Source organism: Schistocerca gregaria, chromosome 5, assembly GCF_023897955.1.
Source record: "Schistocerca gregaria isolate iqSchGreg1 chromosome 5, iqSchGreg1.2, whole genome shotgun sequence".
Taxonomy (NCBI): Eukaryota; Metazoa; Arthropoda; class Insecta; order Orthoptera; family Acrididae; genus Schistocerca; species Schistocerca gregaria.
Window position 1 is genome coordinate 65,703,396 of NC_064924.1, and position 72,089 is coordinate 65,775,484.

A 72,089-nucleotide genomic window follows, 5' to 3' on the forward strand; every position below is an offset into this window, starting at 1 on the left:
TTCAGTTTGTATATGTTTTTCATTGGGGACAGTAGGGGCCTGGCTTGCTTCTTCATCTTTTTACCATCCACCCCTGGTAGCTGAGTGTCAGCATGACAGTGTGTCAATCCTAAGGGCCTGGGTTCAATTCGGGGGGGGGGGGGGGGGGGGGGGGGGGAGGCGCTCAGAGATTTTCTCCTCTCAGGGACTGGATGATGTGTTGTTCTAATACTCATCATTTCATCCCCATCAACGTGAAAGTCGTCAAAGTGGGGTCAAATCGAAAGACTTGCACCCGGTGAATGGTCTGCCCAAGAGGAGGCCCTAGTCACACAACATTTACATTTTTACCATCTTTTTACCCAAAATTTTATGAATGATGTTGGGGTTAAATTCATTATTTGTAGTTATTGTTCTTCCTGTGTTAAGTTCCTGGTCAAAGTCTTCTTGGGACATACGGATCGAAAGGAAACAATCGATCAAATGGTGCAATGCTGCATGTCTACAGGTTGTAGGATGTCGGGAGGAAGCTGGGATGAATGGAGTCTTTTGCAAAAATTTTAAATTTATGGTTACGTGGAGTTGTCTATTGTAACCTTTCCACATACAAAGAATATCATCTACATATCTGTACCAATACATAACATGTTTTGCCAGTGGTTCCCCCTTAAAAAAACCAGTCTCCCACTTACATTTCTGTGAAATCTGTGAGAAATGGGACATTGATGTAAAAATGAAACTGCATGTGGCTTTGTATATGTTTTTCTCCTCATTCATGAATAAAAATTTAGAAAGGAGCACCTTTTTAGAGTAAAATTTTGTAGGAAGAAAAAAATTGGTCAAATTAACCCCACCACCTTTACCATATTGAAGTAACCACACACGACTACTGATGTCTACTGGTTTCACGTTTATTGAGCTGGATGTCACAATTGAATTTGCAACACTGACATCCATGATTGTTGGCTTAATATCTTTTTCTGCACTAATGTGCTGAAATTTATTAATATTTTTTATATTCCAACCTGCAGTACATTCGTTTTTGTTACTGCTTTTACGCAAATAATTTGCTGATACGGAATGGAATAAGATGGTATATCTTAACGACTGAGAGGCCCACAGAACAAATTTAGTACTTCTTTCAGTGTCTGAAATTTTGTTGTTTGTGACTCACTGAAAATTTTAAAGGCATATGGCAAATTTTTGTTCATATAACACTGGGAAAGACACCGGCCCAGATGACATTCCAGCAGAGTTATGGTGTTCCCATCACTGGACGGCAGCCGAATGGTTAATGGAACTCTTCAACAAGATCACAGACGAGGGACAAACAACAACTGATTGTCAGCAGAGCGTCACCATGCCTATCTTTAAGAAGAAGGGAAATCCCGCCTGGTGCGCCAACTACTGTCCAATTCGACTTCTCTGCCATGCCATGAAAATCTTTGAGCGTGTTCTGGACCAAAAGATCCGTGAGATCACACAGAACTGTGGAACAACTGATGCGATTCATGCTGCATCTTAGTCAACAAACATCATGAGAAAGCCAAGCCGCTGCATCTTGAAAAGGTCTTTGATTGGGTGCCACACAGTCTCATCTAGCACTTTGACAGCATGATGTGTTGGAGAAGCTTATCAACTGGGTGCAGTTAATTTATGCACAGCAGGAAAGTTATGTGCGTACAACCTCAGGACTATCCGAGGACTTCCCCATCACAGTCGGCATCCATCAAGGTTCTGCGTTATCACCACTTCTGTTCATTCTCATATTGGACACCGTGACATCTGATCTGCACCAGCCATTACGATGGAGCCTACTTTATGCTGATGACATGATGATAGCAGCAGAAAACAAGCTTGATCTGCAGAGCCTAACTCAAGAAAGGAGTGACCGATCGGTGCAACACAGCTTGCACCTTAATTTGAAGAAAACCAAGTACATGACATCAGACAGACATGAAATGGGAACCATAATGATTAATGGTGAAGTCTGACTCGTGTGAGTAAGTTTAAGCACCTTAGTTCCACGATTACTGTTGACGGCCGACTCACTGAAGTGGTCAACACCAGAACTCAGACAGCTTGGATGAAGTGGCGAACAACAACTGGAGTCACTTGCGACCGCAGGATGAAAAATAATGTAAAATCAAAAATCTATCACACTGTATCTGACCAGTCACCTTCTATGGTTGTGAGTGCTGGCCGACTACATTTGAGGTAGAACGCCACCTGTGTGTAATGGAAACGAAGATGCGAAGATGAACAGCGGCCTCATTAAGTTAGATCACGTTTCTAATGACAACAATGACAACATTAGCAAACAGTTTGGTGTGGCGTTGCACTGATCCAAGACAAGATGCGTGAGAGTCGTCTTCAATGGTTTGGGCATGTTTTACAGCCTGGTGATGACTCTATTGCCAAGACGGGTTACAAATGGTTCAAATGGCTCTGAGCACTATAGGACTCAACTGCTGTGGTCATCAGTCCCCTAGAACTTAGAACTACTTAAACCTAACTAACCTAAGGACATCACACACATCCATGCCCAAGGCAGGATTCGAACCTGCGACCGTAGCAGTCGCACGGTTCCAGACTGCGTGCCTAGAACCGCGAGACCACCGCGGCCGGCGGCGGGTTACATACTTGAGAAGTCGTCAGCAGTAGACCCAAAGGACGATCTAAGCAATGTTGGGTCGATACAATTCATAAAGACCTTAAATGCGTGGGACCTTAAATGAGTGAACATCCACCCAGATGCAGCCTGTGATAGAGCAAAATGAAGACAATGGGCCCATGTAGTGGGTCCCGCAGGCACACAGGACAAATGCTGAAGGAAAAGAAGAATAATTTATTTAAGGGAGGAAGGAACGAACATTTAAGTTTAGTGTCCTGTTGATGATGTCATGGGAGATGTAACACAAGTTTGGACTGGATAATGATGGGGAGGAAATTGGTTGTGTTCTTGTGAAAGGAACCATCCTACCATGATTTGAGGAAACCACAAAAAACTTAAATTATACGGCTGAACTGTGATTGGAACTTCTCACCTGCATAATTTATTTGTCTACTGGACTTCACATTAGCATTTCACATCATTCACTTCATCCTAATTCAATAAGGGCATGTCCATTAAAAAGGCGCTCACTTGGGGTGCTTTAACTTGTTTGCAATTGAGTGTATTTGGCTGGATTCCTGCAAAATCAAATGTAGATGTACTTTGGTGAGAGTCGTCTATGTACTTTTTCGCAAGGTGGTCCTGGTTCATTTACCTGAAGAACCTTTGCATACATTCTCGTTGGTATGAACATAAGCCAGCCTTGGCTTGAGGGAGTTGCTCGTATGTAAGATAGGTAATGTATAATGTGTCAAATTGATTTGGTCAGTTGCCTTTAAAGAACTAAAGATGCTGCACAATGCAATTTCATACATTTGAAATCATACAATGCCTTTCTCGGCGCCGGATAACAAGATCAGTTTCTTAAATGACAAAGTAAATATAATACACCAACAACTTAACTGCTTCCCATAGTATTTTATTACTGTACATAAGTTCATGAGATCTGACTGACCGGAATACCCTGTACCACATTTCAATCTCCCGCGCAAATTCACAAAGGTTATATATACATAGTTCGATCAGCGGCTAAATATATATTAGTGAGTAAATAGTATTTTTATAGCTCGATCGTGGTCACATCGGTACTGGAAGTTACTCCAGCGAAACCACACCTGTTTACGTAACTGCAGGATTAAGCCTACCTGTTAATGCCCATGACACAACAAGGCTTGACAGGTTATAGAGGAGTGGTAGTGGATTCGTCGCATGACTCTTAGCAGTTTGTCACTTGTCAGTACTTGAAGATGGCGGGGATTAAAGGTGAGTACCAATAATAATAGAAATTATAAATGAAAATGAATCTTAATTTGTTGTTGCTAGCAATAAGAAGAGTTGAATTTAAGCGAACGAGCGGAAAATCCGTGATCTGGTTACTTGCTTATTACGTAAAGTGTAAGTCAGACATAACATACCTGTGATCCTTCCGTACGTGCTGGTGAAATTGAAGATAAGTATCAGAATGAGCTGATCATTACGTGACAATAATTTAAGTTTGATGCTAGTCGAGTCTACAGAACTATTAAATTTTCAAATCTTCGTGAAAAGTGTGTTCATCATGTGGGTTAGTGTTTAATTCATTTGTTGTTGTTTATCTCCATTTGTAATGACGTTTTACCTAATACAGTGCTTTTATGTTTTCTTTTTCACTGCTTAGTTTAAGTGTGACAGTAACTAATTCGTTTTACTGTTTCATTGTTTCGTGACGCTGCCATGGATACACAGCGTAAGTACTGCCAATTTTACTATTGACATTTTATATGCTTGTACTAGTTTTGTTTTGTGTACAAATTCTTGCCGTTAGTATTTTGCTGGAAGCAGATGGTTAATGTTGCATTCAGGTTAGCTTGATAATAACTTAGAGAACGTGCTTATAATGGCAGTAAATAGTCTATTTAATTTCAATATACGACTAAAGTCAAATAATCATTGTTTAAGGTATCTAGTGAATTACCATGAATTGCTTTAATTAGAGACAGTTATGTGGTTAACAGGGTACCTTTCCCCATTTGTCTCGTACTCTAGTGAAGCTCGAAGTCTAAATCGATTTTCTATGAATGTAAACCAGTCTGTTCTTTTTAGTAAAGTGGATACCTGGAACTAAGCTTGCATAGACACACACGACACATAATTGTAAAATAGATGTAGGTGTTGGCAAAAAAGTAAATCTGAATTCATTCAGAAGATTTTGTTTGCACACGAAGAATATTGCTCAAATCATTTAAATACCTTCACAGGTTATATTGGTGTGTTCACCGAATGTGTTGTATTCAAATCAGATTGAAATGGGGGGGGGGGGGGAGGGTTCAAAGTGTGACATAGTGTAAGGTCACCTGTGTTTGATCTCAGAGACTGCTGGAATAAAAGAACTGGCTCTCACTCAGAGTAAGAGGACTAAGTAATCCATGAAAACCTACTGAAAAAGTTTGGTTAGCCAGTATTCATTGGAGAGAAGCGATGGACTTTCTTTGATTGGGTGTATTGCTCCTCTAGTTAAAAGTTACTCTTAACAAAGAGTAACGATTCCTTCTGCAGAATCGTCCAAGAAAAATCTTTCCATATTAGTTGCAAATGGAATGAATTTCAATAGGCCTATGTAGTTTATATTGAAAACCATAACTTTGGGGTCTTACTGTAATTTTTAAATTTGTCAACTACTATTCTGAGCAGATTGTTAATTCTTATAGTTTATCATTTTGTTGGTTATACATTATGCTTTTTTCAGTTGTGTTATAGTTACTTTACATGCCTGGTATCAGAATTGCTTTTTTAAGTTCTTCAATTTAATATTTACCAATAGCAAAAGAAGGTGTTACGAATGTGTTCCATTAACCCATTTTCTGGTAAGAGTGTAGAGTGAGAGCTGTGTCATTATGTAATGTGTTTTGTGTAGGAATGCTGACAGGAATGTGTGTGTTAAATAACTTGCAATTACACAATGAGGGACTAACAAATGTGTTTAAGGGGGGCTAGGATGTCAAACAGGTTGACTTGGAGCAGGAGAGGCACCACAGGACATTTAAATTTCCACTGACTATAATTTTACAAATAAATCCATAAAACTTCGATTTAGGAACCAGGTTATAAATTGTAACACATTTCCAGGGGCAGATGTGGACTCTGACCACTATCTATTGGTTATGACCTGTAGATTAAAACTGAAGAAACTGCAAAAAGGTGGGAATTTAAGGAGATGGGACATGGATCAACTAAAAGAACCAGAGGTTGTACAGAGTTTCAGGGAGGGCATAAGGGAGCAATTGACAGGAATGGGGGAAAGAAATACAGTAGAAGAAGAATGGGTAGCTTTGAGGGATGAAGTAGTGAACCAAGAGGATCAAGTAGGTAAAAAGACGAGGGCTAGTAGAAATCCTTGGGTAACAGAAGAAATATTGAATTTAATTGATGAAAGGAGAAAATATAAAAATGTAGTAAATGAAGCAGGCAAAAATGAATACAAATGTCTCAAAAATGAGATAGACAGGAAGTGCAAAATGGCTAAGCAGAGATGGCTAGAGGACAAATATAAGGATGTAGAGGCTTTTCTCACTAGGGGTAAGATAGATACTGCCTACAGCAAAATTAAAGAGACCTTTGGAGATAAGAGAACCACTTGTATGAACATCAAGAGCTCAGATGGAAACCCAGTTCTAAGCAAAGAAGGGAAAGCAGAAAGGTGGAAGGAGTATATCGAGGGTCTATACAAGGGCGATGTACTTGAGGACAATTTATGGAAATGGATGAGGGTGTAGATGAAGATGAAATGGGAGATACGATACTGCGTGTAGAGTTTGACAGAGTACTGAAAGACCTGAGTCAAAACAAGGCCCCCGGAGTAGATAACATTCCATTGGAACTACTGACGGCCTTGGGAGAGCCAGTCCTGACAAAACTCTACCATCTGGTGAGCAAGATGTATGAAACAGGCGAAATACCCTCAGACTTCAAGAAGAATATAATAATTCCAATCCCAAAGAAAGCAGATGTCGACAGATGTGAAAATTACCGAACTATCAGTTTAATAAGTCACAGCTGCAAAATACTAACGCGAATTCTTTACAGACGAATGGATAAACTGATAGAAGCCGACCTCGGGGAAGACCAGTTTGGATTCCGTAGAAATGTTGGAACAAGTGAGGCAATACTGACCCTACGACTTATCTTAGACGATAGATTAAGGAAAGACAAACCTACGATTCTAGCATTTGTAGACTTAGAGAAAGCTTTTGACAATGTTGACTGGAATACTCTCTTTCAAATTCTGAAGGTGGCAGGGGTAAAATATAGGGAGCGAAAGGCTATGTACAATTTGTACAGAAACCAGATGGCAGTTATTAGAGTCGAGGGACATGAAAGGGAAGCAGTGGTTGGGAAGGGAATGAGACAGGGTTGTAGTCTATCCCCGGTGTTATTCAATCTGTATATTGAGCAAGCAGTAAAGGAAACAAAAGTTTGGAGTAGGAATTGAAATCCATGGAGAAGAAATAAAAACTTTGAGGTTCACTGATGACATCGTAATTCTGCCAGAGACAGCAACGCACTTGGAAGAGCAGTTGAACGGAATGGATATTGTCTTGAAAGGAGGATATAAGATGAACATCAACAAAAGCAAAACGAGAATAATGGAATGCATTCGAATTAAATCGGATGATGCTGAGGGAATTAGATTAGGAAGTGAGACACTTAAAGTAGTATAGGAGTTTTGCTATTTGGGGAGCAAAATAACTGATGATGGTCGAAGTAGAGAGGATATAAAATGTAGACTGGCAATGGCAAGGAAAGCGTTTCTGAAAAAGAGAAATTTGTTAACTTCGAGTATAGATTTAAGTGTCAAGAAGTCATTTCTGAAAGTGTTTGTATGGAGTGTAGCTATGTATGGAAGTGAAACATGGTCGATAAATAGTTTGGACAAGAAGAGAATAGAAGTTTTCGAAATGTGGTGCTACAGAAGAATGCTGAAGATTAGATGGGTAGATCACATAACTAATGAGGAAGTATTGAATAGGATTGGGGAGAAGAGAATTTTGTGGCACAACTTGACCAGAAGAAGAGATCGGTTGGTAGGACATGTTCTGAGGCATCAAGGGATCACCAATTTAGTATTGGAGGGCAGCGTAGTGGGTAAAAATCACAGAGGGAGACCAAGAGATGACTACACTAAGCAGACGCAGAAGGATGTGGGTTGCAGTGGGTTCTGGGAGATGAAGAAGCTTGCACAGGATAGAGTAGCACGGAGAGCTGCATCAAACCAGTCTCAGGACTGAAGACCACAACAACAGCAGTCAGAATGACCGGGAAGGGTTCAGGATACACACTCATAGCAGAGGAAGTTCTAAAACATAACAAAATAATTTTTTTGTATGTGAAATTTCATCATTTTTTCACTTACTATTGTCTGCATTTGTTGCTTTCTTCAAAAGTAAGAGAGATTCTTTGGTGAATTTTGTACAGCATACAAACCATACTTACATATTAAAAATAAAGATTCCAAGACTTACCAAGCGGGAAAGCGCCGGCAGACAGGCACAATGAACAAAACACACACCATTGGTTGCGAAAGCTAGTAATTCTGTGTGTGTGTTTTGTTCATTGTGCCTGTCTGCCGGCGCTTTCCCGCTTGGTAAGTCTTGGAATCTTTATTTTTGATATATTTTTCCCATGTGGAAGTTTCTTTCTATTTTATTTAAACCATACTTACAGATGTATGAAACTCTAGAATTTAATTCATGAAAAATTGAATTAACTGTTACATTTTAAACTTTGTTTAAAAAACCTCAAATTTTATAGGTAATTATCTCAATTTTTACCACACTTTTTAATAGATTTGGAAAATTATTGAGTTTTCATACACCTGTAAGTATGGTTTATATGCTGTGCAAAATTCATCGAAGAATCTCTCTCACTTATGAAGGAAAGTGAACCTTAGCAACAAAAGCAGCCAATAGTAAGTGAAAAAAATGATGAAATTATTTTGTTATGTTTTTGAACTTACACTGCTATGAGTGTGAATCCTGAATCCTTCCTGGTCATGCTGACTAAGTTTTATGAATTTATTTGTGAAAGTATAGACAGTGGAAATTTAAATGTCCTGTGATGCCTCTCCTGCTCAAAGTTGGCCTGCTGGCCATCCTACCCACAAGTACTCAAGAATGGAGGCAATTGTACCAAATTCAGAATTGAACAAAAGCATACACACTGTATTTGGTGAAACGACAACTATAATCATATTGCTCCTGCTCTACACTCGGTCTGGTGTTCTTTCTTCAGTATTTTTTTTTAATCCTATTTAAAGATCTGAAAACTTCCTATGTGTTGCTGATAATAGCTCATGTGGTGTGAAATTTCTTTGCCTGATTCTTACTGTGTAACTTCTGAGCTATCCTGATAAATCCAGTGACAGCTGTAACACTGATACATTCCTGCATCAGGGGGTTGCCCAGTATTGAACTACTCCACACAGTCTGTCTCTTCCTCCTCCTCCTCCTCCTCCTCCTCCTCCTCCTCCTCCTCTTCCTCCTACACCATATGGGAAACAGAGGTCTGTGTCCTCTGTTAGCAACACTGCACTTGTTCTATGCCATACAAGCAACCTATCAGCAGTTCAACAGGCTTGTCTTTCTTTGCCCCTTGAATGACTTGGATCGCATACAAAAATTTTGCACCTAGTGTGACATGGATTTCATAACCAAAATTTCTCACCTTGAATTACTTGGATTGCACAACAAAAGTTGTATATTTGGGCTTACACACCTCATGCTATACTTTGATTAAAGTAACTTCTGGATTGACCGATGTTTTTGGTGGGAACAGAGTTGTCGGTAAATGGCACATGCTGATACATGCACGTGCCAGTGTGATTTCCGTTATGATTGTTATTGGATCTCTGTTCCACTGACCATTGTCTGGGCCTGACATACTGTTGCTTTATTGTGTGAATCTATCTCTGTAGCATATTCAGTATAAATTCTCACAGGAAAGTTGCTTTACTTTTGAACAGTTATTTAGTGGCATCTGATTATGAAACTGTGTGATGAAAAGTGTAAATAAAAATTGCAAGTGCAGATGTACCAGTGTGCTTCTGTACTTAATCAGCTGATTAATCCATATTATAAATACTACAGATCACCTTACTGTGACATCTTGTGAATGTGATCTATTTATTTAGAAGAAGAGAGGTGTGTTACACCACAACAGTACCTGTAGTGTAACACCCCTCTCTTCTTCGAAAGATACTGGTCTCTTTCAGAGGATGTCACACCAAGATGACTCGTAGTACTTATCATTTGGATTCTGAGGGTTTGTCAGTTTAGATTAGAAGCATTCTGATATAACTAGACTTGAAATTATTATTAACACTTTTCGTCTCACATTTTCATATTCATGTGCTACTAAAAAACTGTTTAAAAGCAGAGTGACTTTTCTATGTGATTTATAAATGATTCAATACAGAGGTAAATTCAACATTAAACAGACAATGTACAGGCCAAGACAACATTCAGCAGAAATCAGCTAAAGTAGCAGTCAGAACAGAACTTATGGTGGTGCGCAGCGGCTGTTGCCACATGTGTATTCCTGCATTGTTAACATAGCCAGTTGCGGCATACATTGTTGATATACATAAGTATGCCCTCCTGTGCTATGTTATGATTAGGGAGATTACACTACATGTCTTACAGCCTGCATAACAATAAGCAAAATAGTGAGCACATGGAGCCAGACATAAAGCTGTGATTGACAGATGCCTGGCTCCTACAACTCGACTCACTTAAACATCAGCCACAAAGTTATTTTTGATGAAAGTATAATCTGCCCCTCTACTGCTACTATCCCCTCGTCTATGCCTCTCGTAGTCCCTACCTTCATTCTCTGCTTTTCAATAGTTTTGATCTCACTTTCTATAAAATTATCACTGTGCCGCCATACTTACTCTCGTTCTTTGAGTGTTTAGCAAGTAGCTGTGAGAAGAAAACCCTCCAGTAACTGTCAAGCAAACTGTGTTTATGTTTTGGAGTTCTGGGAACTTGTCAGGTTCAGTTTGCTGGTTACTCTTTGTTTAGGCCTACTGAAGTACAGATATGAAGTTCACTCACACATTTACATTGAAGTTGTTCCAGTTGATTTTCAGGTATTAATCACCCTTCATAACAGAATCTCAACTCTGAATGATTGTACCTAACTCTTAACAAATATGCATTTCAATCTAACCCAATACATTCAGCATATCTAGGCTAGATGTACTGCTGCTGCTGCTCAGATACTGCTAGTAGGTGTAAACTGTGAAATCACCCCTATTGTATGTGCCTTTTAATAGTTCTGCTGTGATATGCAATTAAAACACTGATTAAATATAACTTAAATTGTTCTCAACACAGAGAAAGAAAAAAAATGCATCAAAACTCAAATTGTCCTCAAATATAGAACACAGACTAGAAAATAAACAAAAACACACATGACATTGGAGAAGAAAGCTACAGATAAATCAATGTCAGTAGAAGACTTAACAGTTTAACCATATTATGAACGTAATAGTAATGAGGTGCTTGCAGCATAGCACAACTGCTTTCATATTTTCCAGCTACCTTACTTTTCCATAAGAGCAAATATCAGCAACTTAGATTCATACAACGTTGAGGGATGTTCAAGATGTGGTTGACAATCTACTTAATGAATCCTACACTGTTCCATAATGAAGGTGATCCTTAAATTGTGTTGGCGTAATTTGCTTTTACTTAAGTTAGAACTGGGTCATCAAAACAACATACTGCCAACATTGATTAACCAGGGAGGCTAGGTACTATGACAACATGAATTTATACTTGTCAATTTTCCTGAATAAATAATTTGACAACAATGATGCTGTATGGGATTTCGATATATGCCCTAATCTGGAATATCCCTGGGAATTGTCAGTTCCTCATTGCAAGTTTACCCATTTTGAAGGCATGGAACTCGAAACTCCGCAAGAGGGGGCACTGCATGCCCCCCCCCCCCGCCCCCTCCAAACCCCCCTTGGAATCTATAGTATGCAGTTTTTATTCATTACAGATTTCTCATAGGCCTCTAGAAGTGATTTCTCATGGTGCTGCAAAACCTCTCATTCATTCAGTTGTAACATTGCATGGCTCATTACGGTGGGACAGTAATATTGCAATTACTATCATCTTTTTAGAAAAGTGCAACACCAGTCACTTGATTATGGAGCACAGGCTTCATTCATTTGTTAACCGTTCTCTCTTGTGTGATAATTAGCATACGGCTATACGGTGGATCAAATGAAGACAGACAGAAAGCTGCGCTTGTGAGATGTACAGACTTCCTTACTGGCTTCTTCGAAGTATTGTTGTCAAGTTGGCTATCAGGCGTATTCCAACTGTAGTGAGGTGTATAACAACTGTAGCAGAATCAAATTCCCCGTTGCAGCCTTCTGAACGCAGTCAACATTAGCTACACACAGTGCTTTCTGGAGCATTGTTTGGTTTCGCTGAATGCCGCATGTACTGTGTGCACAGCGCTAAGCCTTAATGATTGATTTCACAGCAGCTTTGTATTCTTCATCACTAGAAGACATCCAAGAGTATGTTACACTATTTCATATTATTGGAGGGAAGTGTAGTCTGTGTGAGGAAGCTTGGTGAGTTAGTTTAGTGTATTATGTTTATTTAACGGCAAAGGGGAATGTTTTTGCCAGGTGCAGACCTTGAGTTAAAATGAGGCTAATCCAGTTAACATCAGTAGCTTGCAAGCCCTCGCAGAATTCTCTGGCTGATGTTTTGAAGAGTAAACACATCACAAGCCATTAGCTGACTCTGTAAGTAATTCAGACATTGGGGAAAAGGATATAGGGCTATACCTCTAGCATGGGAAGAGAGCAGACCAGTCACCTTTACACTCTCTGGAGAGTTCTCCTATAGTCCTTTCTCTTTTGTAAAAACATCCACTTCCAACACACATCTACTGATGTTCCGTGTGATGTAGGCTGTGTAGGTGACTACCAGTATTGTAAGTTGCGCTTTACAGGTTTTGTCAAATCACAATACTAATCATGTTCACACCACAATTTTCTAAACATATCTGACGTCACGATGTTCACTGAATTGCTGCCAGTATTTCTCTTATAAAAACTACTCTCTACACTTTTATTAAGCAGTGATATATGTACTTCATAATTTACATCTAAGTGAAACTAAGTTGTTAATGAGCCAGTGTGTGTCAAAAATGTTATAATATAGACAACTTCTTATCTCGAGCAATAATGGGGTGTGATTTTTGCTCAATGAGAACACAAATACTTATAAATCTATTAGTCTTTGATATTATTGATAAATGTACAGTTTTCCTACTATCGAAAAGACTCTATTAATTGCCCTTGATTTGCATGCAACTAAACGCTTGATTGAACAATCCTTCACTACTCCACAAAAAGTAAAACACATTATATGAGTTGTACATGCTAAGTGTTCTGAAAAGAAAGGTGATTGATAATCTGACAGTCTTGGTTGTCACAAATATTTGGCTGTTTTTTCCAAATACGCAGTGATTTCAGTGTTTGGTGTGTAGGTGGGGCCCTAAGGCACGACTTTAATTGCTGCAAGTGAAATGAGCAGAAATTAAATTTCTAATCTTGACTGGCACAAATAGTTGGCAGCTTCTTCAGAATACATCACAATTTCTGGTGCAGTGGCTAGGTTTGGGATCTAATAGCTGAGTTTAAATTGCTGAGAGTAAACCAATACCAGCTAACTTCTTTTACAAAGTATAACAAATTACAAATGATCATTGTGAATGGCTACCATATCCAACTCAAAATTCGTTGTCTTTACTTTGTATCATTCATCATGCAAACCATTACCAACAGCAGCACGTAACATAGAAGCTGCAGACACTTTAAATGTGTGTTTACCTTACAGTGCAGTAAAGCTTACTCCACTGTGTACACACACACACACACACACACACACACTCACACACACACACACACACACACATTTGTATCAATTTTAACTGAACTTTCTATCTGACAATATTATGGTCACTTAAGCACATCCTCAGAGAGAGAGAGAGAGAGAGAGAGAGAGAGAGAGAGAGAGAGAGAGAGAGAGAGAGAGAGGGGGGGGGGGGGGGGGATAGTTTTGTACCACCACCCTCATGATTTCCATAGTTCCCACCCTGAATATGTCCTGTGTACACTGTCAGTTTTTCAACATGCCTTGAGCCATGCAATTTAATACAACCATTCAACTGTTGTTGTGGATTCATAACAAAAGTAACCTGTGTAGTTGTTGTAGTTGTGTGTGCGTGGAATGAATACCACTAGGTGACCATAACTACCTACAAATTGTGGATCAGCTAATCCAATGAGAATGCAAAAGAGCTTGTGCTATCAAGCCTGTAGATGTTCATTATTAGGTGTGGAAGGGTCAGTGGCATCACATTCTCTTCACTGGTTATGGGAGGTTTTATCTGCTACCTGATAGTCATAGAAAAGTGAGGTGGTTGCTACACATTGTAGGCGTACAGTCCCATGGGTTCAGTTGGGAGGTGTTTATCATCATTGAAACCTCATAACTCAGTAATTGTCAGTTTTGACTTAAATTTTTCTACACACTAAGAAATGTGTCGTGCACAAGACAAAATTCCTGTGGCCGAGTGCAGGTATGCGTAACTAGTCTCTAGCAAAGTATCAAGACCTCGTATCCTTTAAGATTCAAATCTGAAGGTGTGAAAACTTGTACCTCAGAAGAATGTTTTTGCTTGGAAATTTATGGGGCTTCTTTCATTATCATGGCAATGTAATAATTTTTTGTTCCCCAGCTGATTACACTGTCTGACAAAAAAGTGAAACATCTGCAAGGGGAGGAGGAGATGAAATAAAAGTTCACAGGTTGAAAGGGTACATGTTGTTATTTCAGTGATTACAAAACAGATTCAAATTTACAAACAACTTGCAATACAAACCAACTTGCCAGAGTGATGCGCACAATATTGGTGCACAATACGGCTATCCTTTTTTTGTGGTGGTCAAGTGTGGTTGACTGGAGCCTTGTCGATGAGTATTTTTGCCTTCGTGTTCACATACAATCCAACGTCAGGCCACTGTCACATTCAAATGCCCACAGATCTGGATATTGCGTGATTTGATAAGCCGACCACATGGAGACCCAAAACAACGCCCGTTTCAAACTCTGCCAGATGTAGATAACATTTTCTCTCACTAGTATGTCGCATCTCCCTACCAAGCCTGCTCACAACACTAAACACGAACAACACAAATGGCCCTCCAGTGGCCTTTCTACTGGTCACAAGGAATTGCAATTCTAATCATTTACTTGCCTGATGCTGTGTACATGTGGGAAGTTACATTGACATCTGACCATGTCTTCTTGGCATTTTACTATTTTTGTCAGGCAGTATGTATTGATGTGATAAAGGAACCAAGATGTGGCAAACAGTGTCCAGTGTAAAATGAATTGCGTATGACATGACTTTTTCAAAGACATCTCTGTGTAACGGTGCCAAATGCTCAAACATGACTTTCATCTGCCCAGAGGTGTCTGAGGTGGTATTGCATGGCACTTGAAGTTTTGTACTATAAATAAGTTTGTCTGAGGAATAAAGTAGCAGATTCATGCATTACAGACATATCAGCTCAGATATAATCCATTCTGTGGCTATTAAATATAAATTGGGTTCTGAAGAGGATTGGAAATTACTTTCATGATGCCTCAGTATATCACCGTGTATCTAGAAAATCCGTACACAGTACCAGTTGGAATTTCTGCACAGATCTCTATAAAACCAGTTATTGCAAGAGACTATCATCCTTTTTAAGAAGGTATTCTTTAGAAATAATATCAAACAAATTACGAGAAAAAGATAAATAACTTCTCTATAACTTTTATTTTTGTGTGAAAAGGCTTTAAATTCAAATTAAATTCGTTTCATGCTCAGTTAAAATATATTTGAGTGCCAAAACTTGTGTTTTGTGTACCGAAAACTTTCAAAATACCATAAAATTGCCGAATAATATGAGCAGCAGATATTGTTACTTTAGTTTATGACTCAACATCTCACAGAGCTGTCAATGTATCTTGTATAATGATAAGAGGCACTTAACATTCATACATAATACTGACCCAAATACAACATATTGTTAATAGCAAAACTTTGTATCTCAAAAATACAGATTTTACAGGAAGCTAAAATAACTCCCTAATACATACAGTTTTTAATTGATACTAGCCATACTATAAAGTAGTATGGCTAGTATCAATTAAAAACTGCATGTATTAGAAAGTTTTTTTAGTTTCCTGTAAAATCTGTATTTTCGAGATACAAGGTTTTGCTATATTAACAATGTGTTGTATTTGGGCCAGTATTATGTATGGATGTTAAGCGCCTTTTATCACTATACAAGGTACTTTGACAACTGTGTAGTGTTAGGTGAGGATACTCCACCGTGTTGTCCAACTCTATAGGGTCAGTGGCATCGCGTTCTATTCGCCAATGAAGGCAGACTTTATCTGACACCTGATGACCATCGTAGGTATGGAGGTGACCAGGTACTAATACAAATCTTAGGCACACAATCCCGTGGGTTCACATGGGAGGTGCATATTTCATATTTGGTCCAGTATCATAATCAGATGTTGGACACCTCTCATCATTGTACAGTGTAATTTGACTGTTATGTAGTATTGGGATAGTATCCCCCATCCCATTACCCTGCTCTACTGGCAATGTTTCATTGGTGCATTCATTCTTCAAGATGATAATGCAAGAGGACAGCATGCCTACCTTATGAAACTTTTTCTTCCAAGAGGTGGCAATCAGCCAAATGGAACGGCTTGCTTTATGTGATGCCCTGAACCCAATCTGGCATGCTTAGCATCTATTGAAACTTGCAATGTCTCATCGCAGGAACAACCCTCACTTGCTGGACAACCTCAGGAGGGCTACTGTGGATCAGTGGTCCTGTCTTGTAGATAATAACGAGATGTTGTTAATTAGCAGCAAATTTTGATTTCATAGAAATGCAAAGATATGCATTTTTGAACAGACTGCCTTCATTTTGGTTACCTTTTTGTTTTATTTCACAGCACTCCTACCTCCTCCACACCCGCCTTTACAGTAAAACTAATCAGATACCCTTCCTCTGTGGAGGCTGATAGTTACTTTCTAGGATTTGGGTTAACAAAATGATAGCTTTCACAATGTACTGTCGTGCTGCATTTCATCACGCTAATGTTGAGGTACCTCTAGAGTTTAAGCAGAAATGTCTGAGAATGACACTGAAGAAATGTTTGTCAGTTCAAATAATCATATTGAGAGCTTTCGCCATGTGGTCACATAAGAGCAATAAGAGGCTAGGTGTTATATAATACGAGGCCCTGCCATTAAGTTAGCTAATGGCAAGACTGAATCCTCTGGGTTTGTCAGACTGGCTTGCTAATTCCTTCTTTGTGTAATGATTCAATATCCACTAGGTAGGATGCACATTTTTTAACTATTTTTATAGGCCAAAGGATGTGCACTGCTATTTTTTTGGAACCTTAAGTATTTTTTGTTTCTTTCTCAATTAAGCCTGCTTTCAGTGTGTTTTCTTGTGCTATTGGTCACATAGCAGCGTTGAAGTGGTTTTGTGTGTGTGTGTGTGTGTGTGTGTAAGGGGTGGGGGGTGGGGTAGTGAAAATGAGATATTAAGTGGGGAGATCGGGGATTGGATTTTGCTCTTAACATGGTGGTTTACTGTGTCCATTAATGAATGATATTAAGTTCATTTAAATTTACATAACTGTTAGAAAACTTCTGCTGAGAGGACACAAAAGGATAAGGATATAACATCTCTCTGGTGGCAAAATAATTACAATCAGGGACATGTGTAATTAAGATTACTTCATATTTTGAACATTTGTGGATCTTTTTATGTTTTTAGGCTTCATCTAACTTTTCAGTGAGGTCCTGAAATTCCAGTTACTGGGTGGCAAATGATTTTGAAAGATCTGGGAAATTGGAGGGGCTGCTGTCAGGTGTAAGGTTTCAGGTAGGCTGTGAGGTGTGTTTAGATAGCACGGTCAGTATGATTATTCACTGTAAAATACAATGCTCTAGATTCAGCTTCGGAACCAATGCACTATTTTCATGTGTTGACAGTTTATTTTCAAGAGATTTGAAATCATGTCACTGAAAATGAAGTGAAAAGGGAACTTTGTTCCAGATTTGTTGTAACACCTGTAACTTGAGTTAATGAGAATTCATATTTAGTTTGTAATGTGCAGTGAGCAATTTTCTACTAAATACGCTTTTCTCACAGAAGTAGTGTGTATTACATGTGACCCCTTTCTCTACATTTTTGAAATAATTCTGAAAGAAGTAAATGTGAGTTAGTAAAATTTAAGCTCTCTGAGGAGGAGATATCGTGTAAGAAAATAAGGTTCCTCCTCTAATATTCTGTGATATACGAATATTTGAATAGACAATTGCCACCTTGTAGATAAAGCAGCAGATTTTTAGCCTTTTGCATAGGAAGGAAAAAAAGTTTTTTGTGTTTGAAAGTTGGAGTTGTATATTATATTAATATTCATTGTATATGTTTTATATTGTCCTTGTCTTTTCTAGGTTGGTTTCATTGGCCTTCGCAGGGTCAATTGGTATGACCTTGGTTATTCTAGGATGCGCTCTGCCGTCCTACAAGTAAGTATGCTGATTCATTATTTTTCTTTTTTTGTCTCAGTAGAGCATGTGCTAATTTTTACGGCATCTAATGTTGTTATATCCTATCCTAAGCCTATCCCTTACCCCTATTCATTCTTAACATCCTACAGCATAGGGCAGGGAGGCGTGGTTAAGCCAGTCTCCCTAAGGGAGTAAACTCTATACAAATCACCAGCTGCCTTGCAGTTAGTAGAGGGATCTACATAGGCTAGGGATGCTCCCCTGAACATGGAGCCAGCTGTCCTGTGAGCTGTAAGGGCCAACCCCCCAAATGGTTGGGTAGAAGATTAACAATCTTACCCTGTAAAACATCAATTATTGCGAATGCTAGCAAAGGAATAAGCCGAACAGATATTTCGATGACCACCCCAGCAAAAAAAAAAAAAAAAAGTGAGATATGTACATACGATCATGGAATGTGCGGAGCCTTTACCAAGCTGGAGCCCTACGTTGGCTGCTAACACAAGTAAATAACTACAGTATAAAAATATTGGCTCTCCAGGAAATTAGGTAGAAGGGGAGTGACATAATGGACGCAGGAAACTTAACTATCTTCTATAGTGGCGGAAGGATGAATACCTTTGGAACAGGTTTTGTGGTCGCCAAAGAACTGAAACGTGGTGATGTGCTTCAAACCAATCATTGAACGGATGTTCATATTAAGATTAAGGGGAAAATTTTTTAACATTACAATGATGACTGTACATGCAGCCACAGAGTAGGCAGAGTAGGCATGATAAAGCTCCCAAACATAATGTCAAGATATTAATAGGACACCTGAATGCAAAAATAGGAAAAGAGGCCTTTCAGCCAACTATAGGAAGACATAGCCTCCATGAAATATCAAACTACAATGGACTTAGGGCTGTAGATTTTGCTATAAGCAAAAACATGACTGTCGGCAGTACATGTTTCCCCCACACACAAAAAAAAATTTACACAAAAAACATGGGTTTCACCTGACAAGTGAACCAGAAATCAGATAGACCATATACTGATTGATCGGAGACACGGATCGGACATAATGGATGTTAGGAACCAACGTGGAGCTGACTGCAATTCAGATCACTATCTGGTGATTATTAAATGCAGACAAAGGATCTCACTATTGAGTAAACAAAAAGGCAAAAAAAAGAGGTTTGACATTAAGAAACTGAAGTTAGAAGAAATGCGGAGAGCATATCAGACGAAAATAGAAGAGGGGATTAAGAATGAGACACACATCAGATGAACATACAGAAGTAATGTGGAAGTGATGTAAGACTGCAATCCTTGAGGCAGCTGGAGAGTCTTTAGGACATGAACAGGCTCAAAGAAAGGAAGATTGGTTTGATGAAGAATGCATGAGAAGAATTGAGGAACATAATATAGCACAAATTAAATTATTGCAGAAAAGGACTCGAGTAAATCTGAATGAATATAATTAAAAGCGCCGTGGCAGGGGTAAAATACAGGGAGCGAAAGGCTATTTACAATTTGTACAGAAACCAGACGGCAGTTATGCGAGTCGAGGTACATGAAAGGGAAGCAGTGGTTGGGAAGGGAGTAAAACAGGGTTGTAGCCTCTCCCTGATGTTATTCAATCTGTATATTGAGCAAGCAGTAAAGGAAACAAAAGAAAAATTCGGAGTAGGAATTGAAATCCATGGAGAAGAAATAAAAACTTTGAGGTTCGCCGATGACATAGTAATTCTGTCAGAGACAGCAAAGGACTTGGAAGAGCAGTTGAATGGAATGGACAGTGTCTTGAAAGGGGGATATAAGATGAACATCAACAAAAGCAAAACGAAGATAATGGAATGTAGTCGAATTAAATCGGGTGATGCTGAGGAATTAGATTAGCAAATGACACTTAAAGTAGTAAAGGAGTTTTGCTATTTGGGGAGCAAAATAACTGATGATGGTCGAAGTAGAGAGGATATAAAATGTAGACTAGCAATGGCAAGGAAAGCGTTTCTGAAGAAGAGAAATTTGTTAACATCGAGTATAGATTTAAGTGTCAGGAAGCCATTTCTGAAAGTATTTGTATGGTGTGTAGCCTTGTATGGAAGTGAAATGTGGACGATAAATAGTTTAGACAAGAAGAGAATAGAAGCTTTCGAAATGTGGTGCTACAGAAGAATGCTGAAGATTAGATGGGTAGATCACATAACTAATGAGGAAGTATTGAATAGGATTGGGGAGAAGAGAAGTTTGTGGCACAACTTGACCAGAAGAAGGGATCGGTTCATAGGACATGTTCTGAGGCATCAAGGGATCACCAATTTAGTGTTGGAGGGCAGCGAGGAGGGTAAAAATCATAGAGGGAGACCAAGAGGTGAATACACTAAGCAGATTCAGAAGGATGTAGGTTGCAGTAGGCACTGGGAGGTGAAGAAGCTTGTGCAGGATAGAGTAGCACGGAGAGCTGCATCAAACCAGTCCCAGGACTGAATACCACAACAACAACAACAACAACAACAAGTCAGATAGAGTTAAATAAAGGAGGAACCTTCTTAAATTGTTCACTGCAGTACCTAGCCTATGCAGACGATGTGGCATTACTCGCACAAAACTCTGCTGTGCTAGGCGAAGCCTGTCAACTGGAGAAAGATGCAAGGGAACTTGGCCTGACAGTCAATGTCAAAAAGACCAAGTATATGGCAGTGACCAACCAACAAAACCTACCAAATCTCAGGATAGCCGACAGAGTTTGAAAGGGTGAGAAACTTCAAGTCCCTTGGGTCATCTATCACGGAGACAAATGGCATTGGCAGTGAGGTGAAAGCCAGAATAGCAGCAGGTAACAGGTGCTACTTTGCTGCAGTACCCGTGCTTGGGAGTTCACTTCTATCACAAAAATTCAAAATCCTCATTTACAAAAGAATTATAAGACCAGTTTGTATGTATGGTGCCGAAACGTGACCATGACTGTAAATGAGGAAAGAAAGGTGCGAAGTAAAATAAATGGCCCAATTTATGATAAAGAAGGTTGGCACATTTGTACGAATGCAGAAGTAAAACACCTTTTTGAAGAACCTGACATGTCACTACCACTAAAATAAGAAGACTGCGGTGGGCAGGGCACATAGTCAGAATGGAAGAAGACAGAGCATGTAAGAGGATTTTTGATGGCAAAGCTGGAGGCAGGTGGCAGAGGGGACGCCCCAGAAAGAGATGGGTGGAAGGAGTTGGAGAAGCCATAAAAAAGCTAGGTGTCAAAGGATAGATATGGAAAGCCATGGAGCAGATAGAATGGCAGGATATTGTGTTGCAGGCCAAGGTGGCAGATAGTATCTTGTACCATTACTAGTCATTTCTTGTCTTTTTCCAGTTGCAAGTAGAGTGAGGGAAAAGGGCTGTCCATATGCCTCCATACAGGCCCTAATTTCTCGTCTTCATGCTCATACATTAGCGCCAGCAGGAGGGTTCTGCAGTCAGTTTCAATTGCTGGTTCAGTAAATTTCTCAGTAGTGTTCGTTAAAAAGAATGTTGCCTGCCCTGTAGGGATTCCCATTTGAGTTCTCAAAGAAACTCCATAATTCTTGTGTGTTTATTGAATCTACAAATAACAAACCTAGCAGCCCACCTCTGAATTGCTTTACTTGTCCCATACACTCAAGTAGTGCTCAAGAATGGGTCACCCTAGTGTTCTATGTGCGGTCTCATTTACTAATGAACCACACTTTCCTAAACTTCTCCCAATAAACTGAGATCAGCCATCTGCCTTCCGTACTACAATCGTTACATGCTCATCCCATTTCATATCCTCCCAGGGGGCCCACAGTCCTTTTGTGGGTACGTGTGTGGTGCACACAGGGCCCCAAACTATTGCAGTCTCCTTCCTTTTTCCAGGCTGCATTACTGTCCCTGTTCCTCTTTTTCCCTGTCCTCGTTCCTTTCTCCGTACCCCCTCCTTTCCCTCATGGTGGACTTCTTTATATCGACCTGACTATCCTCCTGGCTTTGTTTTGGTATGTGCTATTGTTTACCTTGCTGTTTCCATCCCCTTTTCGGCTTTTTTGGTCCCCTTGGGGTTTTACCTTCATTTGCAACGTTTCCTGTTCAGTGTGAGCCATTTGAGGATGAACTCCCTACCTAGTTTCCATGGTGCAGGCTCCTCTCCCCCTCCTCTCTTTTTTCCCCTTTGCACCCTATCCCCCTTCCTGCTAGGTCACCACCACAGTAGCCAGTCTGTGTGGCAGGGCTGTTAAGTACCCACTCGGCTGAGCCCTCTGACAACACAGGCATCACAATGCTAGTACCTGAGCTGTTAACGCCTTGTGTGTGCCAAGGAGTCTATGCTCATCACTTTACAGTATCAGAACTCCAGGCAATGGCACCATGCCAGATGGCCCTTTCTGTGGCTGGGTGGCGCCCACGCGGTGAGCCCCTGGTTGAAGTGGGTGGTACTAGGGTGGGGTCGTACTAGGGTGGATGCCGTGCACATGAAGTGACAAAGGCTTCAACATCCTGGCCATTCTGTGGCTGTCTCTAAGAGTGATAGTAGACATGACACTTGATCTTTGAGCCTTCCTCTCCCAGGCCACCCCCTGGGAAGAGGGTGAAGCTCACCACCTTGGGTTGAAATCTTTCCCTCGGTACCTGGTTTGTACCAGGACAGATGGTGAGAGTTTTGCCACGACCAAGCCTTTGTTTTTTGTGAAGACAATTGAAGATAAGTATGGCGAAGTGGAATCCGTGAGTAAAATGCGGTCCGGTTCTTTGCTCATAAAGACATCTTCTGCTGCCCAATCTGCAGCCCTGCGTGCTTATGATCATCTCGGTGACATCCCAGTCTCAGTCACACCCCACCAATCTTTGAACTCGGTACAGGGTATAATTTTCCACCAGGATTTTCTTCTCCAAACTGACGAGGAGCTCCGTGCAAACCTTGAGCAGCGAGGAGTCTGATTCATCCGCTGTGTACAACAAGGCCCTAAAAACAATCACACTGATACAGGTTCCTTTATCCTGGTCTTAGAGTGGATACCCTCCCAGAGAAGGTAAAGGTCATGGTGCATCGGTGTGATGTAAAACCTTACATTCCACCACCAATCAGGTGCTTTAAATGCTTACGGTTTGGGCACGTTTTCCCGTTGCACCAATGATCCACTCTGTGGTGCCTCTGCACGCTCACTCCATGAGGGGAGTGCCTGCACTCCCCCACCAGTGTGCATCAATTGTAATGCGCAGCATCCTCCACGCTCACCAGCATACCGGTTGTATGTGAAAGAACAGTGGATTCAAGAGTACAAGACTTTAGATCGAAACCTACACCAAGGCTTGTCGAAAATTTGACCGGTTCCATCCCATGCGTCTAACTTCTACTTATGCTTCAGTTACGTCCATTCCCTACCCCCTCCTCTTCCAAGCCCTGCCCAATTTGCCCCGCACTTTCCTTCTCACCCTCACTCTCCCACTCCCCCTCCCCATCAGTACCCATACCCACCCCTTCGGGTGCTGCTTCCCCTCCCCCACTGGAGAAGCACTCCCATTCTTCGGCAGCTGCTGGTGCTGGATCTCCATCCTGGGACTCCTCTTCCCAGCACTCCCCTGAAAGGAGATCTACAGCTCCACATCAGCTGCTTGATCCATGGCTGGTGGGCGCCAAGATTGCCAGGTGTAATTCTGTGCCTCACTTCGCTGCAGTTTGCCCTTCTCTTCCTTCACAAGAGAAGAAGCAGAAACATATGAACAATGGAATGGCCCCTTCAGTACCCTTTGCGGTGCCGCCTTCCCCTCCTCCAGCCAATGAATCAACAGAGTTTGACCCCGCCTATATGGACATTACCCCATCCTTGTTGGTGACGGATGGTGACTTGGCAGCATGACTGGCTCCAGTCCGTTCACTTCCCAATTGGAAGAGACTCCTCCAGTGGAGTTGTAATGGCTATTCGTGTCACCTCCCGGAGTTGCTGCCCCTTCTTTCCTCCTGCTCTGCTGTTTGTATTGCTCTCTAGGAGACCCATTTTGTCAATTCTTACTCACCCACGCTTTGTGGGTTCCACACTTTCTTTCGAAACCGATTGGCCCCTTGTGGGCTTCTGGTGGTGTTTGCAGGTTGGTTCACAAGGTCATTGTTAGTAAATGGGTTCTTCCTCCATAGCACACTGGAAGCAGTTGCTGTCAGGGTCCATCTGGCCAATCCAGTCACAATCTGTAATCTCTACCTTCGACCTGACAAGTTGCCCACATCCCTTGCCCTAACCACCATTTTTCAACAACTCCCTTCTCCCTTCCTTCTTCCAGGGGACTTTAATGCCCACAATTTTCTTTGGGGTAGTCACACGACTACTGCCCGGGACAGGACAGTTCAAGCTGTTCTGGCAGCGCTTGACCTCTGTCTCCTAAACACAGGTGCTCCCACGCACTTTAGTATGGCACACAGCACTCTCTCTACCATTGACCTCTCTGTCTGCAGTCCTGGCCTTCTTCCCTCCATTCAGTGGGGTGTCCACGATGACTTATGTGACAGCGATCATTACCTGATGGTTTTGACCTTCCTTCATTGTATCTCGCTCCATCACCCTCCCAGGTGGGCCTTCTGTAAAGCTGACTGAGGTGCCTTCTCCTCTGCTACCATCTCCCCTGTACTACCACACAGTAGTATTGATGAGTGTACACAGACTTTGACTGCCACCATTCTTGCCGCAGCTGTTTCAGTCATCCCTTCTTTCTCGGGTTCCCCCCATCCGAAGATGGTCCCGTGGTGGACTCAAGAAATTGCTGCGGTCATAAAAGACCGCTATCATGTGCTTCAATTCTTCAAGCATCACCCTATTACTGCTCTCCTTATGGTCTTTAAACGATTCCGCGCTCTGGCCCATTACCTAATCAAATTTCAGAAATGGGTTTGCTGGGAACAATATGGACTGCCATAGGACTGCACACTCCCTCTTCACAAGTCTGGGCTAAACTCAGGCGAATTTTTGGCTGTCGTCCTCCGACTGGCATTGTAGGAATTTCTGTGCATGGTGTTGTCCTTACCCATACGGACTTTGCCACAGAGCATTTTGCTCAACACTATGCCCAAGCGTCTGCATCAACTCAATATCTGCCCATGTTCGTCCTCCTTAGAGTGCTCAGAACGACTGCCTTTGTCTTTCATTTCTCGCTGCTTGGAGCCTTATAATGCCCCATTTAATGAGTGGGAATTCACCAGCGCCCACGCCCTTTGTCCTGACACGGCAACCTGACTCGATTGGATACATAACCAAATGCTCCAACACTTGTTGGTGGCTGGCCATTGTTGTATATTGACCCTTTTCAACCGTCTGTGGAGTGAGGGGGTATTTCTTACCCAGTGGCAGGAAAGCATTGTTATTCCGGTTTTGAAGCCTGGGGAGCCACCTCTTCAGTTGGATTGGTACCGTCCAATTAGCCTTACCAACACCCTCTGCAAGTTCCTAGAATGCCTGGTGAGTCTGCAGCTGTTTCGGATCCTTGAATCCTGTGACCTTTTGTCATCTACTGTAGGTGGTTTCTGCCGTGGTCCCTCTATGGTGGAAAACTTAGTCCATCAGGAGTCTGCTATCTGGTCGGCTTTTGCCCATCGGCAACACCTCATTGCAGTCTTCTTTGACCTGCATAAAGCCTAAGACACCACATCCTCACCACCCTTCATGACTGGGGCCTTACATGGTGCTCTGCCCGTTTTTATCTGTAACTTTCTTTCTTGTCACTCTTTCCGGGTCCAAGTTGGTTCCTCTTACAGCACTTCCCGTAGGCAAGAAAATGGTGTTCCACAGGGTTCTGTGCCGAGTGTCCCTCTCTCTCTCTCTCTCTCTCTCTCTCTCTCTCTCTCTCTCTCTCTCTCTCTCTCTCTCTCTCTCTCTCTCTCTCGTCACCATTAATGGACTGGTGGTGACTGTGGGGCAGACAGTTTCCCCCTCTTTTGTATCTACGTCACTTCATCCGTCATGGGCGCTGCAGAATGCTGTCCACAGGGGGCAATCTACCGGGCGCAATCTTGGACCCTTCCCCAAGGCTTTCAGTTTTCTGTGGCAAAGTCATGTGTCGTGCATTTCTGCCATCGCCGTACAGTTCAACCCCATCCAGACCTGTTCCTTGATGGACAATCCCTCAAGATGGTGAACACCCATCGCTTCTTGAGTCTGGTCTTTGATGCCCGGTTGACATGGTTCCCTCATCTTCGCTAGCTGAAGAGGACATGCTGGTTACATCTCAATGTCCTTAGATGTCTGTGTAATACCACCTGGGGGTGAAGTCCTCTCTGTTCTCCAGCGATTGTACAAAGTGCTGGTCCAGTATCATTTAGACTACGTGAGTCCTGTCTATGGTTCTGTGTCACCTTTGACATTGCAGATACTAGACCCCATCCACCATTGTGGGGTCTGACTTGTGACTGGTGCCTTCCGGACTAGCCCCGTGGTTATCCTTCTCGCAGAGGTGGGGATTCCACCGCTGTGAGTTTTGCGCCAACAACAGCTGATATCTTATGTGCTCCGCATTTGCTGAACCTCAAAGCACCCTAATTATGGTCTCCTTTATGCAGGCACGCGGAGATCAACCTCCTCCTGTGGCGGCCACGATGTTGGCTTACCGTGGCTGCCCACATTCAGTCATTCTTTTCTGAGCTCCAGCACTTCCGTTTACTGGCTCTTTTCTCCGCTCACGCACATACCCCTCCATGGTGCGTCTCTCGGCCACAGCTCTGTCTTGATCTCTCCATTGATTCAAAGGATTATATCCCTCCGGAGGCCCTTCACCACCAATTCTAATGTCTCCTCAGTTCATTCCAGGGTTCAGAAGTGATTTATACTGTTGGATCCATGGTTGCTGGTCACACTGGTTATGCTTACACCTATGCAAGACACATGGAACTTCGTTCCTTGCCAGATGACTGTAGTGTTTTTACTGCAGAATTGGTAGCCATCTTGCATGCACTGGACCATGCATGTCCTCTTCTGCTCAGGACTGTCCTTCACTATCTGTAGTGACTGCTTGAGCAGTTTGCACGCTTTCAGCCAATGCTTCCGTCACCCGTTGGCCGTAGCTATCCAGGACTCCTTGATCAACATGGATGCTCAGTGGTTTTCATTTGAACTCCAGGCCATGTTGGGATCCCTGGCAATGGAACTTGCTGATCAACTGGCTAAATTGGCTACAAACAGGCCATCCCTTGCTATTGACATTCTGGAAATAGACCTTCGCTCAGCATTATGTCGTCGGGTTTTTGGACTTTGGAATGCAGAATGGCACACTCTTTCTTCACTAAACAAGCTCAGGGCGATAAAGGATTCCACAACTATGTGGCAGTCCTCCTTACCGGCCTCTCGTAAAGCCTCTGTCATCCTTTTCCGGCTTCCCATCGGCTGTACTCAGCTGACTCACTGTTATCTCCTCAGTCGTGAGGACCCCCCCCCCCCCCCCCCCCCCTGTTGTTGAGGATCAATGTTGACTGTGGTTCACCTCTTACTAGACTGTCCCGACTTAGCCGCCCTGCGACGGACTTTTAGCTTTCCTGACTGGCTGCCCCTGGTGTTAGCTGACACTGCCTCACCGGCTGATCTAGTTTGAAGATTTCTTCATGATGGGGGTTTTTATCACTTTATTTAAGTGTGGGCCCTTCAACCTTATTGGTGAGTGGAGGGGATGGCAGGCCGCCTTGCTACCCCCTTCGCCCCAATTGGACTGGATTTTACTGGGCTTGGTGGTTCACCCCCACCCTCTGCCTTCCCACTCCTTTCTTTATGGGGTCTGTTTTATCTTGATTGTCTATCTTGTATACCTGTGCTACTTCCTTTATGCCCCTGTCATTAGTCACTTTCTTTCCCTCTTATCTTATCTTATCTTCTTCCTTCCTTCCTTCTCTACCAATAATTTGTAATTTTATAGCCGTTGTAGTTCCCTCTTATAGTGTGAGGTTTTATCGATTTTAGTTATTCCGAGGTCAGAGGGACCTATGACTGCATAGTTTGGTCTCTTTCTCCAATCCAATCAACCAGCCATTTCATACCACTTTGCAATGTTACACCCAGATATTTAATAGACGTGACTGTCAAGAAGTACACTCTCGGGTTTGATACAGCAATTCACAAACTGAACTTCTTAAGTACACTGCTTGTTCCCAAGATTAAATTCAGAATTAATTGAGTTGACCAGTGGTTTGCAACAGGGTAGCAGTAGTACTTGAATTCAAAGGGGAAAAATAATAATGTAAAGAATGATAAATTACATATATTTTCAGTCTACCGACACAGCTTTACTAATCTTGTAACGTGTTCATTAAACAGTCACAATTAATTGTACAGAAACTCTTATCGGAATTAATTAATCTTTCACAATAAAATTAAAATGAGAGAGGGAGCAAAATGTTTTATTTCTATACCCCAATTAATTTTTTTTTTTTTTTTTTTTTTTTTTTTTTTTTTTTTTTTTTTTTTTGTTCGACATTTCAGCAAGTTGAGCGGTAGGGACCATCTGGCAGCTAATTGGGGTTCTTTCTCAAGTGCCACATGCTTGCTATATTGCCAGTTTTGGGGGAAGTGACTGGCTGGCTGAATACTAGTAAAACTGCTCCCCGTCACTGCTGGCAAAACTGTTGCCTGTCACTGCAGTCTGTCAATCACAGAGTAATTCTAATCAAAGTATAAGGACAATAAAGACAGCAGAAGAGATCGTGCTTTTGCTCTCTTATGTGTGGATTTTATGGATAAAATTATTCAACACTCCCTTACAGTATAGCAGCCATTAATTGGGGGAGGGAGGGGAATGGAGAGTTCTTTCATCATGTTAAGGAAGCTAAAATTGTGGGCTAAAACCACAGCCCATGCCCCCTACCAGGTGGCTCACTCACAATTTTTTGGTGAGTTACTTGGGATCGCAGCCTTTGCAGTTCATCTTCCCTTTCTGTGCTGCATGTCTATCCTTCTGCTATTCTTTTCCCCCTCCTGTGGGGAATATTCTGAGATACTTCTGAAAATGTGTTTTGATGTTTTAATAGCCTGACATCTGTTTTTCCTTTCTTTCTTCATTCATCATCTCCTACTCTTCAGGTAGGTTACTGAGTAATGCATAATCGGCAGCCTTCGGTCGACGGGTAGGGTTTGCACACACCCCCTGGCACAGGTCAGGCCCAGGGAGGGATGATTGCTTGAGCTGTTACCTTCCCATATTGCCAGTTGGCCCCTCTGTCAGGAGTTATGGAGGTGTGAACAATCAGCTCCTATCTGAAGGTGGGAGGAGCATGCCATCGGAGACGTTGGCAATCAGTGGGGATTTTCTTGCAATGAGTCAGTCACCATCTCAGTCTGTCTGCTAAACGCAAACGGAATGAGACTAAATATTCAAAGAATCTCCCAGTTGAATCTAGGATCCATGTGGTATAATGTACTGATGGGTCAGTCCTTTGCAATGGTTAATCCATTTATTATTCTGAATGGTGTTGATGTTGCAGGCTCTGTGAAATTGTGCTCTTGTTTGCATAATGGAACTTCATGTTTGGAGACCAGTTGTGATTTTCAAGCCCAACAATAGCTTGCAACTTCACTCCTCCACAGCAGTGCTGTTTGTGTCAAGGCTTGTTGAATGCTGAATTCTTCGCGTGGCATTATTTACACTCGGTCTGACCAAGTGAGAAATAAAAATCTCTCACTCTGATCTGGGCATTACTGCAGTTCATTGTTGCTACCTTAGTGCCTACATGTGCTCTTTTTCTCACCAAGTGTCTGTCCATTTGCATTCTTAGTAAGCATTTAACATATAAATATAAGCAGTAAAATATTATATGTTGTTGTTAGACTATGTTGAACGATATGCCACTTGTCATTCCTCTGCAAGTGAACACAGCTGGATTTACTTGGACCAGTCTCTGCCAAACAGTTGATAGGCATAATAGTCTGGGAGCACTATATTGATTGGGGTTTCTGTACATCCTCTCCTGAAAAGAGAAATAGCTATGATAAGTTTTCTTTTAGAAATGTTCTAGTTGACTAGAAACAAAATTATATTGATAAAGATCTGGCAGATTGCTGTGTTTCTGTACTTTTATTTCACTCTTTTCTTAAACGATATTAATGGTAATATTTTTGTTTGTTTCAGGATTTGGTGGCCTTTTTTTGTTGTCCTCTTCTATATACTTGCACCCCTACCAACTCTGATTGCTCGCCGTTACAATGAAAATTCTGGAGCCAGCAGTACAAGTGCTTATGAGCTGGCTATATTTGTTACAATGGGGTTTGTGGTGTCATCTTTTGCTCTGCCTATCGTGTTAGCTCGTTCGCCATCACATGATCCAGTTGTAAGTTTGAAGTTAAAAGAGTTGTACGTCATAATGTCCTTGACAGAACAACTTAGGTTTTAAGCAAATGTTTTGTGTTTCAGATTCAGTGGGGTGCTTGTTACCTGACATTAGCAGGGAATGTTGTTGTCTATGCAACTCTAGTTGGGTTTTTCATGACCTTTGATGCAGAGGACTCCGACTATACTATGTGGTGATTATGAAATCATAATTGATGTTGTTCACATCCTACATATTGTGATTACTGTGGGCTGTTATTATTACTTTCTGACTTTTTTGATACATGATCTTGAAGTAAATATCATGTTATCTTACGCGAAACACATTATTTGGTAAACTTGTGATAGTAAGGGTGGACAGAACTATGTTGTGCAGTTGGCACATGAGAGGGCAGTATTATGTGATGTGAGACAAAGTATTTCAGTTACTTTATTTTTCGATAGGCAGTATATTTGTATCACACTTTTCGTTTATTTATCATCATTATGTTTTGGTAAGATGCTTTTAACCTGATTTTATGTAATAAATTTTTGTTTTGTATCTAATTTGTTCCCTGGTTTTAGTATCAGTTCCTAATTTTTTATTTTTTCTTTCCTTAAACAGATAATTTTGCTGTTGGTTTTTAGATTTGTGTACATAAATTTGCACTGCATGCGGCTGAGGATGGACACATTTTTCTGTTTCGATCAGAAGTTTATTGAATATAGGGACAACAAGATTCCATGGACAAAGGTTAAAATTTTATAAATATATGAATATGAGGGACACTGTTTGTATGATATTTTAAAGTTAAATCAATTGATGTTAGAATCTCAATATACAGCTTTTCTATGGCTCGAGGACTATGAAGGTGAGAGTTTCAACTCACATTTGTAAGTTACTGGATCAGTGAAAAAGGTTGTAATGCTTAAATGAAAATCAGGAATTATATAATTATTTCTTCAGCAACTGTTTCTGTATGACATTTGTGTTTCTGATATTAGCACAAAAGGCATTTGTATTTTTCATGTGCTGCAGGTGGTTATTTTAGTGAAACCTGAAGTGATGACAGATAACAGTTGCAACTACATTATTGTTAATTTAGTGTGACTGTAGTTGAATCTCCAGAGTTACTGATTTCTAATGTGTAAATAAAATTAACTAACTTGTTTATGTTAACATATAAGCATAAGCTTTAAAATATTAGTTATTACTGTTAGAATATATTGAACATTTTATTTTCAGTTGTTAATATACTTTATTTATTATTTTTATAGCAAGAATAGTTTAGTCAGGCAGAAATGTTGAGTTTTATTAGAAAGTGATTGAGTGCTGTTCATCATTTCAAAGTAACTCTGCATTATCAGAAACAATATTTGCAATTAACTTTTGTATGAAATGCAGTACATTGACCATAGCTTGTGCAAACTCTCTGTATTCGATTAGGATAATTTCCATTGTATCAGCACAGCATGATTTAACATTCAGTAAAATTCTGAATAGTGCTGTACAAATGTGTTACAGTGGGTGACAACATTTGTTTTTCAGATGTTTTTTTGTTTCACTCTGATGGGTTAAAAGGTTTATAATTTTGACATTGACATTGTTACTTAAGCAAGATTAGCTTCTGTGATTCAGAGCAATAATGCAATTGTTAATATGGAGACAATCTACATTGTAACAATTAAGAGCATTTTAGCAGTGCATGAGAGTAAGTTTGATGAACATTCTTATTGCTTATAATGGCATGTTTTCTTGCCTGCATTTAATTTGTACTGTGGAGCCATTTCTTTGTATGCAACCCATTTCTGAAATGTATCTATTGCTGCCATTGTAAAAGAAAATTATGATATTGTAATGAGTCAGAAAACAGCTTTTCTTTACTCGTGAGTGCATATTATCAGTATTATAGTAGCTTGTAGAGCATCTGACACAAATATTTGATGCTTCAGACATCTGTTATCATAATCACTTTTTATGTTTATATTTGATCTCAATAAAAATAACCCTCCTCCTCACATTGATTGAGGTAGATAAGCTGGAACTGTCTACAGCAAGATATTAATATGTGAAAATACTTTTGGTAAATGAAGGTTTTGGACTTTGAGTTATGAATTAAAATAATTTGTGAAAGAACATTGCAGCCAACTTGACACAGCAGCATATAATAGAGGTTACAGTTTTAAGGTAAGTATCATACTTTTAAAGGAAGTTCTGTAAGACCTTTACTGAGGTATTTGTCAAACTGATTTGCCTTTTCTTTTTTTCTTTCTTTCTGTCTGATGCTTAAAGATGTAAATGGTCAATGACCATATATTTCTCAGTGGTGTGCTAATGCTGAATAATGGAGAGTGAGAGTCTCTTTTTTTAATATTATACATATGAATTTTAATGCTCAATTGGTAGTACCTTGCAAATGTTACTTGCCACAGTTATACATAGAAATAGTAAACGGTTTTGAAGGGGAAGAGGATCATGCAACCCAGCAGCAGTCTCAAATCCACCAGGTAGCATCTGTTCCTAAGGTTAGAGGCAGCTACCAACAGGTCAGTTCCCTTTGTTAAGGATAGCTGAAATAACCCCTAAGGCTGGTGCAGAAGCTATAAGGTGGCAGCACCATTCCTGGACTTGCTTCATGTCAGCTAGCAACTGACTGAAAACAAAACTTCATGCTCTCATGTCTCTACCTGGAAATAATCGGATTAGACAACACATTGATGACTCAGCTATGAAAAAGGATAACACATGGAAAACAAACAGAATGCTGTACATATTGTGATTTGAAACACATGAAAGACCAGCTAGGTGACATATTGGCAGAAAAGGTATTTCAGTAGCAGTAATTTCAAAAACAAAAAAGAAATTGAGACGTTTGAATGAGACTCAAAATTGCTTACAGTTCTACAGTGGAGTTGATTGGAAAACTAGAGCAAATGCTCGTGACATGTTGTTGGTACAGAAGTGCTTCAGGTCAGCAATCGGTAGTTACACTTTCTGGAGTGAAAGGATTGTTCAATTGTGACTATAACTGTCATGAGGCTTCATTCAGTGATTGATCTCTGTGCTCCAGTTGAAGGGGAGAAAGGGTTTACAGAGGGATCATTAACAAAATCAATAGGTCTAATATTATCATAGTAATGAGGGACTTTAAAGCTTGTGTAGGTGACACAAAAATTGAGCTGTAGATAGATCGTCAGAGGGAAGCAACATACTGTAGTAACGGGTGCAGTTAAATTGGTTTCGCTGTATATAACCAACTGATAATTCTGAACACAATGTTCAAAAATAACGCAAGCCACAAACTTGCTTGGGAAGTCAGTAACCTCAGGCCAATAATAATAAATTAAATCCTTTGTAATAAAAAGTGGCTGATGTAGTATTGGATGCAAATGTGTTTCAAGGCCTGGAAATTGAATCTGATCACTGGAACCGACAATAATAAAGAACTAGCCTTCCATATAAGCCTATTGAGAAACCCCAATATACTTTAGTTAAAAGGATGATCTATTGGAAAAATCGCCTATAAAAGAAAGCTCTCCAATACATTGTAAGAGAAGCTGCCAGTCAGAGATTGGCAGAAAAAGTAAAATGACACAGGAAGAAAGGACTGAAAACATGTCGGTGAAAAGGGTATAAAGAACAAACGGGGAAGCATTTGTGAAATACCCATCAATAAGAAAACAGGAAGATAATGTAGGACATAATAGGAAAAGAGCAGTTGTTAAAAGATAAACACGTAGAAAACTCAAGTTGGAAAGAATTTGTGGTCCATGTAGAACATGGTGTTTACAAACCCCAACCACAGACCTGCAGACATATCAAAAATATAAACAGTGACATAAAGGAGAATGTGAAGTGAATGCCATCTCTGTATCTGAATGGTTGCAGTACTTTCAGAATCGCTTGTCTCAAACATCAGAATCTCTTCAGGCAGCTAGTGAAGAGAAACAATCTCTAAATATGAACTGAAAGAAGTATTAAACAAAATAAAAAAAATAATAAAGCCCCAGGAGAACAATCAATCTAGAGCTATTTAAATTTACAGACAGTTTCTTATGTATGATGGGCTTAGGAGATGAAGTACCTGAGAGCTGGACTAAATCAGCTGTCATTCCTCTCTTCAAAAAATGAGAAATAAGCTTATTGAACATGGCATTTAAATTTTTGCAGTGTCATGCTAGAAGATTTTTCATGGAAGTCGCTAAGACAATGATCATCAGAAAGACAAAGTGGATTGTGATCATTATTGGCAGGCAAGTAGACAGTACTACACATATGAAATTCAGCTGTGAAGGACCAATATTTATTGTGCAACTCTGCCACAAAATGTACGTGTCAGTATGGCATCAGACTCCAGTAATTGTGAATGCAAATGTCCAGATGTCATGGCATGGAGCTGTACAGGTCTGGAATGTAGTCATGTAATATTATATTCCAGGGAGCGTTTGTACCCGAGTGTCCGTAGATCGGTGGGTAGAGGTGGAATCCTGGGGGTGGGGTGGGGGGGGGGGGGGGGCGCACAATCCATGGCAGCCCACACATTCTCAATATGGGAGAAACCGGGTGATGGGACTGGCTGTAGCAGACTATCCACAGCTATAAGGCACAGTCAGGAGGTGGTAGCGATATGAGGACAATGTTGTCTTGTTGAAGTAGGGCATAGGCATGGGTGTTTGCAAATACCAGAGCCACCGTTTGCAGAACCACCTACCGTGTGGCTGTCAGTCCGTTAGGAACACTAAACACTTAACAGTGATTGGCGTCATAAGATATTGCTCGTGGGATGCGTGAATGGAGGCCTCAAACCACTCCTTGTGGTACCCTACACTGTACCTCCACACATGGGTCCAGTGGTCATAAACTCCAGTGCAGAAGTGCGATTTATCACTAAAGATGACCCACTACCAGTCTCCAGGGCCTCATGTCCAATGCTGCAGGCACCAGACTTCAGGGTGCGAGGAGCAGGAAGAGTGACAGATGGCATGCTGTGAACTCTGTCGTGCAACTGCCTACCAATGGTACTAGCACTTAAGAGATGCAATATAGAAGGCTGGACAGCTCACTGAACAGCCCCTATCATTGCCGTTGGATCTGTTTGCACGTGACGGACAATGTCAGTCCTCCCGCCTTGTGGTGCATGTCAGACATCCAGATCCTATATATCATGCATGTGTATCGCTCTGTCTGCATTATTGGCAACAGTGGGCAATTGTGGGGACCCGTTTTGCACGCAATACGACGATAGAAACACACAGCCCATGATGTCGCCCCCCTATCAAACTTGTCACATTGACATAGTGCATGTTTAGGTGATGCTATCAACCAACAGATGTGAAAACACAGCTCCACCCATGCTTGCTGAGAGCAACAGGCCTTGCAAAATTTATCATTAGCATAGCTGACAGTGTGCAATGTACCCACACAGTTTGCAGTGGATCAGCTGGGTCCTTCTGGCTGCAACTGTTTTTCTAATGATCTGTGTAGAAAAACATAGAGAATTCAGTTCCGAAAACATATTGCCTTTGACTTCAAAAAACCTTTTCATAAAGTTGATAGAAACAAATTATTACAGATTCTGGCAGACGACCATGTTCCCCTCTAACATATTGATAATACATACAAAATTTGCAGAACAAACTTAATCTGTGTTAAGAAAGTGGGCAAATATCAGAGTGGGGCAGAATACATGCAAGAGTACGAGAGGGCTGTGGCTTTTCACACTCCTGTTTGTTATTTATATGAATAAAATCATCCACAAGTGGAGACAAATGCCACATGGTTACATTAAACCCAACAAACACAAAGCTAGACACTTTATTTATTTTTGCAGATTTAGCTCTTGTTACATCTTCAGATCATGGCCTGTAGCATTCTGTAGGCAGCTTGTATATAATATGAGAGAAATACAGCATGGACAGTGAGGGACTGTGGCCCATGGCGGAAAATATCCAGTAAAATGTAATATTTTGAAAAATACTGATTTTTCTTGATTCTGAATTAATTGATTCACTACGCAGACTTTTTTAAGTTTCTAAAGTAAAATTTTGCTCTGTTAAACCATAAGTGCACAATATTTGTATATCCCTAGAAGAATACCTTGACAGACACAACCAAATACCTTGTGTAAATAATAGAAATTACAAGTGTTTAAGTTATTTATTTAACTTAAATGTTGTACTCTTGTTCCATTAACAAACAAATAAATCGCACATTTTGTGGAAAAATGCTTTTCACATCCACTTTCATCATCAATCATTGGAGGTCTGGATAAAGGACTCATCTAGACCATCTCATTGCTTTACTGTCTATAAATGTACACATGTATGTTGCTTCTATATGTTGCCTATGTCATCTACCTGTCTCCCACTAAATCATATTTATAGAAGGCAAGTAACCCAACTAATATGGCTAAAAGAAAATGCAAGTTATTTCTGAAATATGGATATGTCAGCTCTGCAACTCATCAGTGTCATTTATCTGTAAAAGCTAGATTTGTGTACAACTGGTATTTGAATGTCAACGAATTTGAAGACTACAGAAGCATAAGACACTAAAGAAACACAAGTGTCATAAGTTTGTTGTAGCTTAGCAAAAAGTCATATCTCCCTCAATAGAAGCTGCTGTGTTGCTGTATAGTAGTATGTAAATTAATTGGGGCAAGATGATTAAACTTCAACTGTTCACATTTATTATTGTGTATATAATACAGTTGGTAGCTTACTGAATATTAGTAACTAACATGTCCTTCTTTTGCTTTAATGAGGTTCTGAACATGTTGTAGCGCAGATTCTACTGGCTTGGAGCAATGTTTCATAGTTCATTGTGGCGAACCACACTTTTTACTAACATGCATTCTTTTGCTGTACTGTCCATTGTACTAAGACACCTTTCACAATACTCAGTGGGATTTGTGTCTTGTGAATTGCCAGGCGGCTGAAGCAGTTAATGTTGTTTTCTTCCATGAGCATCTTCACTGCTCTAGAAATGTAACATGGGGCCACATCATGTTGAAATGTTCCTCCACCATCTGCAAAGGTCTATAGGAATGGCACAATCCTGCACCTAAGGATTTCCATGTGCTTGGTTGAATTCAGCCAGCCATCAAAGTGGAACTAATGCCCCAGGGCCACTTGCAGTAAAGAGACATCTAAACATTTTTTTGTGTGTGCGTATATTACAGTCTGTTCAAGGTGTTCAGCTCTCACTGCCTTATGGGTGTTTCACCTGACAGCCTTTGTTCTCGATCTTGAACAATAAAATGTGACTTGTCACAAAAAATTACACCTTTCCAGCCATTGAAGGTCCAGTATTTTGTCCCATGCCAACAGTTTTTCCTTCATGGCAGATTGTCAGCAACTGCTTCTTTTTTTGTTTTCATGCGCTCTGCCCACAATCAAGAAGACTATGGCATACTACTAGAGAGCCACTTTCAACCCATTAGCCAATAAATCTGTCTGAAGGTCCTTACTTGTATTGTGAGGATGAATTCTTCCTTATCTAAGTAGAGTTGTGTGACTTCTGTTGGTGGTTTTTCATTTTCATCCATATCAGCCCCTTCTCTTTGAAGACTATAAGGCAGTATCCCTTTTTGCACTTGAAACTCTAGATCAGCAGTCAGAAAGTAACGGACCATGGTCCAAGTCTGGACTGCAGAAGATCAAAAACTGTTGTTGTTGTTGTTGTTGTTGTTGTTGTTGTTGTTGTCGTTGTTGTCTTCAGTCCTGAGACTGGTTTGATGCAGCTCTCCATGCTACTCTATCCTGTGCAAGCTGCTTCATCTCCCAGTACCTACTACAACCTACATCCTTCTGAATCTGCTTAGTGTACTCATCTCTCGGTCTCCCTCTACGATTTTTACCCTCCACGCTGCCCTCCAATGCTAAATTTGTGATCCCTTGATGCCTCAAAACATGTCCTACCAACCGATCCCTTCTTCTAGTCAAGTTGTGCCACAAACTTCTCTTCTCCCCAATCTTTTTCAATACCTCCTCATTAGTTACGTGATCTATCCACCTTATCTTCAGTATTCTTCTGTAGCACCACATTTCGAAAGCTTTTATTCTCTTCTTGTCCAAACTAGTTATCGTCCATGTTTCACTTCCATACATGGCTACACTCCAAACAAATACTTTCAGAAAAGACTTCCTGATACATAAATCTATATTCGATGTTAACAAATTTCTCTTCTTCAGAAATGCTTTCCTTGCCATTGCCAGTCTACATTTTATATCCTCTCTACTTCGACCATCATCAGTTATTTTACTTCCTAAATAGCAAAACTCCTTTACTACTTTAAGTGTCTCATTTCCTAATCTAATTCCCTCAGCATCACCCGATTTAATTTGACTACATTCCATTATCCTCGTTTTGCTTTTGTTGATGTTCATGTTATATCCTCCTTTCAAGACACTATCCATTCCGTTCAACTGCTCTTCCAAGTCCTTTGCTGTCTCTGACAGAATTACAATGTCATCGGCGAACCTCAAAAGTTTTTACTTCGTCTCCATGAATTTTAATACCTACTCCAAATTTTTCTTTTGTTTATTTTACTGCTTGCTCAATATACAGATTGAATAACATCGGGGAGAGGCTACAACCCTGTCTCACTCCTTTCCCAACCACTGCTTCCCTTTCATGCCCCTCGACTCTTATGACTGCCATCTGGTTTCTGTACAAATTATAAATAGCCTTTCGCTCCCTGTATTTTACCCCTGCCACCTTTAGAATTTGAAAAAGAGTATTCCAGTCAACATTGTCAAAAGCTTTCTCTAAGTCTACAAATGCTAGAAACGTAGGTTTGAATTTTCTTAATCTTTCTTCTAAGATAAGTCGTAAGGTCAGTATTGCCTCACGTGTTCCAACATTTCGACGGAATCCAAACTGATCCTCCCCGAGGTCTGCATCTACCAGTTTTTCCATTCGTCTGTAAAGAATTCGCATTAGTATTTTGCAGCCGTGGCTTATTAAACTGATAGTTCGGTAATTTTCACATCTGTCAGCACCTGCTTTCTTTGGGATTGGAATTATTATATTCTTCTTGAAGTCTGAGGGTATTTCGCCTGTCTCATACATCTTGCTCACCAGCTGGTAGAGTTTTGTCAGGACTGGTTGTCCAAAGGCCGTCAGTAGTTCTAATGGAATGTTGTCTACTCCGGTGGCCTTGTTTCGACTCAGGTCTTTCAGTGCTCTGTCAAACTCTTCATGCAGTATCGTATCTCCCATTTCGTCTTCATCTACATCCTCTTCTATTTCCATAATATTGTCCTCAAGTACTGACCTGCCAAAAAATTATCGAAGTATAAATTATGCAGTCAGATTATTTAAAAAAATATTTTTCTGTAGTTGACAATTTGTTAGAGTGCCACCCTTATATTTTTTTTCTAGTAGCGTACAATTAAATGATGGATAATGGTGTTCTTAGCAATTAGTTATAGTTAGGTTAAATACACAGTGCCTATGATGTGCAGGGCAGGAGAGTGTGCTGAGAGAGAGAGAGAGAGAGAGAGAGAGAGAGAGAGAGAGAGAGTGTGTGTGTGTGTTCAGACTATGGCAGCCTCTGAAACATCTTTTAAATCGGAGAAGGCATATTCATTTAAACACCATTTTTTGTGCTCGTAACTCTAAGAATAGCTTAGAGCTACTTTATGAAACTTCGGGTGAGTTCACTTGGTGGCAATTATCTTTGACAATGAAGAGCCTCCTTTTCAGTGCGGCTCTTTTGCAGTGTGGGTCCTTTGCTATGCGGCAGCATACACTTGGATATGGAAGTAGCTCCTGTGTGGTGGGAGGGCACGTACTTTATCCCGGTGCCAGTATTTTTGTAAAAAAACGAATCGAATAAAGCACACAAATTTTATTGCCACTTCATCAGTAGTTGTTGCGATGTTGTAAGTAGCGTTTTGTTGTTATGTTTCTTTTGCATCAGTGTGGAGCCTAAAAAGTGTAAAGTTGATAGTGAAAATAGGAAGTTTTTGTCTGAGTGGACTGAACAATATTGTTTTACATTGCCTGATAGGTGTGGAGCTCTTCCAGTGTTCCCCATGTGCAACAGAACCGTTGCTCTTGTTAAAAGTGGCAATTTAAAGTGACACTATGAGACAACTCATCAGCAGTTTCATAAATATTTTCTTCTCGGTGATGAAGTTTATTAAGAAAAACTTCAGGTATTATATAGCTTCTTACAAAAAAAAAAAATCATGGCCTTCCAATTTCGCTGTATGAACGAGTAAGAAAAATCTACAGAAGAAGCAGTGTGTGTGTGTGTGTGTGTGTGTGTGTGTGTGTGTGTGTGTGTGTGTGTCTCCATTTCCATACGACTTTTGGATTACTAACAATATTGCCGTTTAAAGGCAAGACTCTTGGAGAAGATTTATTCAAGGCTTTTGATGAGTTAGTAACTAAACCAAAACATTAGTTACAAGAAAATGGTATCTCTCCCAACTGATGAGGCCGGTGTGATGATCGGCAAAGGAGGAGGACATGTAAAGAGAATAAAGATAGGAATGCTGGGCTATTGTCTTACCAGTGCATAAATCACCTAGCAGCCCTTTGTGGAAAACTTAGTGTGACTCTCAAACAGGAAATGGACAAGTTGATTAATTTTATGAGGTCTCGTTCTGCTCTTAAGCACAGACAATTCAAGAGTTTCTTTCTAAGTGTGATTCAGCGCATTCTGATTTGCTGCAGTACAGCAATATTCATTGGCTAAGTAAAGGTCAAGTGATTGCACATTTGTGACAAATAAAAGAAGTAATAACATCCTTCTTAGAAAACTTGGATTCACAAGAGGCAAAAAAAAAAAAAAAAAAAAAAAAAAAAAACCACGTTTGGAGTTTGTAGGCAACTAGCACACTACGCTAGACGTGGCTTCCTTGAAAGACATTCTGAAACATTTAAATGAGATGTCAATATGTGATCTGATGCAGTGTGTGTCTTCATCCCGTCACAAGCTGGATATCTTTGAAAAAGACATTGCAAGTCAAGAATTTTTTTCACTTTCTGACAATTGTAGAATGTAAAAGTAATTCTGAAATAGACATTTCAGGGTCTTATGTCAGATCTTAAGCAATTTGAAGCAAAATTTCAAGACCTTTCAGAGAGAGAGAGAGAGAGAGAGAGAGAGAGAGAGAGAGAGAGAGAGAGAGAGAGAGAGAGAGAGAAGCTGTCGTGGTTCTTAAAATTGCCTTTTGGAGTTTCTCCAGTGGCAGAATGGGCAGGTGTGGCTACAAAGTTGTTCTGCCTTTCAAAGTCTTTACTCCAGGTGGAGATAATAGACACGCAGGAAGATATCTCCCTGTAAATGAATAAAACTGGATCTGCTGAAGAATTTGGGAGTAAATGTGTGTGTGAAAAATATGAAAATTTAAAAAAAAAATAGCCATATACCTGGCTACTATGTTTGCCTCCACATATGTTTGTGAAATTTCATTTCCAAAAATGAATTTTTTGAAGAAGAGGTATCACTCAAGAGTAACGGCCACCCACCTGGTAGACACTATTCGCATAAGCTTTTCTGTGTAAAGCTAACTTAATAAACTGATTCAAAATTGCAAATGTAGTTTCTCCCATGATATTGTGTCTATTGTATTTTTTGAGTGAAAATTAAAATGGAAAAAATGGCATTGACCACACTTTTTTTCTGGATTTTTTAAAATTCAAATATGCTTATCTGTTTTATTTAATATTTGTTTGAGAGTGAAAAGTTAGTAATGAATATGAGGTTTTCTTCTGGACTTTTGAATACATATGTGCCTATCTGTTGTATTTCATTTTATTTTGTGAATGAAAATTAAAGTAAAGCCTTAGTAAGGAATATAAAGTTTTTCTTCTGGACATCAATAAAAATTTCCAAAAGTATCCTGACCTCATCTGAAATTACTTGCTGACCCCTGCCCTAGTTTTTCCCCACATCAGCATTAGAGGCAATGTCTCTTATAACCATAGATGTATGTTCATGAATAGGAAGTATGTTTGCCCATTTCTTATGTGAAATGAATATTTCAACGCAAAATTCTCATGTCGAGAACACGGAAATAACACAGGCTGTTGCTACACATTCAAGCATTCAGCTGAAATTGAGAGGGACCTATGGTTGTTGTTCATAGTCAGGTCAACAGTGATCCACCAAGAGTCCAATGATTGGGTGGATAAAACGGGTTACAGTTAACCATCTTTAATTCATTGTAAAATATGAGCTTTCTGCAATTAATTTGCATGCCTCTGTATGTTCTTCCTTTATTTGCCATCAAATTACAAATGTGGAGTATGAATAAATGCAGCATAGTGGAATATTATCCTTGACAAGGGCAACACTTGGACATGCTACATAATTTTTGCTGTAGCTGCACTGCAGTATCATATATCAAAAGTTCACTTGATCTCATTATTCAACTCTTTGCCTTGAACTATTCCATTCTGTTGTGTTTCAGTCAGTTCATTGTTACTCCACAGCTGTACTTAGATGATAAATGGAAGACTGTATTCCAACATAGCAAATTCCATTTTAGGAAATATATTTCTGAAAGTTGTTGTTGTTCTGTTGGTCTTTACCATGCTATTGAGTGGCAAAGTAAAGGCTGATTGACTGAGAGCTGAGACTTCTTGTTATTCAAACTTGATCATCTTACTATTACAGCACATAAGCCAACTTCTTCTGATCGATCATCTTCTCTTGAAGTGCTACAGTTACTGCTGCAAGTTAAGAGTACAAATCTAACTTTCAAAATATATGGGAGGCTTATCTTTGACAGTGTCTCATATTTAGTACTTTTGTTTACAATAACTGTGCATTACGAAGTTGTTACATTATTTGGTATATTGCAAGAACATTGATAAGAACAAAGTTTTTAACTTCTGTGGTATTTGCACAATATGATACGGCAGCAAACCCAAGAAGTGTATTTGCAACAGATGTGTCAGGAAATGCTGAAAAGCCACATCTAGTACCTCTATAGATAGGAGACTGGCAACAACAAACGTGTGTTTGACATGTTATGTAATAAGAGAGGTAGACTGCTGTGCACTGTTGCCTTTTTATTGAGATGCCTTCACAAGCAAACTATTTTAATGTTTGCTACATTTAATTGTCGTATTATACCTGATGAGAACTGCACATGGTGTCATCATTGCATCTAAAGATCTCTTTGAGCATCTCAGCTGTATCCTGCAACTGGATTGAGATCGCCACCTGGGCATTGACTGACTAGTCAAAACAACAAGCTTAAGCTTGCCAAATATGCAAGTATACTTGTCTTGAGGCCTTGTTGCAGGAGGGGAATGTGCACGTTGAGGTGCTGTGTTTAATTTCTTGGATAGGATCCTGGATGATGCTGCGATTTCAGTTCGTTGAACTGTGCCCCGACACCTGGGACAGCAACAATCCGAGATGTGATAGTTGGAGTAGAACAGGCAATTTTAAAACTTCTCACTGATGTTGCAGAAGAGACTAGGAGGGACACCTGCCGAATTTTAACCTGAGCTCCACCAATAAAGACCGCAGCTCGTGGTCGCATCCTCACTTCTGAGCATGGGGTCCCGGGTTCAATTCATGGTGGGGTCTTTCAGTGGCAAACATCATTTGTGAGTTCAGAAAATGCTTGTGCAATCCATCACCATTGAAGTAATATGTCGAACACTATAAAATGCTGCTTGTGCTACTCCCCCCCCCCCCCCCTTTCTCTCTCTATCTGGCTGACATAGGAAGAGAAGCTTCTGGAAGAGGACAATGAAACTTCACAGATAGAGAGCGTAAGCAGTGTTATTTCTGTGATCACAAAATTGAGCCAAATTTGTAAATAACTTGGGAATGTGAGCCCACTTTACATTATGTTGTTGCACCCACTCTGGCCTGTATGCATGCACTGATTCAGTTGGGAAGGGTGTCATAAAACCCTTTGTATCCCCTTCTGAAGTGGAGATGGAGATGCTCATCCTATTCCACAGGCAGATGCTGCAAGAGCAGCATTGATCACCATGGTGTGGTTTACCTGTAAAATTCTGAGAGTTTACATTCCTAAAAGAGTATAGCTTTTTCCAACATGTGTCTTGTGAAAACACCTTTTACGCATTCATACAAGCACATCTCACTCACACATGAACACTGTCTCTGGCCACTGAGGCCAGACTGTGAGCAACTGTGGATGGTAGGAGAAGCAGTCTAGGTAGTGGGGGTAAGGAGGAGACTGGGATGGGGAAGGGGGACAGCTATTCCTCTCTATGCCCCAGCCTCCTCAACACCACTACCCAGACTGCTTCTCCCATTATGTGCAGTTGCTTGCAATCTGGCTTCAGCGGCCAGAGACAGTGATCATGTGTCTGTGAGTTGTGCTTGCGTGAATGTGTGTGTCTTGTCTACTTTAGAAGAAGGCGTTTTGACCAAAAGTTCGCTAGTTTGTCAGTCTTTTTGTCGTGTCTCCCTGCAATTAAACATCTCCACTACATAACGCGCAGCAACCTGACCTTTTCATAATGATTATCCATTAAAGATCTACGTGGATAGTCTGCAAATCATACTTAAATGCCTGGCAGAGGGTTCATTGATCCACCTGCACAATAATTCTCTGTTATTCCACTCTTGAACAGCACACAGAGAAAACAAACTCCTATGTCTTTCTGTTCAAGCTCAAATTTCCCTTATTTTATTATGATGATCATTTCTTCACGTATAGGTTGGAATCAACAAAATATTTTTTGATTCAGAGGAGAAAGTGTGTGGTTGAAATTTCGTGAGAAGATTCTGCCACAACGTGAAATGCCTTTGTTTTAATGATGACCACTAAATCGTGTATCATGTCCATGATGTTCTTTCCCATTTTTCGATAGTACTAAACGTGTTGCCCTTCTTTGAACTTTTTCAGTGTACTCCATTAACCGTACTGGCTGAGGATCCCATATTGCACAGCAGTACTCCAGAAGAGGTCAGACAAGCTCAGTATAGGCAGTCTCTTTAGTAGGTCTGTTCTACCAATAAAACACAGTCTTTGGTTCGCCTTTCCCACATTTTCTGTGTGTTCTTTCCAATTGAAGTTGCCTTTAATTGTAATTCCTAGGTATTTAGATGAACTTTACGGCCTTTAGATTTGATTGATTTATTGTGTAACTGAAGTTTAATCGGTTCTTTTTAGGACTTTTCATTGTCTAGGGTCCATTGCCAAGTTTTGCACAATTCAGGTATCTTTTCTAAATAACTTTGCAATTTGTTTCGACCTTCTGATGACTTTACTAGATGCTGAACAAGAGCATCATCTGCAAACAACCTAAGTACTCTGCTTAGATTGTCTCCTAAATCTGATTATATAGTTGTGGACATTACATATGCTAGTGATGTAGAGTACACTAGTAAAAGTCAGCCACCAAATGATTTGAGTACATTTATTCAACATGAGAACACAATACAAGACAAAACTTTCAAAGCAAGGCACCAAAAAGTCTGAGGAGATAAACAAGTCAAAGAATCAATGTAGAGGAGAATACAGAACTAGCGATTATGCTTGTCACAGAGGCCCTGCCCCAGGTATTGCAGAGTATGGGGTAGGTGCAGAACAGGAAATAGTGTTGACAACAAAGTCTTGAAGCCATTCAGGAGCAGGTTGGCGGCATCCCGTGCATGACTGGAGCCGATCTCTGGTGGTCGAGGGGAGAGTGCTCAAAGGTGGATGGAGAGGCAGGTGGGTTGAAAGAATGCCATCACCTGAAACAGTTGCTGTTTGGGAATCAATGTCAGCATCGTCAGGGACATTGAACGTGGCGAGAGGGGTGATGTGAAAGTGCAGCAATGTGTCCTGCAGTGGGTGTGAAGCAATGTTGAAGACAGAGATGCTGGTGTCACACAGTCGGATAGATAGGTTGTCGATGCTAAGAACATAGACATTGACGTGGTACACTGAGCTATGTAAAGGAACAATCACAAACAGAGAAAGAGACACTGCAATTGGGGAGTGAAGGATCTGTAGCAGAATCACTTGGATGAGAAATGGTAATCTCACCCTGGGGACCAACAAGTGTAGAATCAGAACTGTCATCTGTATTGTGGGGGGGCATTAGCTAAACACCAGGCTGGTTTGAGCTGATTAATGGACACTGTTCGTTTCTTCCCATCAAATAAAAGTGCCAAAGGTGTTCTTTCCTCTGCTGAGCATTCTGTGCAGGCCATAGTAGGGTACTAGAGTGCAGCTCTGACTGAGTCATCACATAGTATAATGTAGTCACATTGTTCGAGGTATTTATGCAGGAATATAAGAGGAATTGTATGAGCCTATGGTTGTGGGGGTATGTATTTTAGAAAAGCATTCACACACTCATTTAACCAGTTCTGCAAGTTCACTGGCTCAACAAACTGAGCAGGTAAGACGAGGGCTTCACTGTATAAGACCTCTGCTGAGGTTGTCATTATGCACTGTGCGCACCATGTGTAGAACATACAGGTGTGCGGAGGAGCAAGAACCACCATGGCACATAAGTGCTGCCTTCAGAGTATGATGCCATTTCCCCACTAAGCTATTACTATGGGGATGGTATTCTGTTGTGTGGAATTTCTCTAGCCCACAGAGCTCGCTTAGGTGGGCAGTCCAGGTCCATGGTAATAGTGGAAGGGCAACTGAATCGAGCAATTCAGGCATTGATGTAGGCAAGAGCTACAGTCTCTGCTGTGATATCTTTGATGACTTTGCTCCTTTGGCACGGTATCCATGCATGTGTCCACTTCCTGTAGTACTTTTTAATACTTGGCCAGACCAAGCATTGCATTATGATGATAGTTGTACCTTTAATCCCTGATTGAGTGAGTCCATGATGGGAGTCGAAAACTGGAGAGTGGAGGGAAGTGGGGACGACTTGGTGGAGTGTACATGTGGGAGTGTCACAGAAGATAGCTATTGTGGAGCCTGGAAGGAGGTGTTGCTGGGGCATTAGAGCACAGTTTGAATCCTGAAGCATTTGCGACGACTCCGAGTTGTTTTCATGTAGGTTGGTAAGCTTTTCCATATCGATGGGGGAGGTTTTAGAGTTCACACGGGACAGATAGTCTGCAGTGAAACTTTCTGTACCCCATATATACTGCACATTGGTGGAGTATTGACAGATGAGGTCTGCTTCATAGATTGCCAGTAAATTGCAGTCAGATGTGGACAATTTGCACTGAGAGGCTGTCAGTTTTTGGGAAAAAAAAATTGAAAGGTTCCGTTGGATCACCCACGTGTTGCTGTAACACTGCACCTATTGACGGATCACTCGCATTGGTCATAATGGAAATACGAGCATCTGGGATAAGATGAGCAAGAGTGACAGCACGGGAAGGAGCCAACTTCAGTGTGTTGAAAGCCCACTGCATGTCCTCCGCCCAGGGAACCTTCCTGGTGCCAGACATGTTTTTTTTTTCCCTTTAGGGGCATGAGGCATCAGTGAGAGGCCCTGAAGGAATGCAGTATGAGGAATGTGTCATCTGTTAAAGTTGATAATGCTGAGAAACTAGCACAACTCTTGGTAGTCACCAGAAAGAGGAAGGTGTTTAATGAAATCAACCGAGTTGGAGGTAGAATGGATGCCATGCGTCAAAACTGCATGGCCGAGGAAGGTTATGTCCCCTTTGCGCAGTTGAGATGTTCATCTTGACAGCATTCCTATGTTGTATGTTTAGAACATGAGCAAGCTGTAATTTGTGCTCAGCCTCAGATGAGGAGAAAATGAGTATGTAATCTAGGTAGACATATGGATATGGTATGTAAAAAGCAAGGAGGCAGTAAAACATTGCCAGGTCTGGGCAGTGGGTTTTAGACCATGGAATATAACATTATTCAAAGAGACCAGAGGGTGTGATCACAGTGGTCTTCTGAATGACCTCTGGGGTCATTGGAATCTGATGATAGGCTTTGCAGTAATCCAAATCACTGAACACCCACGCACCCTAAGCAGTTGGGCAAAGTCTTGTGTCTGTGTGTCTGGGGTTGGATAGTTGTCTATAATGGTGTGAGCATAAGAGCCCTATAATCACTACAGAGCCTGGTCAAACCATCTTTCTTCTGTGTGAGGTATATAGGAGGAGACCAATTGTCATCTGATTGGTGAAAAATGCCCAAACTAAGGAGCTCACTAATGATGGATTTGGCCTGGAGGAGATTTTTAGTTTGAGCCGACAGGCTTTATTACAAACAGGAGATCCCTTGGTGGTAATGATTTTATAATAAATACTGTTAGTAATGCCTGATAGGTGAGTGTCTTTTGGCGCCATGAGGGGAACTTGGTCGACTTGCGCAGGGGGAATTCATTGTAAGTTGGTACCAGGAGACATAGCATTACTGACACAAGTAGTTAAGGCAGCTTTTGTGAGATCAACACTTGGTACTGACTTGATGCAGTTGTGACATCATTGTGTAGATGACAGCTGTGCAGCAGCCAATGTGCCTGTTCTAATTCCTGAGATGCCTCATCAGTCCGCTGCTGGAGGATCTTGTTGTGCTCCCAGCGAGTGTTAGTTGCATCATGGTTGGCAGTGTAGTGTGCGAGCAGCATTGTAACATGAGATGTAGTATGAGCACTCAACCAAAGAATGCATGAGTGGATCCTCAACAGAGGGAAGGTGGGAGGAAGGGCCAAATGAGCCTGGAATTATAGCAAGACATTTTCATGTATATTCAATATAAAGCCGAAATATTGTAGAAAGTCCCTACGTGGAATGGATTCGTCAGTGTCCACCATCTGGGAAGTCCACATAAAAAAAGAGTCCAAGTGCAAGTTGTATTGAAAGTTCAGCTGTACTGAAGATTTTAATTGTAGAGTTATTCGTGGTGCATAATATTGATATAGTAGGCATTATTTTTGCCAGAGCTAGTGCAGGTGTTATCACACTGGTCTCAGCACCCATGCCAAATCAAGACATTATAACTGGAGAAACCATTCAAAACACAGAGGTGCCTTCGGTAGTTGTCATGGCAGACACAGACTGTTGCATCTGTAGGTGCCGAGAGGAAGTCACGTGTTCCAGCGTGCCTAGACTGGACCATATGTGAAGTTTGGGCATGTGCGAGGCGGATGACAATTACATGAAGCATCACTGAACATGGAGATGATTGCCTCTTATTTCATGACGTTGGTGGCAGTATGGACCAGCTGACGGTGTTGATATAAGGAGTAAGCTTGTTTGGTGAGGTTCAGTCTGGAGTCTAAAGGTTCTGATGCATGGGATAGCAGATGAAGCTTCAATTCGGACAGATGTTAATGTGCCAGACAGTCCATAGAGCCATATCCAGGATGAAAGCAGCATGGTATCATCACAAGGGAAGGAAAATTGTGTCATAACTATACCCCAAAGTAAGCCTAATGTTAATACTTTAATAGAGACTAACCCAATCAACCACCTCAAATCTCCAGCCAGTGCTAATAAATTTGCTGTTTACCATCATAACATTCAAGGCTTATTAAGTAAACTAGATGAGCTATCCATTAACATTTTAGATAAGGACTTTATTAATAATGCTGATGTAATCTGTTTTAGTGAACACTTTATGAAACTTGGTTGTGACACACTGCAACTGAATAACTATAACCTAGCAGCTCTTTACTGTAGACATTCTTTAGATAAGGGTGGAGTGGTGATTTACGTTAAGAACAAAGTAGCTTATAGATCTTTAGACTTGAGTGAATACTGTATTGATCAACATTGTGAGGTTTGTGGAGTTGTAATCTGTACTGATTTCTCTGAAATTACTGTCCTTTCATTTTATAGGGCTCCTGCCCGCAAAATCTGTATTTTTCTAAAACAGTTAGAATCCCTGTTAACTCATCTCTTTGCAAAAACAAAAGATATTATAATTTTAGGTGATTTTAATGTTGACTTCCTTACAGATAACATTGAAAGAAATGATTTATCACATTTAATGAACTCTTTTAACTTAACAGCACTGGTGGATTTTCCCACTAGAGTCACAGCTAATTTTACAAGTCAAATTGACAACATCTTCTTAGACAGCAGTAGAATTCTAAACATAACTGTAAAACGTATATTGAATGGGCTCTCAGACCATGATGGTCAACTACTTTCAATTGATAATGTTAGCCCTCTTTGTAAGAACAATTCCTGTAGTAAAACTTTGAGAGTAATTAACACACAGTGTATCAATAGCTTCTGTAATTCCCTACAAGAAGTAGACTGGCACCAGATTGAGCTCTTTCACAATGTTAATGACAAGTACAATGATTTTCTAAATGAATTTATCTGCCTATTTGAAGCAGCATTTCCTAAGGACTGTAAAATCCAAACCGAAGACCTACTCTAATAAAAACTGGCAACTCTGGGCATTGCTGAAGGAAAAGGAATCTGTACGCTTCACCCAAATCCAGTTATAGTGTAGAAAAGGAAAAACATTATGAACTATTCTGCTCTATCCTTAAAAAAGTTCTAATAAGGGCAAAGAGTATTTCTATAAAATCAGAAATTGATGTCTCTAATAAAAAAATTAAAACCATATGGGGCATAAAAAAAGGGAAACAGGTAAAATCCCCACTGCAGAAAACACAATAGAAATTAAAACAAATGATACCATTCATGACAATGTTGAAATAATCACTGACATTTTTAACAACCACTTTCTGGCATCAACAATACAAACAGGAAAAACATGATCTGTTAATGAAGCCATGTTATCCCTTCAAAAAGCTATTAACAAACAAACCAAGCAGATTAAAATATCTCCTGTCACAGTTTAAAATATCTCCTGTCAGAGTACATGAAATTGAGAATATAATTAGAGAGACGAAGAGCAAGAATTCTGTTGGCATAGATGATTTCTCTTCAAGGTTACTGAAGGAGTGCTATAAGCCAATAAGCAAAATACTGTGCCACATATTCAATGAATCCATCCAGCCTGGGATTGTTCCTGAGAGACTAAAGTATGCTATTGTCAAACCCCTCTTTAAAAAAGGTGATAAAGCTGACGTTACCAACTATTGGCCTATCTCCCTTTAAGTAACCTTTTCTAAAATTCTTGAGAAATTGGTTCAGAAAAGACTTATTGAACACCTCATGCATTATATGGTATTAAACAGTAGCCAGTTTGGATTTCAACAGGGTGTATCAACAGAACAAGCTATTTGTCTCCTTCACCCATCAAATCTTAGAGTCTTTTAATAATAAATTATCTCCTGTTGGTATCTTCTGTGGCCTTTCTAAGGCCTTTGATAATGTTAATCATGAAATCCTTTTAGCAAAGGCTGAATATTATGGTATAAGTGGCTCAGTTGGCTTGTGGGTTAAATCCTACGTAGGTGGAAGAAAGCAGAAGGTCATGTTGAATGACTCTGAGGGGTACTCTATGTCATCTGGCTGGGGCTCTATTGGCTGTAGTGTTCCTCAGGGCTCTGTACTTGGCCCCCTGCTCTTCCTCGTCTTTATCAATGACCTTCCCTTGCATAATAGCTTTAAAACTCACTTTACGCTTTTTGTTGATGACACCTCTATCCTCATCAACAAAAGTCCCAACCTCAATCTTGAGGAATCGGCCAATATTGTCTTTAGTGAAGTATGTAATTGGTTTTTCAATAATGGGTTATGACTAAATGTTAATAAGACCCAGTTATTGCATTTACAAGTAAGCAAAAAAGTTGAGGATCAATTAAGTATCACATTGAATGGTAGTGAATTACTAAAAGTCGCGTCAACCAAGTTCCCGGGTGTACCCATTGACAACAGTCTAAAATGGTCTGATGCATCTCCACAAAAAACTCAGCTCAGCAACATTCGCTGTTCATATTATTTCCATGTGACCGCGACACCACAAAAACTGCTTATTTTAGTTATTTCCATGCATCATTTCTGTATGGTATAGTTTTCTGGGGTAATCAGCTACTATCCAAAAAAATATTCATTGCCCAAAAGAGAGTTATTAGGATAATGAGCGGAGTCCAGCCTAGACATTGTTGTAGGAACATTTTCAGAAAATTAGAGATACTGACAACCGTATGCCAATATATCTACTAACTGTTATGTTTCATTGGAAAAAATGGACAATTGTACAAAACCAATGATTCATACCATACCCACAATACCAGGAGGAAGATGGGCATCCATTATGAATCAAAAAACCTTACTATTGTACAAAAAGGAGTCCATTACATGAGCTGCAAGGTGTTCAATGCTCTCCCACCATCACTGAAATTACTTACCCACGAGCTTCCCAAATTTAAACAACAGCTCAAACAGTATTTATTAGATAATTCCTTCTATTCAGTAGAAGAATATTTCAGTAGAGTTACCTGTAATTGATTTTTTCATTTACTAATTTGATGTGCTATTGTGCATTACGATACTCACAATCACTGTTAACATTACTGTGTCTTACATTTAGCTATTAAGATCTACCATATTTTTAATGTAATTTTTTTCTATACCTATTAATGTGTATTTTGTCTTATACCAGATGTCTTCTTGCAAGAGGTACTTTTATGTATTCCTTTTGTATTATTTGTAATAATTCTGACATGTCCTACATCCATGCGAATGCCTTGGAGTATTGGATTTATGGGATATAAATAAATAAATCAATCAATGATGGCAAAAAGACAGTGCCACACCTCTGAAGGAGTCCTACCCACCAGAGAGTCTTCATGTATAATTTGGTGAAGCACTTCCAACAGAGCACAGGATAGGCACTCAATAATTGTGCTCTTTATGACAGAGTATTTATGACAAGAATGGGGACAAACCACTAAGTCACTGATTAGGTCCGGTAGTCGTGGTGATAGGTGATCAGGTACACAAAGCGAGAATGATCATCCAATATACCATGCAAGTTGAAAGAGTTCTTGATGAGAGTAACCAAGAGCATGAGTTGTTCATTGAGAGTGGAGGCAACTTCAGCAGTTTGCCCCTCACCCATGGCCTTGGTTTGGTGATAACAACATGCAGGCCGCGGAACAGGGGCAGAACTGGTGTAGTCGATCAGTGTGGCTGAGGTGATCAGTGTCCCTAGGTGCAAGTTGGGTGAAAGCATTGAGAGTGTTGAATGTGGTATGTGATACAATGCCAAGGCCGCAGAGTTGCGGGGATGGTGCATTCACTTGGCATGGCAGGCACAGCTGCGGCAAATGAGATGGTAACGGAATGCAGTTGTAGACTTTAAGTTGCCCCAAGCACAGTATTTGATGCATAACAGTTTGTAGGATCCTGGCCACAAAATGTCTATTCTGGGTAGAAACACATACTTGAGCCATACTGTGTGGTAAGGTCAGGTCCAAAACACACAAGATGTGAAGGTTGAGGCATTTGAGCAGGAACACATGAATCCAGTCCAGGCAGAGATGTGGTCTGTGACATTCCAAAACCATGCTGTTGTGAAGTCTTATAGGTTAGGCCTTGTGGATATGGCAAAATGACTGACACATATTCATGTCCCACTTTAATGGTTATTTGCACAGGTTTCTCACACTCTTGATGTGAAATACCTTGTGGAAGCACTTGGAAGTGTGTTGGTAATAGCAAAAGTTTTGTTGTGCGTAGTAAACAACACTTCCAATCGAAAATTTTTCACAGAGATGGAACGAATTATGAACACAGTCTGGGGTCATCAGTGTGTATACTGACAATATTATGAGAAGGAAAATTGCTACTCACCACACAGTGGAGAGGCTGAGTCACAGATAACCGCAACAAAAAAAACTCTCACAATTATAGATTTCGGCCTTCGTCAGCAATAGACACACGCAAGTGTGCGCGAGCCCACACACACACACACACACACACACACACACACACACACACACACACAAAGAGCTTATTGAGTTCCACAAGGATAATGTTTTCTAAATCTGTGTTGACTGTGTGTCAATAGACAGTTCTCTTGAAAGGAATTCATAATGCTCAAACACAATATATGTTTCAAAATCCTGCTGCAATCAATGTTAATGATATGGGCCTGTAATTCAGTGGATTACTCCTATAGTCTTTCTTGTATAGTGGAGTGACTTGTGCAATTTTCCAATCTTTGAGTATGGCTCTTTCTTCGAGTGAGTTGTTTTACATGATTGTTAAGTATGAAGCTATTGCATCAACATACTATTAGAGTAACCTAATTAGTATGCAGCATGGATTGGAAGACTTGATTTCGTTTAGTGATTTAAATTTCCCCACTACTCCAAGGATATCTACTTCTAAGTTACTCATGTTGGCAGCTGTTCTTGATTTGAATTCTGTAATATTAACATCAACTCCTTTGGTGAAGGAATTTTAGAAGGCTGTGTTTAGTAACTCCGCTGTAGCGACAGTGCCATTGATATCCATTGCTATCATGCAGAGAAGGCACTGATTGTGTCTTCCCACTAGCATACTTTACGTGTGACCAGAATGTCTTTAGATTTTCTGGCGGGTTTCAAGACAAATCTTGCATTGAAATCCATGCTAAATTTCAAACTTCTGCAAAAGATCACTGATGTTGAGAATTTTGCATTTATTTAAATTTGGCATGCTTTTCTCATTGCTCTACAACAGTGTTCTGGTGTGTTTTGTGTACCAAGGAGGATCATCTCCATCATTTGTTAATTTATTTGGCATAAATCAATTGCTGTTGATACTATTTCTTTGAATTCAAGTCACATCTGGTCTACACATACATTGTTAATTTGGAAGGAGTGATGTCTCTCAGGAAGGGGTCAAGCAAATTTTTATCTGCTTTTTCAATAGATATCAAACAATGGAAAATCCAGGATGGAATGTAACAATACCAGAGAAGGAAAGTTGCTGCTCACCATATAGAGGAGATCTGAATCATGATAGGCACAATAAAAAATGTGGTCTCAGCTCTCTGAGACTGCATAGAAAGAAACTTCCACATGGGAAAAATATATTAAAAACAAAGATTCCAAAACTTACCAAGCGGGAAAACGCCGGCAGACAGGCACAAGAATAAAACACACAAACACACACACAGAATTACTAGCTTTTGCAACCGATGGTTGCTTCTTCAGGAAGGACAGGGAAAGACGAAAGGATGTGGGTTTTAAGGGAGAGGGTAAGGAGTCATTCCAATCCCGGGAGCGGAAAGACTTCCCTTAGGGGAAAAAAAGACAGGTGTACACTCGCGCGCGCCCACACACACACACACACACACACACACACACACACACATCCGCACATACACAGACACAAGCATATATATATATATATATATATATATATATATATATATATATATATATATATATATATATATATATATATCTGTGTGTGTGTGTGTGTGTGTGTGTGTGTGTGTGTGTGTGTGTCTCTACTGCTGACAAAGCCCTTAATGGCTGAAAGCTTTAATTGTTTGAATCTTTTTATTGTGCCTATCGTGACTCAGCATCTGTGCTATGTGGTGATTTTCAATAGATATTTACATATTTATTTATTATTTTTTTGGAGGATTTGGGCATTACGATATTCAGTCATATATTTGTTGCTAAGAGATAATGTGTGTCTTCACAAACGTTTACTAGTTGAGTGGGCTCATGGACTAATTGCTCAAAATACAGGGTGAATCAAAAAGAATCATCCAATTTGGCACATCTGTGTTTCTGAATTTCGTGTTTCGGTGTGTTTCTGAATTTTGTTTTTCAGTGAACAGGAAACTCAAAAAGTTTTTTTTTCATGCATTTTCATAGGTGTTCAATATGTGTCCCTTGAGATACCTGGAATATGTCTATGTGGTATTCAAATTGTTCGCATACTGGAGTAAGCATTTCTTGAGTTACTGCTTCCACAGCTGCTCTTATGCGATGTCTCAGTGTATTCATAGTTGTTGGTAATGGAGGAACATCCTTGGAGGCCAGAAATGTAAGACTGAATCATTTGGTCCAGTGTGAATGATCCATTGTTCAGTAATCTTTTGATTTAAAATATTCCTACACTTTCAGAAGCCAGTGTGTGGTACCTTGGTACCTCATCCTGTTGGTAAATGAAGTCGTTCAAATCAGTCTCCAACTGGGGGAGGGGGGGGGGGAATCTCAAGCATATCGAGATATGTGCTTGCTGTAGCAGTGTTCTTGGCAAAGAAAAATGGACCGTACACCTTCTCCCGTGAAACTGCACAAAACACGTTAAATTTTGGAGAGTCCCTCTCATGTTGTACAACTTTATGTGGTTGTTCCGTATCCTACATTCTCACATTATGACGGTTCACCTTTACATTTAAATGAAATAATGCCTTCTCACTAAACACTAGAAGAAAACTGTCATCCTCCATCTTGCCAAGAACTAAATTATAGATTTCCACATGTTGTTGTTTGTCACCTTCATGAAGAGCTTGCAGTAGCTGAATTTTGTATGGTTTCATGTGTAAATGTTGATGCAACACTGGGATGGCCCGGCGATTTGCCTTTACACAAACAACTTGTTTCTCAGAATTGTTCATGCCATTGTCTAATGCTCTATGCTGTAGGAGGATCCACACCATACCTAGTACGAAAGTCACACTGAGTGGCTATTACTGACCTTTACTGCACAAAACATCAAACAGAAAAGGCTTTCTGTTGTCCCGACACCAAATTTACTAGAGCTGAAGTGGGTGAACAGTGCTGCTGCGTAGCAGGTACCATGTAAAACTTGAGAGTTTGCTCTTTCCAACGGTATGTTGTCCATGCAGATATCTCAAATAACATAATAGTTATGATTTTTTTAAATCACGTGATTCTTTTTGATACACCCTGTACTTCCCAGAGAATGCATTTACCACAATTTTGGCTGATGTTTTATGTGTACCTCTGGATTTAAGCATGTATTTTTGCAGACATATCGAGGGTAAATTGAAGTCACTGCCAACTATAATTGTATGAATTGGGTAGGTGTCTGAAATTAGACTCAAGTTTTCTTTGAACCTTTCAGCAATTGTATCATCTGAGTTGGGAGGTTGCTATAAGAATCCAGTTATTATTTTATTCTGGTTGGCAAGAATGGCCTCTATCTATACTAACTCACAGGAACTGTCTACTTTAATCTTGCTACCAGATAAACTACTTCTAACAGCAGCAAACCTGCCACCATCAACTGTATTTAGCCTATCCTTTCTGAACATTGCTAGTTTCTTTGCAAAAATTTTGGCTGAACTTGAGTTTTAGCTAGCTTTCATTGCCTGTAACGATTTGAGCATCACTGGTTTCTATTAGTGCTTGGAGCTCTCGCACTTTCCAAACAAAGCTATGACAACTCACAACTGTGATACCGATGATTCCTAGATCTATGTTCTTCCTGTGTTCAACATGCACCCTTTGAGGCTGAAGCCCTTTCTATATTTCCCCAATACCCTCTAACCTAAAAAACCATGCAGTTCATGCCACACAGCCCTTGCTACCAGTGTAACCACCTGCTGCATGTAAGGGACTCCTGAACTATTTAGCAGAACCTGAAACCTCACCACCCTGTGGCACAAGTCAAGGAATCTGCAGCCTGCATGGTCACAGAACCATCTGAGCCTCTGATTCAAGTCCTTCACTTGGCCCTGTTGACTGTGCTGCAAATGGTGAGCTCTGCTTTCATCTTGCAAGAAAGACTGGTAGCCTTTACATCTGATAACTGCATGAAACCAAAGAGCATCTCTCCCAATCCTAAGCAACATACGTCATTGGTACTGATGTGAACCACCACTTGCAGTTGGCTGCACCCAGTGCTCTTCATGACATCAGGAGGGACCTGTTCCATGTTTTTAGTGATTCCACCCAGTATGCACATGTAGTGCACACTCACTATCTTTGTCTCCCTGGCAACCATGTCCCTAAGAGGACACATAATGTGCCTAACATTGTAGCTCCCAACTACCAATAATTCCCCACTTTTTTAATGCCCAGATCTTGCTGGCTGGTAGGCTTCCATTGAAACAGGACAAGCAACTGCATCTGGCAACTGCATCTGGCTGAGGGACAGTGTCAGCCACAGTTAGCAGCTGGAACCTGCTTGTCGACTAACTGGGGTGGCCTTACATTCAGCCACTTGCGATGACCTCCCACTCGACAACAGTTGGGGGGGAAGAGTCAACCTTAATGTGAGCAGTAACTGTGCTGCCCACCGGTGTGGACTGATCAGTTGAGTTGTGGGTCACACTGGATGTCTGTTGGATCCACATGGTTGGTCCACAACAATGTTGCTCATCCACTGCTGCCCCAACTGCCCCAAACTGTGTAATGGAAGCCAACACTGCCTGGAGTTGAGAGTAAAGTGTCACCAATTTGGCTCCCATCCATACACAGCAACCACAGTCCCTGTCCATAATAAAGACCGTGAAAAACTGCACTTCACAGACAAACAAAGGACTGTTGAGATGCACAGTGGAACAATGATGAAAATGTAAAAACTGTGTCTAATAAATTAGATTAACATGCAGAGGTTCAAAAACTAAACTACCATAGCACACAGGAGAGACTAAATAAGTCACTCCTGGTTAGGAGCTTATCAAATGTTACAAAATCAGTTTATATACTGACAAAAACGAAAACAGTAGAACTGTGACTATTAAACATTAAGTAAACACTCAGAAATTGAAAAACTAAACTACCAAAGCAGACAGATAAGACTACATAATTCTTTATATTTAGGAACTCATAGAGTGTCACAGAATCAGTTGCTTCCCTGCTGCTGCTCTGCCTTGGGGTGGCTACTGCCGGATTAACTTGCAGCATGTATACCTACAAGTTGTAGAAAACTGCTCCTTAAACTTCAAGTTTTTATCATCAGTGAAGTGTCATTCGTGTGGTGAAAAAGTGAAAACTGGTGTTAACACATGTCCAACAAAACATATATGGTATCGTTCAAGCTGTTATGCGAAAGTAAATCCCACTAATGTATTTTCGTGTGACTGTATTCATCCATGTAATGGTCAAGAAGCTGCCATAGAGATGTGTAATGCTGAACTCTAACTAAATATATATATATAAAAAATGAATACACAAAGATTCAAAAGCAGCTATAAAGTACATTAAGACCATAGAGAACATGGTCCAGCTTTTTACTGATCCTGCTGAAACATCAGTATGTATGCGAAAAACATTGTAAACTGCCACCAGCACACACAGGCCTAAATATCTATTCTCATAGCTGTGGACGTGGTCTTGCAGAATAATCATCATGATTTAAAAGCCTGTGGGTAAGTAAAATAAGGTGCTCCAATGCAGGAAAAGATAAAAGATGTTGGAAAAAAATCATCATATCATATCAATTGGAGGTTCCAACAACATTTACAACAAAGAGTTAGTGAATGCTGTGCATAGCTTAAAGTTCTGGACAGTACTAAGAAGCAGAACATGATTGTTACTAGCATTCCATGTAAACATCACCTCATCTTCAATGTTTGTGTAAACTCTGAAATTAGGGAAGTCAATTCACAGTTCCAGAAAACTTGCAAAATGTATCCAAATTCAAGCTTTCTTTGTACAGGTTTTCTTAATAGAGACTACTACACTAAACATGGGATGTATCTGAATAAAAGGGGGAAGAAACTTTCGTGTGGCAAAATCATTTTGAAGAGACTCAACAAACATAATGAAAACATGTCATTACCAACAACTCCAGTCTGTTCTTCCACACATAAACACTCAGCAAATACAAGAAACACTACAAGCATAGCTAGAAGTCCTATACAGAGAACGTTAAACTGTGATGAACAGCCTGCTGCCACTAGCTTTAAAACAAACGCCTGCAGCAGTTTTTTTCACCAATAGTAATAAAAGCACAAGAAACAGTTAAGCAACAATAACAAAAGCAGCAGCAGCAGCTCAATCAACAGCAGAACCAGCTCTGATACCAGTAGCAGTAGCATCAGAACCATCTTTAACAGTAGCATCAGAACCATCTTTAACGGTAGCAGAACCAATTCCTGCAACAATATCTTCATCAAAAGTAGTAAAAGCATCAAGAGCAACAACTAAGACAACAAAAAATGCAGTAACAGCTCCACCAACTGCAGAGCGATCTCTAATACCACCAGCAAAATCAACAGCGATAGCAACAGAACCATATGTAGCAACAGCAGAACTATCATTACTTATGACTCTGTCACAGCAGCAAAGTCATTCATAACAGCAGCAAAAAAAACTCCAACATTAGTAAAATCAGCACTGTCAATAAAAAGAATTTCAGAGGGCAGACAGAAATCAGTATCTCCATCCCATCTAAATGATTTTTTAGTGAACACCAGAAAGAGGAGGAAGCCCACTGATAAACAGAGATATGAACTTATCTAGGGTAAGTGATTCATAAGAAATAAATTAAAAAAATAACAATAATAAAGAAAACAAAATCAGCTCTCTCCCTTTTAATGTACTGTACAACACTGTTCAGTCCTTAACAAGCAAGTTACAAGAACTAGAAGCAATACTGGAATCTGCATAATTGAACACTGGCTTGGAAAACAGCAAATACAAGGGTGGTTTGAAAAGTTCTCCGAACAGAATAGAAAAAATTACTTACATCACTGAAACTTTTTTTAAATTTTTAAGTGTAGTCTCCTTGTAGATTAACACATTTACTGTGGCTGATGCTTATAAGCATTTCCATGATCAACACGCCAGTGCAGCTGATGTTTATAATCATTTCTGTGATCAACAAGCCAGTGTGGACAATGCTTATAAGTGGTGAATTCGCTAGCTGAGTACTCAGTTCAGTTTGTTCAGCTGTGCACTCATGTTAGTACAAGCAACCAATGAAATATCACAGAAAGTTTTCCTGTCTGCGGTTCTGTGTTTTCGTCTTTAGTCACCTGTGTTGTGCATTGTTTGCAATGGCGGCGAATCAACAGACATTGGGGCCTTCTAACCCGAAAAAGAGTAGGAAGAGTGAACAATATACTGACCATGAGTTATTGTATGTGTTAGAAGATATTGATGTTTAGAGGGGATGAACCAGAGGACGGCAGCTGGAATTTAGAGACTTCAGAAACATACCATAGTGATGACAGTGTGGAAGCACAATTGTTGAATATGTGTCTCGACAGTTCAGAATTGGACGATGATGATGAGGAAATCGCTGATGTTAAAGAAACCCTGCTCACAGAAGTAAGCAAACCAAGTGCGACTTGGCATGAAGAACCACATGGGATGCAGTATCATCCATTTGCAAAAGCAGAATATTTGCAGATTAATCCTGCTGGCAATACGCCAATGGGTTCCTTTAGCCTCCTGGTTATAGATGACATACTGCAGCTCGGAGCTGATGAAATGAACAGTAACACACACAATATATTTATGAGCGAAAATACAAAAGAGAGCTCTAGGATTAGTAATCAGAAACCTGTAAGTATAGGAAAAATACTAGTCTTCTGGGTATTTCATTACATATAGGTAATGTCAAATATGCCTGATTACAAGACTCATGAAAGAAAGACTTGCTGTTTGAAAATAGAGGAATAGCGATGAGTATGGGCAGAGACAGATATTTACTCATCTTACACTCACTGAATTTTGCTAAAAATCCAGAGTCAGGAGTCCCGAAACCAGATGACTGACTATATAAGGTATGCCCCAGACTGAATGTGTCAGTTGTATTATCCAGGTAGGGATCTATCTTTCTTTTCTTTGGAGGGGACTATTGTCATTTAGACAATATGTAAAGAACAAAAGGAATAAATATGGCATCAAACTGTACATGTTAAATAATCCAGACGGTTTTGTAAATAAATACACTGTGTACAAGGGGATGCGTGGTGATATGGGGCAAAAAGGGCATGCTGAAAAGATAGTATTAAATTTGTTGGAAGAGAAGCTGCATGTTGGCCATCATGTTTACATGGACAATTTTTACAACAGCTTGCTGTAGCTACAACCCTGTTGAATGCAAAAACACATTGCACCAGGACAATAAGGGTAAATAGGAGAAATATGCCTAAAAGATGTGGTATGCGCAAAACTGGGGAAAGGAGACACTATTGAATGATATTCGGACAGTGCAAATGGAAGGATAGATGAGAGGACTCCTATATTTCCACAGAATATCCTAATACAATGGGATATGTGCCGAATGCACACCAACAAATAGTCTCAAAATCACTGCCAATTATCAAACATAATAGTTGTACGTCTGGGACCAATAGGCAGGACCAGATGTCGTCGTATTATTTACGTGAACAAAAGACTATCCGCTGGCAAAAGAAACTATTTTTCCATGTAGTTGATGTGCTAATGTTCAATTCACATTATATAATAATACTCAGGGCATAAAATGACATTGTATGATTAAGACGTGGTATGCACAAAACTGGGAAAGGAGACACTATTGAATGATATTCGGACAGTGCAAATGGAAGGATAGATGAGAGGACTCCTATATTTCCACAGAATATCCTAATACAATGGGATATGTGCCGAATGCACACCAGCAAATAGTCTCAAAACCACTGCCAATTATCAAACATAATAATTGTACGTCTGGGACCAATAGGCAGGACCAGATGTCGTCGTATTACTTATGTGAACAAAAGACTATCTGCTGGCCAAAGAAACTATTCTTCCATGTAGTTGATGTGCTAATGTTCAATTCACATTATATAATAATACTCAGGGCGTAAAATGACATTGTATGATTATAGAATACAAATAATAGGGGGAGTACTTCCACCAATGGACATTAAAAAAGGTCTGCATAACAAATATCATAAAGACACGCACGTTGTGAAAAAGTGGGATGCATCTGAAGGGAGGAAGCAAGTTATGAGGAAGCAATGTACATGTGCAGAATGGGGCAAGCATACAGATACACCATACATGTGCATAATGTGTCCAAACAAACCTGGATTCTGTCTGAACTGCTGCAAAATTACACATCTGTAATGCAATGGGATGTCATATCTTCAGAGGAAGATCTGATTGTGTTTGGTTTGTAAAGTGTTTGTATTTGTTTTATTTGATAGCCAAGTAAAATGTTGTTACATTGATTGCTCAGAACATGAGCTTACTATACAGTATGTGGACTTATTTGTGGTTTGCTATAAAAACATCACCTCTATGCCTTGCAAACTTATTTGTTATATGGGATTGGGTTTCCATAACACCACAATGCATTTAAGTCCTGTTTCTTTTTCTCTGTTTGATAAATCTTTTGGTGTTTTCAGACGCTAATTCTTACTCAATGGAGTGGATTTATTGCTTGTTTGAATTGCATTTTCTTTCCAGTTTGCAATAGAATCAATAAATCAGAGGTGTTGTTAGAATTGTTTGCAATAAATGCATATGATGCTTATAAGTGTCAGACTGCATGCAGCATTTATCACATGATTGGCATGCACCTAAAGCATACTTATATTTCTCTATCTAGCACCACCTCTTGTGCAGACATTATATTCACTGTCAATGATACGTACATGCACAACATAAACTTATAGGTTTCACAGGGGTATGATTTCAGCTCTCAGCTCACGTGCACTTACAAGCATCCACTTAGAGTGCTAGTGACCTGCACTGGTGCCTGCAGCAAATGTGTTAATGCACTTGGTCCAAAGATGTTCCAGTGCCTTGATACCATCTCAAAAATGTGTTTCCTCCAGGCCTCCAAAATAGTTGTCAGCTCCTGCCATCAATTCTTCGTTTGAAGTGAATCTTCATTCACAAAGAAAAATTTTCAATTTCTGGAGGAGATGGAAGTCTGATGGAGCCATATCAGGTGAATAAGATGGATGTGGCAACAATTCATACCTTAGTTCATGTAATTTTGCTATGGGGATGACACGTTTTTGATCCAGTGTCAAGAGTTGCAGCACAGATTTTGCAGATAATTTTTTCATTTCTAATTCTTCAGTTAAAATGTGATATAGCCTTTCAGATGACATCTAGCAAGCATGAGCAATTTTGTGCACTTTCAATCGGTGATCCATCATGACAATTTTGTGCACTTTTGCAATGATTTTTGGAGCAGTGACACATCTTGGCCGACCACTGGACAGATCGTCATCTAAGCTCTCCCGACCAAATTTAAATTCATTTGTCTTCTTGGCAACAGTAGAATATGAAGGAGCAGAGTCCCCCAGTGTATTCTGGAAATTGGCATGAATGTTCTTTGCTTTCATACCTTTCTTTACAAAGTACTTAATCACTGCTCAAATTTCAATTTTTCCCATCTTTGCAAATCACAACGTGGGAACAACAACAGAGCCACAATACCATCACAGCTCTCTTCCAAGACCACTGACATGTTTACAGGCAGCAGTCTAATGAATATTACATGAACAACTCGTTGTGCTAGCGCTGACCTCTCATGGTGATTCCGAAAACCTTTCAAACCAGCCTCATAGAGACTGTACATATTTGTGGTTTCCTCCTAGGCAATTCATTCTTCAGATATTTTCACAAACACGGAGAAACATCCGTATTTGTAAAGCAGAATTTAAGATGTAGAGTGATCTAAACACATCCTGACTTGATAAAAGAAAAAAGGACTTCAAATAGCAATCATTCAATTTTCTGATGTGAACCTAGTTACTCATACTGTATACAGATCCCCAACAGAAATTTCAAAGACTTCCTGTGTAACGTAGAAATGTTCTTAAATACTTGAGAATTGACACAAATAAGATCATGTACAGTGACTTCAACACTGACGTTTTGAAACAATCAAGTCACAGAGATGAACTACTGTACCTGACAACGAGTTGCAATCTAATCCCCACTGTAAATACACCAACAAGAATCTCTTTAAACAATGAAGGTACCCTAGGCCAAAATGTTCACCAAGAATTACCCATATAACACTGAAGTAATAAATATAGGTACAGTGATCATGAGGCTCCATTGTTACTGTCAATTGGGGTAACTTTAAGTCACTTTTTGCCATTTTTTGGAAATACTGGACACAAAATAAATTACACATCACAGCAAACACTAATATTTTATATCTATAGCTCCTTAGTGCTTAAATGTGGAAATGTATACCTATTATGCCCTATTAGAGTAACATTACACTGCCATTTAGTATGACTTTAGACCAGTCTTGAAAAACAAAGTCATTTTTTCCTATATCTATTGCTGTGGGTAAATTTAGAGCCTGCCAGATGAAATCATGCTTTGAGAGAGAGAGAGAGAGAGAGAGAGAGAGAGAGAGAGAGAGAGAGGAAAAGAAAGTGTTAATTCAGTACTTCAGGTTTAATTTGAAATACCAAAATATTTATATTGACCTGGTATTATTCTATTTAAATCACTGTCACCACAAGCTCTTTCACAGACAATGCAATTAAAGGAGAATCACAAGCCTAAGAGCTTGTAAGAAGTTGGAAAGACAACTGAAATACTAATTAGAAATCACAGAGTTAATAAAACTGTTACATTTACTACAAAATAATGCAAGTAGGTAGAACAGCAGCCCTTTGAAACAAAAGTTGTAAGTGCTACAGAATTACCTGGATTGACTCCATCACTGGAGCTATTTTCAGCAAAAAGGCCACCCATCAAAATAAATGAGTGTAGGGACTTCAGGAATAGTAACATTACACACTTCAGATACTTACTAAGCCAAGAAACACAACATAAAGTGAACAATGAGACAGGTACAAATAAAATGTTTAGTAATTTTCATGGTACACACAAGGTGTTCAAAAAAACAAGCGTGTTGAGTACTTTGAGAGGTGATAGTACTCATAGGAGCAAGAAACATAAGTCCAATAAACAAGGGTTCGGAAATGCATACTTTCTGAGATAAACGCTTGTTTATAGAAAGGGCTGTGTGATGCTTGTTTATGGATATTAGCACAGTTGTTGCATTGGCACTCTGTTAAATGTGTCAGCAGGGTATTATGATGTCTCACTCACAATACTCTACCTACCATTAGGTGGTGTGTGGTCAGTTGTGTAGTTTGAGTCCTCTTGTAGGCTACGTTAGTTTTCATTGTGTTTGTGTGCATTATTGTACGTTTCTGTCATCCCTGGGTACATATCGTGACATTTTACCTTCTTCCAAACACAGATTCAGTTATGTGTTTACTATTATTATGCTGTTTGTATGTAGAAATGGTGTAGTACATCTGCATTTTATCTCTTTCACCACTTGGTGGCAATGGAAGCCTACTACAAGACAAGTTAAATGGTGGATATAATATTGTGCTACGGTTTAGCAAATGGGTGCAGCCTGTGAGCCCGTGCCCTCTATTTCGAAAAATGTCCACAACACAGTGTCCTCTGATAAGCTGTTTGGCAGACTTTTCCAACACCTGAGGGTCATAGGTGCCCTTGCAGCTCAAAAGACTGACAGTGGAAGGTCCCACACAGTACACACACCAGTGTGTGATGATTAGCAGCAGCAGAAGGCATGTCTCACTCCCTTATCTGGGGAGGGGGGGCTACTTCATGAATATTTGCTGTACCCGTATTATCTACAGCATGTTCAGGCCCTCAGGTCACAGAATCATCATGGCAGATGGCACTTCTGTCAGTGGTTATTGCAGAAGTGTGCTGCAGAGCCACTGTTCACATCCAGGGTTTTATTTACCAATGAGGCAGGATTCATAAGAGATGGCATTGTGAATCTCCATAACCAGCAGATATTGGCAGATGTAAATACCAAGCAATCCAGGAAAGAGGGCATCAACACTGATTCTCAATCAATGTATGCGCAGGTGTACTTGGCGATAGATTAATAGGGCCACACGTGCTACCACAAAGGTTAACTGGGGCATATTATCTGGACTTTCTCATTAACATATTGCCAACGTTACTGGAGAATGTGCAATTGCAGCAATGATTACAAATGTGGTTCATGCATGATTGCGCATCAGCTTTCTTTTGTCACAATGTGTGCACAATCAAATGCAGACATATCAGGACCACTTGAATGGTTGGAGGAGGCGGACGCACCTTGACCTATTCTTTCCCCTGCCCTCAATCCCCTAGAGTTTTGGTTATGGGGACACTTGAAGTAATTGATCTACACCACATCAATCAGGTACAACAACAACAGCCCGGTATACTTCAGAGGATGCAACATTCCTTAAGCCAGAGGGGTGCCACATTTAACACCTCCCATAAATGTGTGTTTATCGCAGAAAGTATGCATTTCTGGACCTAAGTTTATTGGACTTACTTTCCTTTTTTCAATGAGTCCTAGGATGCCTCATAGTATCTGACAAGGGGGAGGTTACTATGAGAAAAGATAACATTCTGTGAGTCGGGGCATGGAATGTCAGGAGGTTGCACATGGTAGGGAAACTAGAAAATCTGAAAAGGGAAATGCAAAGGCTCAATCTAAATATAACAGAGGTCAGTGAAGCGAAGTGGAAAGAAGACAAGGATTTCTGGTCAGTTGAGTATAGGGTAATATCAACACAGCAGAATATGGTGTAATGATAGTAGGATTCGTAATGAATAGGAAGATAGGGCAGAGGGTATGTTTCTGTGAACAGTTCAGTGGCACAGTTGTTCTTATCAGAATCAACAGCAAACCAACACTGACAACAATAGTTCAGGTATACATGCCAACATCGTAACCTAAAGATGAAGAGACAGAGAAAGTGTATGAGGATATTGAAAGGGTAATGCAGTATGTAAAAAGGGATGAAAATCTAATAGTCATGGGGGACTGGAATGCAGTTGTAGGGGAAGGAGTAGCAGAAAAGGTTACAGGAGAATATGTACTTGGGACAAGGAATGAAAGAGGAGAAAGACTAATTGAGTTCTGTAACAAGTTTCAGTTAGTAATAGTGAATACTCTGTTCAAAAATCACAAGAGAAGGAGGTATACTTGGAAAAGGCCAGGTGATACGGGAATATTTCAGTAAGATTACATCATGGTCAGACAGAGATTCCGAAATCAGATACTGGATTGTAAGGTGCACCCAGTAACAGATATAGACTCAGATCACAATATAGTAGTGATGAAGAGTAGGCTGAAGTTTAAGACATTAGTCAGGAAGAATCAATACGCAAAGAAGTGGGATGTGGAAGTACTAAGGAATGACAAGATATGGTTTAAGTTCTCTAAGGCTATAGATACAGCAATAAAGAATAGCTCAGTAGGCAGTACAGTTGAAGAGGTGTGGTCATCTAAAAAAAGGGCCATCATAGAAGATGGGAAAGAAAAGATAGGTACAAAGAGGGTAACTATGAAGAAACCACCGGTAACAGAAGAAACACTTCAATTGATTGATGAAAGGAGGAAATACAAACATGTCCTGGGAAACTCAAGAATACAGAAATACAAGTCGCTGAGGAATGAAATAAATAGGAAGTGCAGGTAAGCTAAGATGAAATGGCTGCAGAAAAAATGTGAAGACATTGGAAAAGAAATGATTGTCAGAAGGACAGACTTGGCATACAGGAAAGTCAAAACAACCTTCAGTGACATTAAAAGCAAGGGTGGTAACATTAAGAGTGCAATGGTAATTCCACTGTTAAATGCAGAGGAGTGAGCAGATAGCTACAAATAATACATTAAAACCTCTATGAGGGGGGAAGATTTGTCTGATGTGATAGAAGAACAAACAGGAGTCGATTTAGGAGAGATAGGGGATCCACTATTAGAATCAGAATTTAAAAGAGCTTTGGAGAACTTAAGATCAAATAAGACACGAGGGATAGGTAACATTCCATCAGAATTTCTAAAATCATTGGGTGAAGTGGCAACAAAATGACTATTCACATTGGTGTGTAGAATGTATGAGTCTGGTGACATACCATCTGACTTTCGGAAAAACATCATCCACACAATTCCGAAGATGGCAAGTGCTGACAAGTGTGAGAATTATTGCACAATCGTCTTAACAGCTTACGCATCCAAGTTGCTTACAAGAATAATATACTGAAAAATGGAAAAAAGGATTGACAATGCACTAGATGACAATCACTTTTGCTTTAGGAAAGGTAAATGTATGAGAGAGACAATTCTGATGTTGCAGTTAATAATGCAAGCAAGAATAAAGATAAATAAAGACACGTTCATAGGATTTGTTGACCTGGAAATAGTGTTCAACAATGTAAATTGGTTCAAGATGTTCGAAATTCTGAAAAAACTATGGTTAAGCTATAGGGGTAGATGGGTCATATACAATATGTACAACAGCCAAAAGGGAATAATAAGAGTGGACGACCAGGAACAAAGTGTTCGTATTAAAAAAGGTGTAAGACAAGGGTGTAGCCTTTCACCCCTACTGTTCAATCTGTATATCAGGGAAGCAATGATGGACATAAAAGAAAAATTCAGGAGTGGAACTAAAATTCAAGGTGAAAGGATATCAATGATATGATTCACTGATGACATTGCTATCCTGAGTGAAAGTGAAGAAGAATGACATGATCTACTGAATGGAATGAACAGTCTAATGAGTACAGAGTATGGGTTGAGAGTAAATTGAAGAAAGACAAAGGCAATGAGAAATAGTAGAAATGAGAACAGTGAGAAACTTATCATCAGGACTGATGGTCATGAAGTAGATGAAGTTAGGGAATTCTGCTACCTAGGCAGGACGGAACAAGGAGAACATCAAAAGCAAACTAGCACTGGCAAAAATGGCATTCCTGGCCAAGAGAAGTCTACTAATATAAAATATCGGTGTTATTCTGAGGAAAGACTTTCTGAGAATGTACATCTGGAGTACAGCACAGTGAAACATGGACTGTGGGAAAACCGGAACAGAAGAGAATCGAAGCATTTGAGATGTGGTGCTGCACATGAATGTTGAAAATTAGCTAGCCTGATAAGGTAAGGAATGAGAAGGTTTTGCTAGAACCAGAGAGGAAAGGAATATGTGGAAAACACTGATAAGGAGAACGGACAGGATGACAGGACATGAGGGATTGACTTCTATGGTACTAGAGGGAGCTGTAGAGGGCAAAAACTGTAGAGGAAGACAGGATTGGAATACACCCAGAAAATAATTGAGGATGTAGGTTGCAAGTTATACTCTGAGATGAAGAGGTTAGCATAGGAGAGGAATTCGTGGTGGGCTGCATCAAACCACTCAGAAGACTGATATGAAAAAAAGGCAAGTGACCTTACGCAAAAAAGTTTCAAACTAGAAATACACCCTGCTCTGACAGCGAAAGCCTTCTCAAAGGATCTATATTTCTCAGACAGGCCATACAAGATGAGATCATACTCATGATGAGCTCACTAATGAAACTTTTATATGATATTGATGATATACCAAACGGCATTATAAAACAAACAGGGAACTATATTGTTGATTCTCTGAAATTTATTATTATTATCACTCCTTTTCAGCTGGTACATTTCCAAATCTTCAGGTCACAGTGTTGCACAGAGAGGGAGCCACGGACAATATCACCAATCATATGCTGCAGCACAGCTTAGTGCCTTCTTAAAGATGTCTGAGAAGCTTTTTTACAATAGACTACTAGAATTTAAACAAATACTCATTACTATCAAACTATCATCTTGGCTTCTGGAAACTAGATCCACAATCACAGTATGTAAATGTAACATTGAAAGCCATAGAGAAAAAAGAAATGTCCACTAGAAGAGTTCTGGTCTTATCTAAAGTCTTAGGCATTATAGATCATGCTATCCTACTACACAAAATAGAAATTAAGGGTATCAAAGGTATTCCACATAAATGAATTAAATCATACCTTAGAAACTGCCAACAAAGAATTTATTTTTAAACATGACATATAAACTGGAGATATCATAAGAACACCAACATACTCATTAGGGAAAACTTTCAACAAATATGGCATGCTGTTAGGGTCCATATTAGGTCTAATCCTCTTCCTTCTATGTATAGATGATCTGAATGACTCTGTTCATGCCAAAGAGGAAGCTCTGTGTACAGATGATGTGAGCATTTTGATAACAGGATCAAATAAAAAAGGCATTCAGTCATCAGCAGATAGAACACTGATGCAACTGTCAGACTGGTGTGAAAGAAATAAGCTCATTATAAACACTCACAAACCTGAAGCTGTTAACTTTCACATATCCCATAAAAAGCAACAGAATGATCAGTGAGTCACAAAAGCTGTGCTGACACCACATCGAAACCCACTGCCGTTGGGTTGGTTCCCAGCTCAGCCCCTGCAACTACATGATGTTCTGGCTCTGTCATTTGCAGTGCGACCTGCAGAGGGCCTTTGCATACACCAGACCACAGTACATCGGACATGTAAGTCAGCAAGAGAGGTCGCTCATACCATGAACCTTTTGCTACATCTGCCATTGTCATGGGCAGCCAATCAGCAAGAAGGGTACCTCTTCTGTGAGGGTACTTAGGACTGCATCCATGATGATCATGGCAGTTACAACACAGCGAGCTAAGAGAGGAAGTCTGCTCTGCATCCAAAACTGCCAACTACAAGGGACCTCAGAACTGGCTTGTTGGCATGGTGGTGTTCCATCAGACTCACATGGCAAGACTGTAGAAACCATGAACTTGTGCAGATCATAATTTAAGTGTTAATCTGTTCCAATGTGCTCTGCTCAAGGGGAGTGAGGACTTAAACATTTGAATACTCTCTCTCTCTCTCTCTGTCTTTTTCTATGGTCAATGAAGACTATTTGTGTTGAATTCATTGTGCTCTTAAATATAGAGTATGAACAACACACTCTTGTCTTTCTAGTAGAAGTGTTAAAAGATCAGGACACTTCAATGGCCTACACTTGAAAATAAACAACAAAAGATTAAATCA

The 72,089-nt window shown here is 40.1% G+C and overlaps 1 protein-coding gene across 5 annotated transcripts; it reads left to right on the forward strand.

The window, feature by feature from the left end:
* The first annotated feature begins 3,662 nt into the window (after nt 1-3,662).
* LOC126271884 (leptin receptor gene-related protein) lies at nt 3,663-32,545 on the forward strand. Of its 5 annotated transcripts, XM_049974239.1 has the most exons (5): nt 3,663-4,434; nt 18,209-18,283; nt 30,350-30,548; nt 30,632-30,741; nt 31,152-32,545. In XM_049974239.1, coding segments are annotated over exons 1-5 (405 nt in total). In that variant the 5' UTR covers nt 3,663-4,414; the 3' UTR covers nt 31,153-32,545. The 5 variants fall into 5 exon arrangements, with proteins under 5 accessions (XP_049830196.1, XP_049830195.1, XP_049830198.1 ...); XM_049974238.1 differs by having other exon boundaries at nt 3,666-4,434; nt 30,632-32,545; XM_049974241.1 differs by having other exon boundaries at nt 3,669-3,856; nt 30,632-32,545.
* The last annotated feature ends 39,544 nt before the right edge of the window (nt 32,546-72,089 follow it).

Excerpts from the sequence above, each read along its gene's own strand:
- LOC126271884 (XM_049974236.1), top strand. The coding sequence starts at position 18,180 with ATGTTTTATATTGTCCTTGTCTTTTCTAGGTTGGTTTCATTGGCCTTC. Across the intron at positions 18,284-30,349 it reads TGCGCTCTGCCGTCCTACAA|GATTTGGTGGCCTTTTTTTG; the intron begins GTAAGTATGCTG and ends TGTTTGTTTCAG. Across the intron at positions 30,549-30,631 it reads CGCCATCACATGATCCAGTT|ATTCAGTGGGGTGCTTGTTA; the intron begins GTAAGTTTGAAG and ends TTTGTGTTTCAG.